Here is a 72,089-nt window from a genome sequence, read left to right as displayed (position 1 = left end):
GGATCCAACGTTCAAAATCCAAATCTGAGCCTCGTTATCTAATTTTTTTAATCAAATTTAAAAAAATATCAAAAATAATTTTTTTGAAAGGCTCAGACAGTCGGTCCGGCATCCAATTGGATCCATGACTCTGTATTTTCTCGATTCGAGGTTAAAAACTTGAATATCTCTTCAAATTCTGAGTCCAAACCTATTTTTTTGAAAGAATGTTTTTTTCCAAAGAATGGCCTTGAATCCTCGAAAGACCCCTCTTTTGTAAATATTTCTCAAAAATATAAAAATAGTTTTTAAATTCCTCATTTTGCCTGGATTTAAGAGTTTTATGCCGAAAATAACAAAAAATACAGAAAATACGAAGAAAAATAACAAAAAAAAATTAAAATATAAAGAAAATTACCCTTTTTAAGAAAAATGTCCTTTTTAGAACCCTCCTTCTAGCGCCCACGGACTCTCGGCTTCATGTCGCTCGATCACGAAATCTCTCTCTGGATCGGCTAGGGTTAGAGTTTTTCTACATCAGACAATAGGCAGCGTCGAGGGGATATTGGATTGAGGGAGGCGATCAGCCGATCTCGGAAACTCTCCTCATCGACCCTCGATCCCCAACCGCTTCTCTCATCTTCAATCGTTCCCTATTCCTCTCGATCCCTCTAGACCCTTCCTCCTTTCCTATATAAACAAACACTCCAGCAGTTTGCGGGCATCCGTTTTCCACCCCCGCATGGCCTCTTCTCCTTCACCATCCATTTTTCAACTCAGCATCCTGATCCCCTCTCCTAATCCATCTTCACCACAGCACATTTCATGCTTCCTTTGAGATCCGTCTTCACCATCGCACCTTCCTTCTTCCTCCTCTACTTCTTTTCTTCCCCTTTCCTCTTCTTTTTTTTTTCTTTCGATCTCTCTGGTTTTCTCCCATTTGACGAAAAGAAGCCGATCACCTTCAAGCAAGCTACGATAAGTATTCTTTTTTATTTTGTTTCTGATTTCCCCCTTTTTGTTTACTTGCTTCAAGCTCCATTAACGCACCCCTTATAAATCCGGTTTGCATATAACAATATCGGTTTACATCATGCAACATCCATGGAATCATTGTATTCCGACATTTCTTTTTTTTCTTCTTCTTTTCTTTTTTTTCCTTTTCTATTTTGTTTTGTCTTTCCTTTCGTTCTTTTCTTTTTGTTTGTGATTTATCTCGGTTTTCTCCAGTTTAGATAAATCTAAGTGTGCATTTATGTTGTTTGAATTCAATGCCCCCTTGTAGCTTATCCAAGTCCCTGGTAAATCTCCGTTCATGCTCTCCGTTGTGAGATCTGATTTTATTTCTGCTTTATTTAATCTCATTAGTTCGACTTTAACAACATATTGTTTTGATTTGCTTTTTGCATCCCATGCTAGATGATCGATTGATAAATCAAGAAGGGCTTCCATTGTTGCCTCTTGTTCATTTTTTTTTATTTTGTTCCCATATTGATCGACTGTTAGTCTTGTTCCATGATTTTCTGTTCGCACCAGATTTCCTGTCCCTTAATCAGTTATGCTTTGTGGATACATTTACTCGTTTATGTCTTGGTATGACCCCGTACCACGGTTTAAAGTCAGAATCGATCTAATCCTTTTTGGAGATTTCGACAATTCTCTTTGACGAGTCTTTCCTTTGATGATCCTTGTTAACAAATTACTGTTGTGGTTTCTTGAGAAGGGATTGGAATATGGTTTTCCACAATTTGACATTCATAAATTCAGGAGGTAGAATAACATCAGTTGTTTCCTGCAACTCAGAAGACAAGCATTTGCCTCCCTTGTTTGGATATTGTAATTTCTCTGTTTAAAGTTGGTAATAGTTAGGGCACAGAGATCGACCTTGATCCCTCAATTCCTTCAGTTATTGATATATTTCATTATGCTTACACAAGTAGTGAATATTTTAATGAATCCCAATCCATCAGAGTGAACCGGTAAAAATAGAGGTATGATAAAGTGCTTCCATTCTGCGATTTCTCCTGATGGACAATAGTTTATGGGAAGGTACCATTATTTCAAAAGTGGTGGCAATGGGTTTTCGCTTATGTGACTTTTGATTCAGTCTTCTACAGGAGGTCAGTTTTATCTGGTTGAAGGTAGTATTTCAAGTCAGGTCAGCCTGCGATTTTACTTCTATATGTGAAAGCACCATCATTGACAGTGAAGAGGAAAAGGCAGATGAAGGTCGGGCTGTGGAAGACCCGAGTCAAATCAGGTCCATGATCGAAACATTGGAGATTTACCGGGTAAAGAGTTCCAGTGCCTGATCATTGCAGTAACTGCAGTTTAAAGCTCAGAAGTATAGTGTATCCAAGTTCATTTGTTGTTTCTATGGGAAAATCTGAAGCATAGGGAAATTGTGACAATCCCATCTTCTGTTGGAAAATGCCTCCTCATCTAGCTAAAGACCTTCAATTTCAGGATGAGTCCTCTACATTCAAGGGGGCAAAGGTACCATGTATATTTTTCATCATTCTGAAAATGTTCATTCATTCCATTCACCAATACACAACACAATATTCCATCACCTGGGCACATCGCTTCACCATTGTATAAACCCACACCCTTGTGTTTCTCAAATTCTTACCGTTTTGTAAGTTTGGCATTTAGGCATAACGTAGACTTACTTTTCCTGAATGTTGTTGCAATATGAGTTTATACTTCATTCTGGGATAAGCACTTGCTGTGTCCCCACCCTACACTGACTTTCCCTTTGTTTTGCCTTTTTTTCCCTTTTGAATATGATTGATTGTTGCACTCTGAATGTATGATTTATCCGATTTTATTTTTAGTTTTATGGCATTATTTCTGATTTAAATTTAATTTCACCAAGTTTTATCCTATATATCATCGTGCCAGTCATTGTGAGTTAGCATTTTCCTCTTCTGCATCATATTTTCTTCATCTTCGTTATACTCCATTCGCATGATGTTTGCAAAGTTTCATTACCTGTTGCTATTTCATCTGTATCAACAATATCATTGATGTTTATTGTATTTAATATTTTCTGTCACTTCTTGTGTTTCTGCAATGTATCGTAGCATATAGCTTAATCTTTGTTTCGAATTCAGTCTCACTGTGTATAGATCTCATTTTCCTCTCTTATTTGTCTTATTTAATTTCTGCTGTATTGCCTGAATGTAGTTGTTCATCATGCCCTCTGTTTTGATCCAGTCACAATGCATTTTCATCATTCTCATAGCGTGGCATTTCCCCTGTCCTCATCATGATTTGCATTTTTATAGTTGTCCCTAACTTCAGCATTTTCAAAGCCTGCTACTTCTGTTGAAATGAGTTGAAAGCCTGATTCATCAGGCAATCAGACCTCAGTTTGATTTCACAGTAAGGCAGTGGTTCATTGGGAATTCCTTTATATTAGCCATCCCTCTACCACGATCTGCCTGTAGGTGCCCTCAGTCGATTACCTTGTTATCGGTGTGATTATGTTTTTGTGTCTTCCCTGCATAGGGATTCATGCCTAGTATGACCGGGACAAGTCCCATGTGTATTAGTGCACCAAGGAAGCTTCAAAGAGAATGCATTCGTGGGTCTGATGCTTTCTAGCTTCTTCAATTCGTCTTTGATGACTGATCTGCAAATAAGCAAATGATGTTTGGAATTATACAAAGCTACAATATCCAAATCATTGTCGAAGCTCTGGAAAAGACCCAACAGAGAGGAATCATTAACAAGGGAGGGGGTGGCCTTGGAAATTTGTCAAAAGATAAAGATTTTGTGTGTTTACCGGATAACTGCCCTCACGATTGGCTTTTCTTGCATTGTGCTGCTGTGGTAAAGTCAAGTTTGTTTTTGTGAAGCATTCGCCATAGTTCGTTTGTATTGAACCCTTCTAAAAGAATTCAACTGAAGATTTTCTAGTGGTTAGATTAGCAGGCATCTTTCTGAAAAATGAAAGAAAGACAATAATGCTTGCTTTTGTTATGATCCTCCAAGAGTGGGTCTGAGTTAATACTGATTGTTGCTTGCAGATTCATCATGGTGGTGCTGGAACAACAGCTGATGGTCTTAGAGTTGCGTTGCAGTTCTGGTCTGTGAATATGTATACCATGCTGAGTGTCTTGAAAGCACATAAAAAACTGACAGGTACGACCCCTGTTGTCCTCTCTGCACATCCAGTGAGTAGTTGTCTCTGAAAATACCTCCAGGAAAGGCATTGAAGGTTGAATTAGATTAAGGGGTAGATACAAGATCTCAAGAATTGGAGTCGCAGATGGTGATCTTGAACATGTCTCTTTCTCTGGGCCTATCAAAGGCTCAAGGCGTGAAGACCCATAGATGCCAATGAAATCTTGTATCACCAGGGATCTCTGAAACTTCATTGTATGCTGAAACGAGATCAGCATGGGTGATTTTGGTTATTCATTTGATGTTTTGGCCGATGGTACATATTGCTGGAAGATAGTAAGTGTTCATAGAATTGTCATTTCTTATTCAATCCGATATGTCATATCACAGTTCATTTTTTTTTTATTTTATATATGAAGCCTGTATCTTTATTTCTATCATTCATTTTCAGTCATATCTTTGTAGCATAACATAGCATCTCATGCCTTCGAACCTCATGTAGATTATCTCTCCCTCTTCTTTTCTCAAGAAAACATATATATATATATATATATATATATATATATATATATATATATGCCTTTATGTATATTTCTTCATATACATTCTCATGTACATTTAGATAGATCCATTCTCTCATGTATACACTTAGCCCTATATACGTCTCATGTGCATTCTTCATTTTATTATCTAATATATAAAGTGTTATTTCTTTTCCATGTACATTTTTCTACTTTATACTAACTAAGTGTTTTTACAAGAAATGCATGAAAATGTATATTTCTTTGCTATAATTAGAAACTCCTGTAATTTTAAATTCAATGATGTAATAGTTTGATAGCAAATGATAAATTTTATGTTCCTGCACTAGATTAGAATGTATGAGCATGTGCATCCTCTAGAATTGCTTGTTTCATGATATTTTCCCTTTTATTCTAAAATTTCACAAATGGGAACACGAATGGCACGTGCACCATTCTAATAAAAGTGATTAAATCCTAAATTGATGATTTGCATCAATGGCCATAGTTAGGGTGTAAACAAAACTTATGGTTTTCATCTTTTATGGAATAACATTGGATCCACACTGGATCTCTTTTGAAATCATCATATTTTTAAATATTTTCTTCCTTTATCAAAGTTTAATTTAAAATTAATTCAAGATATATATCAATGGCCATAGTCAGGATATATTGAGAGTTAATTTTATTTTAAACTTGATAAAGGCACCAAAATATGTTTTATTCTTCATTTGAATTTAAATATGATTATTATATAATACATTCAATGACCATAGTCAGGGATGTATTATATCTTCAATCTTATTTCAATTCATTTAAAGAATGAAATATGCTTTTTCAAAATACAATTTCAAAATTCTTTAATTCATTTCATCATCTAGGATAGAACTACATCATATTTTCAAAATCCTTTCTCAAAATCCAAGTGATTTTGAGTATCTTCTTCATTTCACAAATCAATCTTTCAATCTTATTCAAATTCATCCTTCTATCTTATTTCAAAGATTCAAAATTCAATTTCAAAGTCCAATTTGACTTTGAAATTTCAAACTCATTCCTGTATTCTAAATTTAATTTCCAATCCAAATCCAATTTCAAAGTCACATTCAACTTTGAAAATTCATTTTCATCTCCAGGATTCAAATTCAAATTCAAATTCAATTGAGTATTTTGGATCCAATTTTCAAAGTTCAATTCCTGATTCATCTTTTGATTTCAAAATTCAAGCTTTAAATCAAGTTTATCCTTTATTTTTCATTGAGTCTTGATTCTCAATTCAAAATCAAAGTTTTGAGATTGATTCTGAATCTCAAAATTCGATTTTTCCTAAGTTTTAAATTCAAATCTGGATTTTCAAAACCCAGATCCATCAACAAGTGCCATTTGGATTTTCAAAATCCAATTCCAACTTGGATTCTAGAACCCAATTCCACCTTGAATTCAGATTTTCAAACCCAATTCCATTTAGGATTCTAGATTTCGAATTCAATTCCATCTTGGATTCCAGACTTCGGATCCAATTCCATTTAGGATTCCAGATTTTGGGTTCAACTCTATTTAGGATTCCAGACTTCGGATCCAATCCCATTTAGGATTCCAGACTTTGGATCCAATCCTATTTAGGATTCCAGACTTCGGATCCAATTTCATTTAGGATTCATATTTCGGATTCAAATCTATCCAGGAGTCTAGATTTCGAATCTAGTTCCATTTCCAAATTCTCATTTTCAAGGCCAATTTCAAATCTATTTCTCAAATCTGAATTCAAATTCAATTCCTGTTTTAGGTTTTGAATTCAAAATTTCTTTTTTAAAATTGATTCTTGAAAATTGATCCAAATTCAAAGTCTATTATGACTTTGAAAATTCATTCTTATTTCAAAATTTCAATTCTAAATCCCTTTTCTCTTCATGTGAAGGCTTATCTTTCCAAATTCAGATCATTCTCACACTTGGAATTTCAAGTCTCTTCTTCCAAATCTATTTCAAATTCTGAGTTAGATTCAAAATCTGACTTTTTTAAATCAATTTCAACCCTTTGAATCATTTCTTCACTCCATTATCAAATTTATTTCAGAATCACTTGGAAAATTCCAAAAAATTTTAAACTATTTTCTCAAAAGCATACATTTCTGCATTCGCATTGCACAAGCATGATTCTTTGTGCATTTAGACTTAGAATAAATTCTTAGATAATATTTAGGCAAAGGAAAAGGCATAAATTTGATCCTTGGTTTGATTACCCCTGGTAAAGGCGCCAAGAACGGTCAAACCTCGTACCGACGAGCAAATCCCATCTCTACATTTTTCCGCAAATTTTCAATACGGAGGCGAGTGATTTTCAAATATTTTCAAAATTAAGGTCAAGTGAGACCTTTGCAAAAGAGTTCTCTCTTTCTCTTCTTTTCTTTTCTCTTCTCTCTTCTTTTCTATCTTTTATTCCTCTTCAAAAAGGGAATAGAGGCTAGAAAGGCAAAGAGAAGGAAAAGAGAGACTGATACAAGAGGAAAAATTTTGCAATGATCACACAAATTCACATCTTCTGTGAGCTTGCCTCTTCACCCCCTTCACTCAACATCCATCCAATACTTGTTGTCACCACTTCCACAACATGTGCACCTTCCACGCCACTGTCACTCCCATCTCACAACATGTGCACCCTCCACTCGAGCATCATTGTCATCTTCATTGCATTCACATCAGCACCCTGTGTAACATTTACTTAGCACAGCTACACAAGTTCCATACCTGTACCAGCGTTATCACAGCAACACCTTCACCACTTGTTGCAACACCTAACACTCACAACTACTGAAATGTTCCACTTGCAGCACCCACCCTCTTCAGCACAACACTTACCTGTGTATTCATTTGCAGCAACCCCTGCTGCACCACACTGCACTTTTATTACACTGTATCACCCTCTTCACTCACCACTTCCTACACTTCACCAACAACACACTCTTCACTACACTGCAACACTGCTACACCACCTGTATGCATTTACCTTTCTGCACTATGCTCCCGGCCACACTTCATCATTTGTTTATGCACCTGCTACAACATATCCAAACCCCTTTGTAAATGTACCTCTCCATCACCTCTCACCACCCTATCACACACTTGCTAAAACACTTCCATTCACCCACTCACTCCTTGCACATGTTTACTTCCTGCCTCTTCTTTCTTTCTCACTTTTTTTGAATTATCTGTTTTATCTTTACATTTCTTGTTTTACATTTACTGATTTTTCAATCAATAGCTGAATTACACTTTTATAGCAGAAATACCCATTATACCTGCTATAGTCCTTGCATTTTACATTATGTCTGTCATTTAGCAACAACCTCATCTTCTATATTGCTTTAAATCACATTTACATCATCCATAGACATCTCTCGTATTGCATTTCCCATTAATATAGGGCTTGCTATATGCATTTCTAATTTAACATAAGAATAGCATTTTGTATATGCATTCTCCATTAGAATAGGCATAAGCATGTGCATTTGCATTTTTAACATAATATTTTCCATCACATTTACATTTTGCTAACTCAGTATTTTGCAGAAAATACATGGAAAATGTTGATTTCTTTCTTAGATTAAGAATCTTTATTTCAATTTCAATTTGAGACTGTAATAATTAGAAATTAATGAAAATTTTATCCTTTTAGTTTAGAATAGAATGTATGAGCATATAAATCTCATAATTGCCTGTGATATCTCATTTTATTTTCACTTTTATTTCAAAAATCCATAATGGTAAAACACGAATGGCACATGCACATTTTCTAATAAAAGGTAAATAATTCTAAGTAAATGATTCACATTTATGACCACAGTCAAAATGTGAAAAATACTTAGGATTTTTATCTTTTATGGAATAACATTTGACCTCCACTTAGGTCTCTTTTGAAAATCATTATATTTTTCTGAAATATTCTTTTCTTTATCAGAATTTAATATGTGAATTAACTTGAGATATGTTTTTGGCCATAGTCATGAATATATTAAAAGTTAATTCCATTTTAAATCCTATAAAGGCACAAAAAATTTATTTTATTCTTTATTAGAATTCAAATATAGATTATATTATAATATGTTTGTGACCATAGTCATGAACGTATTATAATTTAATCTTGTTTCAATTCTATTAAAGAATGAAATATGCTTTTAAATTTCAATCTTTAAATTCTTTCAAAACATTCATCATTTAAGATAGAATTGCATTCTTTCAAATTATTTCAAAAATCCAAGTGATTCTGAAATAAATTTCAAAATTTCAGTTTTCCTTTCTAAATTTAAAATTATTTTCAACTCTTATTTATAAATTCAAACTCATCTTTTATTCTCAAATCCCATCTTATTTCAAATTCCAACCTTCAATTCTTACTTCTGAATTTCATCTTTCTAAATTTCATATTTTAAATTTCATTCAAAATTCATTATTTCTATTTTCAAATTCTATTTAAATTTTGAGTTTTTAGTTCAATTCTGAATCGAAGTTTTGAAGTTCACTTTGAGATTCCAAACGAAATTTTGATATTTACTTTGAATTTCTAAATCAACTCTCAAATTCCCTTCTGATTTCAAATTTCAAGTTTGAATTCAAATTCTATTTCTAATTCCAATTTTTTATTTCATTTCAAAGTTCAAATCTCAATTTCAGTATCAACTCTGAATTCAACTCTTCTTTTCAAGTTCCATTTTCAAAATTTTACTTCAAGTTCCAAATTTCATCCTTTTCAAATCTCCCTTCTTCGATTCAAATTTCAATCTATATCAATCTTTGATTATTTCAACTTTAGAATTTCAAATCTCCTTATTCAAATCTCAAATTCACTTCAAATTCCAAGTTTAGATTCAAATTTCAGTTTTCCAAATCAAGTTCAACTTTTGAACCACTTCTTCAAAGATGTTTCCAAAGTTATTTCAAAATCACTTGGAAGAGTCCAAAATTTCTGAAGCATTTCTCAAAAGCATACATCTTTGCATTCTCATTGCACAAGCATGATTCAATGTGCATTTTAGGATTTTAGAACAATTACTTAGACAAATTTAGGCAAAGCAAAAGGCATTAATTCGATCATTGATTCAATTACCTCTGGTAAAGGCGCCAGGAACGGTTGAACCTCGTACCAAGGAGTGAATCCTGTCTCTCCATCTTTTCCCGCAAATTTTCAAAAAAAAATGGAGGCGAGTTAATTTTCAAAACATTCTTTTTCAAATAAAGGTCAAGTGAGACCTTGAAAAGAGTTTCTCTCTTATTCTCCTTTTCCCCTAAAAAGGAGGAAGAACGAAAGAGAAAATTTTTGCAACGATCACAACGACCATGAGGCACTCATCTCCATCCTCTCCGTTGTTGACTATGTCATTGTTGAGAAAACGGGCTTTCTTTCATGTGAAAATCAATGGAAGCAATATATATATATATCAACAAAAATTAAAGAAACACACAAGATTTACGTGGTTCCCTCAAACTGAGGTACGTCTACAGTGATCAATAGGTCAGTTTCTTTCATTATCTGCAAACAAAGTTTACAAAATGGCCAAAAGGCATAAGCCTTACAAACACACAAAGGTGTAGAGAAATAACAAGAGGAAAAACCTCACCAAAAAGAAACAAAAGTTCAGAAAAACCAGCCACATGAAGCAGCCCCAAAAAGAAGTAAAAAACCTCACTTGCTAGTCGAACCGCCCCTCCCTAAATAGAGAACGAAATTCACATTTAATATGAAAGACGAAGCGCCCACACACAAATCGCTATGAAGCTGAAGCACCAACCACAAATCGCTATTCAACTGAAGTACCATAAATCGACCTTGAAACAATCAAAGGTCATGCTTGGGAATCCCTCCAGAATAATGAATATGCGTGGTTCCAATGAGCATGCCAATAAATGTCAGTTAACAAAAGGTTATTATTCATTAAATAGATGGGTCCCACAAAGGAGGGAAACCCAACAATCATCTCTGCAATCGCTGAAAACCAAATTGAACAGCAGCTCAAACTCGTTCAGGCCATAAAACAAGTTGGAATCATCAAGCTCTCTCTCTCTCTCTCTCTCTCTCTATATATATATATATATATATATATATATATATATATATATATATATATATATATATATATATATATATATATATATATATATATATATAATATCGAGTCTATGGGTCTCTGCTAGCCCTACATCGTAGCCTTGATGGAAGGCAAAAAAAAATGCAAAGGAAGATGCTAAAACATGTTTTTTTTCACGTTTTAAACCCTTTAGTGACAGGTTTGACCGTTGGTAAAGGTCCAAGTGAATGGGACTTTAAGCAGCAGTCAAAATACTGTCACCGAAGGCCCAGTTTTCTGTTGTATCCTTTAGCGACAGTATTTTAACCACCGCATAAGGTCCCATTTTCTGCAAGAACCTTTAACGATGGTCAAAACCATTGCTAAAGTGTCTAAAACTCAAAAAAGTGCATTTTAGCATTTTTTCACATTTTTTTGGGCCATCCATCTAAGCCACGATGGATGGCCACTGTGTTTGAGCTGGTAGCCTAAGGGTTGCCCAGCTACCACTTTTTCTCTCTCTCTCTCTCTCTATATATATATATATATATATTGTCACTAGAATATGAGAACTACTGTGAACTGTGATTTTTATGAATACTTTATTTTATCTTAAATCGCATAGATATAATCTGAATGCATGGTTTTATAAGGACCAGCTCTTGAATCATGCCATTATGATACAACAACAACAACAACTACGCCTTCATCCCAAAACAATTGGGGTCGGCGATATGAACCAACAAAGAAAATCATTTTGGGTCTTCCACATGAATCCTTTTCCTCCATTCATTTCTATCCAATGCCATGTCCTCGGTGAGGTTCAAAGCATTCATATCCTTTCCTATCACCTCCATCCATGTCTTCCTAGGTCTACCCCGACCTCTTTTAACTAATATATTTTCCCATTTCTCCATCCTTCTAACTGGAGCATCATTAGGCCTTCGTCGAATATGTCCAAACCACCGTACACGATTATCTCTCATCTTATTTTCAATGGGTGCAACGCCTACCTTCTTACGTATCTCCTCGTTCCGAATCTTATCTTTTATTGTATTTCCACACATCCATCTCAGCATACGCATCTCAGCTACACTCATTTTTTGAATATGATGTCTCTTGGCAGCCCAACATTCCGTACCATATAGTAAAGCGGGCCTAATAGTCGTCCTATAAAACTTTCCCTTCAACCGCAATGGCATTCTACGATCGCACAACACTCCAGTTGCACTCTTCCATTTCATCCACCCAACCTTTATCCTATGATTTACATCTCCATCAATTTCTCCATACTTTTGAATGATAGATCCCAAATATTTGAAAGAATCATCCACCGGTATTTCTTGCTCAACAAGCTTCACTACACTCCCATCACTACTTCGTTGCTTACTAAATCGGCATTCCATGTATTCTGTCTTACTCTTACTCAACTTAAAACCTCTTGCTTCCAATGTCTGTCTCCATAATTCTAACTTAGCATTAACCCCAGCTCTAGACTCATCAATCAAAACAATATCATCAGCAAACAACATACACCACGACACATTTTCTTGAATTGATCTCGTAAACTCATCCATCACTATAGCAAATAGGAAAGGGCTTAAAGCAGATCCTTGATGTAACCCAACCGTTATAGGAAAATTGGTTGTCACCCCTCCACAAGTGCGGACATTGGTTACTACTCCTTCATACATATCTTTAATTATACTAATGTACTTGAGAGAAACACCTTTTTTCATCATTGTCCACCAGAGAACGTCCCTAGGTACTCTATCGTAAGCCTTCTCCAAATCAATAAAAACCATATGCAAATCTTTGTTCCTCTCTCTATTTCTCTCAATAAGTTGTCTAAGAAGATGTATAGCTTCCATAGTTGATCTTCCAGGCATAAAACCAAATTGATTCTCCGATATCATGACAACCTTCCTCAACCTAGACTCAATCACCCTCTCCCAAAGTTTCATAGTATGACTCATGAGTTTTATACCATGATAGTTTGTGGAATCTTGTATATCACCCTTATTCTTATATAGATACACCAAAGTACTCTTCCTCCACTCATTAGGCATCTTATTTGTCCGCCAAATCTTGTTAAAAAGATTTGTCAACCATTCTAAACCTTTCTCTCCCAAGCATTTTCAAGCCTCGATAGGTATACCATATGGGCCAACTGCCCTTCTTGATTTCATTTTCTTCAAAGCCTCTGCAATTTCTTTCTTTTGAATCTTGCGCATGAAGTCACAATTCATCTCATGAAAAGGAATGAAAAAGTCTCCAAGATCCTGAGCATGACTTTCATTAAATAGCTTATCAAAATAATCTTTTCATCTCTCCTTAATCTCCTCATCTGAGAACTTGGTCACTTAATGGGCCCGCCTCCCTGCGAGGTAAAACTCTGGGTTGAAGACACAACCACCTAGCATTATGTGCCCCCAAATAGGGATGGCAGTGGACCGGAGGAAAGCGGGGCCCCGCCTCGCCTCGCCCCATTTGGACCGGGGATGAAGGGTATGAAACAGGGGTGGAGGCGGGGATGAAGGTTAAAATCCATCCCCGTTCGAGGATGGAGGCGGGGATGGACGTACATTTTTCCCCACCCCGCCTCGTCCCCGCCATGATCCCTGCCTCATCCCCGACCCATCCCCGTCACTTTTCCCCGCAATATCCCCGCCCCGCCTCATCCCCGTTTGAACCGGGGATGGAGGACATGAAACGGGGGATGAAGGCAGGGGTGGAGGTTAAAATCCATCCCCGCCGGGGATGGAGGTTCTAATCTTGAGGCGGGGTGGGGGTGTGTAAACACCCCAAATTTTCACCCATATCCTCGACATCTCCACAAATCATAGTGAACCATCCTTTAGGATCACCGGAGGGCAAAATGGTTATTCTTTGAGATTGAATCTGGCAAAACTCTAGATTTCATCCCCGATTCTCAATATTTTCCTATTGTTTTGCTCAAAATCATCTCCAGTCACAAAATCTCAAAGTCCTATTCACATCAAGAGATGAAAATCTTCAGTTCTTCATGCAGTATAAAATCCCCCGAGACATGTCATTGCATATCATTGCATGAGCATTTCATATCACTGCACGACACATCATGTCATTTCGAGGTCCAGAACTCGTGATTTTAAAATTCTCAATCCAGATTCAAATTTTAACTTTTTCAAAATTGATTTCAAACCCCCTGGGTCTTCAAAATTGTCAATTAATCCCATTTTACCCCCAAGACTCTGAATTTTAAAAGATTTTCTCAGAAAAATGATCTGGATAGTTTTTATATGGATTTTCAAAATTTTATCAACTGGATCGGATCTGCCAAAAGAAGGGGATGAAGCCTTGAATTTTAAATATCTATTTTTCTCTGCAAAAAGACTTTGAATTTCTTTACAAAATTTCTCTATTTTGCCCTGAAAGGCCACCTTTCTTTCAAATTTTTGCAAATTTCGCTTCGTATTTTCTAGTTAGTATAATTTTCATAATTTTTTTTTTTAAAAAAATTTATATTTTACTTTAATTTTGTTTTTATTTTAAATAAAGAAATGATGTGGGACCCACTTTAAGGTGGCATCACACTTCAATTTCCTTTTATTTAAATTTTTATTCGCATGGGATTCACCCAGAGGTGGCGCCATATGTCATTTTCTCTCTCCTTCCACCCTCCACCATGTGTCATTCTCTTTCCTTCCACCTTCTGCCACGTGTTGTTTGCTTTCCCTTTTAGTTCTGTGCCATTTGGCAGTGTGGGGTCACTCAGAGGTGACGCCACATGGCCTATCCTGTCACTTTCTCTCACCTCCCATTTCTTCTCCATGTGTCAGTGTGGGGTCATCCTGAGGTGACGCCACGTGTCTTCCTCCCTACACCTCCATTAGTTGCCACTTGCCCTCCCTACATCTTTCTCTTTTTACCTTCTGACACATGTCAGTATGGGGCCTCTTTGAGGTGGCGCCACATGTCTTCAGTCTCCTTTTTTATTTTCATGACACGTGTCAGCGTGGGGTCTCCCTGAAATGATGCCACATGTCATTCTCTTTTTCTTTTATTCACTTGCCACATGGCTCTGTGGGGCCACCCTGAGGTGGCGCCACTTGGCCATACCTCCTTCCTCCAGAATCCACCAAGTTTAAACTTCAAATGATTTCTGAGGTGGCGCCATCTGAGGTACTTCCTCCTACAGTTGACATATGTTAGTGTGGAGCCACCATGAGGTGGCACTACATGTCTAGCTATCCCTTCTTCAGAAAAAGTAGAATCATCCTCCTCTGAGGTGGCGCCATCTCTGAAAAAGGCTCTCCTCACAAATAGCTCTGCAACTTAATTTTAGGAAAAACAAGTTCAAAAAATTTCAAATGCTCCTAAGGTGACGCCATGTGCTTCCTCTGCTCCTTCCCTCTGACATATGGCAGTGTAGAGCCACCCTGAGTTGATGCCACATGTCCATCTCAGCTTCCTCCAGAAAAAGCAAAAGTTCAAAATTTCAAATTCTCTAATGAGGTGGTGCAAATCCAGAATTTTCCATTTTATCATTTAATTTATTTCACTTTGCAAAATAACAAAGTGGGCCCACACATAGGTGGCACCACACTAGAGCTCCCTGCAGAGAAAATCAAGCAAACATTATTTTGAAAATTTTCAAATCCAGTTGAGGTGTCTCATTTACAAAATTTGCATTTATTTTATTTCAAAAAAATCCAAAGTAGCATCCTCTGAAATGGTGCCACATGGAGGGTCCAGATTCATTTTGTTTGAATTTCAAAACTCTTCAAATAGTTTATAAATACCCTAGCCCACGCCCAGCTGGAGGAGGCTTTTTCTTTGAATCTGAATTTCAACCTGAGTTTTAAATTCCCATTTTCTTCTCTGAGTCCTTGCCACTTTTGGTCCCATCTGAAACTTTGCATCCGAATCTCCATAAATACCAGAAGAACACAATGTGAGCCCCTGTTTGAATTGGTTCTACTAAAATAATGTTTTTATTTTAATTTACATATTGAATCACATGAGTTTTTGTTTTAAAGAAAGGGTTCGTCCGGATGATGGATCGAACCATTCCCATAAAATGACATATATTAAATATGACCATGCTTCCTTGATGATTTTCTAGCATTCATGCATTAATTAGATTTAATTCATATTTTATTTAGTTAATTTAGCAGATTTTAGAAGTTAATTAGGTCATATTTAGTGTTTATTTTAATTCTATTTTATTTAAGTAGTTCTCTGTTTTTAACAGTCAGTCCACACGTTATTTTATGTTTTTATTTTTCTCCAAAAATACCCAAAAAATCACATTGTGGGCGTATAGTTGTTTTGATAATATGCAAAAAAATCAAAATCATTTGAGTTCATTTGCTTCATTCAAAATTAAAAATGCCAAGTCGGGTTTTAAGACCTGAGAAACGCTCACGACCTTGGAACTTGAATTGTAAAATTGAGATCTCCCTCATGGTAGATCCAATTCCTGATCCAAAAAATGCCCTGGACTCATATTGCAGTCTAGTTTTTAATAAGATTTTATCAAATTTTTCCAAATTTGTCTGCTACTTGTCAAAAATCTGAGAGTTTGGGACACGTGTCAAAGCCCAATATGAGCTCCTAAGACTCTAGATCGACTTGGGTCGATTGGTCCTCTCTGAATATAGATCCAAATATGGATCTGTAAAAAGTGAACTTTATGTTATAAATGTCCCCTATTTGATTATGAAATTTTGTAATTTTTAGGACAGTCTGCATGCCCTTTTTGTATTTTTTTGGTCTGTTGTTTTGGTACTGACACCTGCCCTTCTGATTTATGCATGCATCATCATATTTTTACTTCTCTGTCGGTTGCTCAAATGCCAAGTCCATACAAATAAAAGTTGTTCATATTTAAGTCAGTAGTCTCTCTTTTAATTTTCAAAATTTTTGGTGGTAAATTATCATTTTTTACCTATTTTCACAGTCGACCCTATTGATTTAGGGCATGTCAGAATCAAATCTCTGCTACCGAACTCACCGTAGGTTAAATCCCATGGTTGTAAAAACCAAATATGTTCATTATCATGTCATTTAGCAGCCTGCAAAATATCAGACATTTCTATTGTGAATTTCTTCATTATTGAATTAAATACTATGTTTGGTTCGTACCCATAGGCAAAATTCGCATATTTTAGAATTTTATTTAAGATTTTGCATTTAGGCCATGTCATTCCATGCATTTTATCATTCTATGCTGTTTCTAAAGGCAGAGGGATGCTCTCTACCAAATTTGGCATGATTTGAGAATCGTTTGATGATCGGTTTAGTCGTATCATCAAATTAGGGTTCCCATGGGACCCTGATCTGGGCGAAAAACAAGCGAAATTCATTATTTTGGCCAAATTTTAAATGTCGATTCTGTTTTTTACAGTCCCATCATATTTAGTAGCATGCCATCATGCATTTCATTATCGTTTGATTCCATTTGCATTTTAAAATCCCCAAATTTTGTCAAAACTCCTTTAAAAACCCTAATTTTAAAGTTATAACCTCAATATTAGGGGTATTTTGGTCATTTTGACCACAAATCCGAATTTTAAACTATTTATTACCTCATTTTTATGAATTTGCATCATTCAAATATCAAGGAAGTATGAAAATTAGGTTTATATCCATCTCAATCCAATAATTTCAGGATATTATTGGAAAATCTTGGAAAAACCCACATATTTGAGCTAACCCCATTTCAAGCTTGGCAGTGACATTCAAAGGAAGGAGATGGAATCTGCAATTTTCTTTCTTTCATTTTATTTAGTGATGTAATAATATAACTTTTGGAATAAGAGATTTACTTTTCCGCTTAGATTAGGATGCATATCATATAGTTTGAATTTATGCAATATCCTGATTATGTGATTCATGCATTTTATTTAGAAAATCACTATGGATGTACACGAATGACACGTGCACCAACTCTTAGGGAGTTGATGAACTCGATGGAGTTCATATTTACGGCCCTAGTCGGAATATGGACGAGACCCAGATTCAACATCTTCCTACTAGTCACACCGAGCCTACACTCTTAGGCTATCTTCCAAAATTCACTGCATATGTTTAATTTTTTTATAAAATATTTTACAATTAACTAAGTAAATTACAAGCATATTTACGGTCATAGTCAGAATATGTGGTAATCTTACCTTAGTTTAATTTTAAAATTGCATATTTTCCTGAAAAGATGTTTTCATAAAAAGACATTCATTCATTGAGGATAGTTCACATCATGAAATCATGTGCATTTATGTAAAAACTCCATTTCAAGGCCATCAATTTCTCAAGATGCTCTGAAAATGTTTTCAAAGATTGATTTTCTCGAGCTAAGTTTTTCTTGATTTTCCTGAAAAATATTTCTTGTCTTAGAATTCATTTCCAATTTTTCAAATGAAAACTTTCCATCATTTCCAGAGTCAAAATCGATTTCCAATTCCTCAAGGCCCGAATTCCCAAAATTTCAATTTCCTAGGATTTGATTTCCTTTCTCAAAATTATTTTCCTACAAATCTTCAATCATTTTCCAAAGACGATTTTCAAAGTTGGAATATTTTTCATTCAAATGCTTATCTTTTCCCAAGAATTCTTTCTATTTTTTGAGGATTTCCATTCATTCATGATTTTTTCAAAATCTCTAGAAACTTTCTTAAGATTTGCAAATCCTTTTATCAGGGCTTCCTTGAGAAATCGATTCTCATCTTTTGCTTTAGAAACATTTTCCAACTCCAAAGCATTTTTCAAGCATACATTATGTTTTCTAACCTGCATTTTACAAAATTTCATAACACATGACTGAATTCTCTGTGCATTTAGGATAGAACACGATTTTGTTAATTTGGCTAAGTCAAGCACATATTTGGTCCTTGGTTCGATTACCCCTAGTAAAAGCGCCAGGAACGGTTAAACCTCGTACCGACAGGTCGAGTCCCATTCTTCGAAATTTTTCCGCTATTTTCAAAACGGAGGCGAGTATTTCAAAACAATTTTCAAACTCTGGTCAAGTTTGACTCACAGGAAGGTTTCTCCTCTCTCCCGTAGGGAAGAGAAAAATTTCGCGACGATAACAGGGTGGAGACCTTGTCCCTCGCCCCGTCCCGCCCCGCCCCACTGCCATCCCTAGCCCCAACCGTGATAAAGCAACGACAACCCCCATGTGCCAATAGGATTTGATCTTTGGCCTTCACCTTGACACATGACCCCGCTGATCACATGGGCTTCAAATTTTTGTCTGTTTGTTTGTTGCCTCCATTTTCCTCAAAAAGTAAGTAGGAGAAAAATTCAAACTTCTTGATTTTTTAAAAGAACTCAAGAAAATATTGGCAAGTATAAAGCATAAAAATCTTGTCCTAGACTCGAAGCTTTACGCTGACAATGCGACAACCATAGGTATGGCAGGCAGAGCCAGCACAACCAAGTCTTCGTGCTGGGTACAGTTTCTTCAAGTTATAAATAAAAAATCATAAAATGCGCAAATAAGATTAAAATAATAAAGAAAATGACTTATATTGGGTAAATACATGCACTATTATGCAATATTTCAAAATAGTGATTCTCTAAAAATATGGTGATATTTTCAGAATTATCTTGGTGTTTGAGAGTATCACAACAAAGTAGCAAGATCCATGATACTTTTAACATATATAGGTTGAAGCTTTTATATATATATATATATATATGACCTCATAGATGTGCTCATCATGTTTTGTTTGCTAGGAAAGACACCTTGGACCATAAATTTTTCAGGTAAAAGTGTGCTTTTTTTACTCATGAAATTTTGGCACATTGTGGGCCATTGATTTTTTGAGCCCTTAAAAATCTTGCTTACATGTTGCAAACACATGATCCAAAACCTATTTTTTACTAACTAAACTATGTAGACCACATTTTGTAAGGTTAAACATACAAAAAAATGAAAAAAATGGTGTTTCTTGTTAGATTGTATGTGCAAATGACCAGCAAATATTTATCCACACACACATAAATAAATAAATATATAACCTGGCTTTTTGCATTTTTTCGTTAGGTCTTTAGTTCCCTTGAAAAATCATAGTTTTTATCTCACATCTAACACCGTAGATGTGACCTATAGGTTTTTTTTAGTGGGAACTGACTTTTGGATCTTCCAAATCTGACTTGTATACAGGTTTTTTCGGTGGTCCAAAATCAATGGCTACGAAGGTAGCAGTTTTTCCTGGCTCATAAAAGCATGTTTTTCATTGAAAAAACATGATCCAAGAGTCGATTCTCATTAAATTGAGTATTCTAAACACATCTAATGGTTCATATCTATTGTAAAACACTCAAAACCTATGGGGCAGAACCAAGGCCTAATATTTTCAGTTCTCATATATATATGTATATATATATATAGTTTTAAAAAGTGAACATTCGTACCTATTTTTATCTTACCTTTGATTTTCTTTGTGATATTCTATAGAGTATAGATTCTGCAAAGATAAACAACCACACTGGTTTACTATGGTTGATATGAGATTTTTATTCACCTTCTTTGATGAACTGGTAAGGCTGTGCCTAACCCAAGCTTGCCTGGAAGGTTTTTGTTGAGCAAGATATGAACAAGACAAGGTAGAAACCGATGAGGATGGTTCTTTGGCATAAGGTGGAATCCAAGTGTACTCTCTAGTGGGTAGGGGGACCTCAAAGATTTCACCAACCAACCAGAAGTTTGCCAGAAGGTCCAAGTGTACTCTCGAGTGGGTAGGGGGACCTCAAAGGTTTCACCAACCAGAAGCCTGCCAATGTGCAGATTGTGATTGGATTTTTCTTAGACAACCCAGAAAAAAAAAATAAAAAAACAAAGAAAAATACGTATACAACATTATGCAAGTTATCATTACACTTGTTGTAATAAGAACTTGCATGATGCAAAGAGGAAAAAAATGCATCGATTCTATTGTCATTCGACTGTTGGGATATATAGTGGTATGGATGGTGGAAGAAGATGTGAGAAAATATGCAGTGAAGGCCATGGATGATCCACGTACACTTAACCGCACAATCTACATGAAGCCTCCAACAAACATTAAATCTCTAATGGAGGTAGTAAACTTGTAGGAAGACCCTGCAAAAGGAACATGTCTTAGCAGCAGTGGCTTCAACAGTTGGAAGGTAAGTAGAATCAAGGAAAAGGGTGAAAATTACTTGTTTAGAGTTGTTCTTTTTTAGCTGTGTAGCTTTTAATAGGTTTGTGCTGTTATCTGGAATTTGTTGGTGCATTTTGTGGTTAAGTAAATTGCTTTTTAACTTTTCACCGCTGGCTTTTTTTTTTAAAAAAATTTAAGCGCAGGCTTGGGTGTTGGTGACCCCGATTACCTGCGTCGATCCGGGTGGTGGGGGTGACAACTTCGTCAAAACAAGAAAAAAGAACAAACCTTCTTAACAAACAAAAGCACTTCACCTTGTGGACGGTATTAGTGTATGTAAATAGGGGTGTCAGCAGGTCAGATCTGGATCGGACCCAATGGATCCGAACCCGGATCTGACTTTGAGGTTCTGGTACTGGGTCTGGGTGGGACCCAATGGATCCAAACCCAAATCTGACTTTGAGGTCCTGAGATCGGGTGCACCATAATAAAAACCACACATGGGTCTAATAAGGATTACATGAACCAGACAGTCTATACATGGTAAAATAATCTCTCTTATATTTTTTTACATTGAAAAAGCAGGGTTCTTGATAAGAACTCGGGTTGGACCTTATCCATATACTAATCAGACCATTTGGGCCGACTTGGTTTCCAACTACACCAACCTTCTTTATCAGCAAACCCTCTTTTGGAAAAGCGAATTGATATGAAACGTCTAACAAAACATCTTTTCTGGAATCCGCAAAGTGCAGCATATGAAATTTGACCTGCCAACTACCAACTACCAACTACCAACCACCAACTAATAAGATTAATGAGGTTATTATCTATGTCACAGGGACACGCCATTGTGGTGTCATGCCCTTCGGCACACAAGACATGGACACTGACATTGAACCATATTTTAATATTATTTTAATATTTTTATTGTTTTAAGGTTTTATTTTGATAAAAATATATTTTTTAACATTCAAACATCATAAAATTAGTTTTTTATTTATAAAAAAAAAAATGCGTCCTCATGTTCTCTTTTTCAAAACATTTTCTGACTTTAAGTCAAATCTGTGTCACGTGTCCTCGTGTCCATGTTTTTTTTTTACATAATTTGTAAGTTTTTTTTTAACTTTCTAAGCCAAAATTGAGAGTGAATCATGTCAGGGGTACCTTAATCTGTCATTGCCATTCATCATTCAATGAATGACATTTGGAACAGCATGACTATTGTTTATGTTTTAGTAGGTATGGCAGTGGATTGGGAGGATACGGCCCCGGCAGGGATGGAGGTTAAAATCAAAAGCCGTATGAGGATGAACTTATGCTTTCTCCTGCCCTACTCTGTCCCCGAGACCTATTCGTAAACCTTCCTTTCCTTTTATAGGAATGACATAGGCTGAGGGGAATCGGCTCTCCACCCCACCTTGCCCCATTTGGACCCGGAATGAAGGATATGAGGCGGGTATGGAGGTTAAAATCAAAATCCGTGCAGAAATGAATGTGGGGATTGAAGGCAGAATTTAATTTTGAGATAGGGGCATTGATGAAAACCTTGTCCCCCGCCCCGGTCCACTGCGATCCTTATGTTTTAAATGGGTCTCACAAATTTTTTCACAGTCGATGTTATTGAGAATGGATGGCTTAAACCAAAGCTAAAATATGGGTGTTTTTAACGGTGATTATCACGTGGATGAACGGCATCAGAGGAACCGCTGGCAATAATCCATAAGGGTACCATTGACCTAATCTGCTCTCGTCAAATTTTAACATATAGTTGAAAAATGGTCATTGTCAACTGCTGATAGGTTAACTATGTAAAAAAAAGGTATCACCCAACATTCTATTTAAGTTTGATACAAGTTTAAAAGATACGAGTGTCACGACACACCCTCTGAATGTCCTACCACTGACATAAAAGTAAAGGACTATGGAGTATTAACATAAGACAAAAAAAGGGCACTAGGAACCTAATCACTTGTTTTTAACATATTTTAACATGTTTTTTTATTTGAAAAACCCGAAATTCCACTAAAGAGGGGTGAATAGTGAAATATAAAAAAGATCGATAATATAAAAATTAAAGGCAATCAGGCACAACACATAAAACACAAGATTTATACTGGTTCGGTCGAGTTATCAGTCCCCAAGCAAAACACTTGAGCCTTTCACTATAAAATCCGAGTTATCGGATAAATAGTACAACACCCTCTTCCTCAGAGGTCTACTTCTCTCAACAAAGAAGGAAAACACCCTCGTTCACAGAGGTCTACTTCTCTCAACAGAGAAGGAAAACACCCTCTTTCACAGAGGTCTACTTCTCTCAACAGAAAAAGGAATACAGTGAATAACAGAAAGTTACAATACTTCCTATAGAACCTTCAAAATGATATGAATGCACAAATGAAGGATTCTCAGAATGTTTTGTTCTTTTCACTCAGATGATTCTCTTTGTCAAAGAGCTATTCTTGACTTTTTCTCTTTCTTTTTCTTGGCTCTCTTTTTCGAATAATGAGTAGAAATTTTTCACTTTGTAAGCTCACATGTCTTGTTTTAGATATTATTTTGTTAGTGTATATATAGTCTCAAGAAAATAGTCATTGCCTTTTTGAAATGATTGTTCTTTTGAGATGTGAGATGTCAAGTCATTTCAAAAACAACTTTGTGTAAAAAGATATGTGTACTATACTGTATTTTCGAAAAGTCTTCTTTCTATAAGTGTAGTATTTGGGGTACACTATTCGTTGTAGTATTTTAAATGTGATATAATTTGTAAAAGGTCTATTCTCATAATAAATGATTTATAGTACATTGAACGTTGGAGTGTAAGTCATCATGAAGTTTGTCTTTACTCAATTTAATGATTTATAGTATATTAGTATTTTTCTTACAAATCGTCACTTCTTAACATAAATGTATGTAAGTTCAATAAATGCTTTGTTGATTACCTTATTTATAAATGGTCATTTCTCAAATGCTTTTTGAGGTATTTATTTAATGTCTACAGAAAGAATGATGACTTTAAGTAAGTCGACATTCTTGTGTGGAGTTTATTATTAAACAAATAGTCATTTCTTAAATGCTTTTGAGGTAGTATTTAATGTCTACAAAAAGAATGATGACTTTAAGTAAGTCGACATTCTAAAGTATTTTCCAAACACAATATAATAATATTAGTTTTCTTACATTGTCAATTCAAGCTAGATGATTTTGTATTATGACTTAAATTCATTTTGTCCTTTTCTTTCATACTTGAAATCATTAGTTTTTTTTTTTATTTCTTTTCAAGTTGTTTTATTCATAAATGCATGTTAGAAGGTACAATTAATGCTTTTGAAATCATGAGCTATTATATCTTGTCAAAATACATTTTTCATAAATGTTTGTAAGAAGGTACAATGATTAGTTTCCAAAAAGGTGCTTTTTGAAATATCGTATGCTTTTATGAAACATAGCTTTTGTAAATAGATGACTTGTATGATAAAGCATGTAATATGAGATATGCACTATGCAAGCTTCTGAAGGTTCTGTTACATATGACTCTAAAGAAGAAAAAAGTCTTCATCTTGAAGTAGCCGATTTCCTTAGATGATCTTTAAGAATGTATGACCCATCAAGCTTTTTCTTCAGAGAGTATGATTGCACCAAAGGTTGTACTTGAGCAGGTTGTTTCCATTCTTTTTAAGTGAAATAACCTTGCGTCAAATACTCGTTAAATACATGACAAATCATATCTAGTCATAATATAACATTTTTCATGAAGGCATATCATTATATCATATGAAAGCATATATGACAGTATATCATATTACGTGTCATCAAAACATAGTTTCTCAACATTCTCCCCCTTTTTGATGATAACAAAATATGCTCCCCCTGTCAAAAAGCCATATGCATGATAATAATGATATCATAAAAATGAATAAAACATAATCATAAAACATAAAGGTTTTAAGTTTAAATAGGAATCAGAGTATTTATCAGAGAGTATTTTTCTCCAATCATAGGAGACAGGGTTTTTCTCCCCCTTTGTCATAGACAAAAAGGAGGGGATCGGAGTATAAAAAAGTTATTACAAACCAAATAAAATAAAAAAGGTTCATTCAGAGTCGGATGTGGGATGAAACTTTCGAAGTAAGGCATCTTGGCCGATCTTCAAAGATTCAAAGGCTTGGTTCAGAGAAGCTTGGTTCCTCAGAAGGAGATCTTGGGTATTCTGGACATCGACAAGTGCTTCAAAGATGTCTAGTTCAGAATTTGCTGCTGGATCTGCTTCACCATGGCCCTCGTCGTCAGAGAGGTGTTGAGTTGTCCCTTCTTCAGGGAGGTAGGAGTCATCAAATGCATGAATGGAGTAGAAGACGACATCATTTTGAAGAGGCACTTGGAAGTACTGAAGAATGTGGGTGATGAAGTACCCGAATGAGAGAGAGCTGAAGGAACGAAAATTAATCATGTTATTAAAAATAATACTGGACCAGTTTATGGGAAAACTACAGAAAATTGCATAAAGGAGAAGATAGATTTCATTTGCAATGAATCTCTTGGATGGTGGTTTAGGGATGACATTGGATGAGAGGATTTGTGACAATAGCAGAGCATGAGGCTTCAAATTGCTTGTATGCCACGAGAAGTAAGTTGAACGAGTGGAGTGGAGGATCTTCTTAAACACAGTAGGATCTATGGGAACTATGTTTGGAAGTTCAATGCCATAAGAGGAAATGTTAAGAATACGGCCTAATTGAGGAATGTCGAAGGAAATGAGTTTTCCATGAACCATGGAAGTGATAGATGATCGGTCAGGGTCGACTGAAAGGTTGATGTAGAAAATTTTGATAAGTTGAGGATAAATGGTCATAGATTGGGAAGATGCTAAAATATGAACAAAATCTGAAAGGGAGGTTTGTAGGTCGAATGAGGGGAATGCTTCAAGGTGAACTAGTTTACCGGTTTGAATTGACAGAGAGTTAATGGAGTGAAAGTGGTGAATGAGATCTGGATATCTCAATTCAGCTGCTTCAATCATGTTGTCATCATAGGATCGTGAAGAAGATGATGCCATTTCGAGTAGTCTTGAGAGAATAGGAAGTTCTGAGGGAAATAAGAACTTAGAGAGAGTAATAGCTTGAAGGATGATAGAAGTATTCGAACGAATTGGTGAGGAAAGAATCATTTCATTAAATAGAGAGAAGAAATTATTATGATAGGAAATGAGTGACATTTGAATTGAATGAAATTCAGATTTTAGTTGAAGTGAGTACTCGTGAGTTGTAACTTAAGGCTCTTGTGAATGATAAATCAAATCATTTTTTGGAAGATAGTATTGATGAAAGTATATTATATTAGAAAAGGTGACAAAAAAAACATAGTTTCAAGCATTATTTTTCTTAAGGAAATTTGAATATAGGAAGGTCCATCGGTTTGTCATAGTTTGAGTATGGAGTGCTCATAGAAAAGTATGGATGAATAGACTAGGATAAAAGATAGAGCCAAAGAAGTGTGTGCCACGATGTGAATTATGATCCATAGATTTTAAAGATTTCTATGTGAAGATGTGATGGGATGTGAAAAAGAATCGTGAAAGGAAAGGTGTGTAAGAGTGTTATAAGGTGATATCACGTGAGATAAATAATGGCCTAATAAAACAAACAACAAGTAAAAAGTGTTTTTACTTAAAGAGAATATATTCTAAAATCGAGAGAGATGAATTTAGAAGGAGACAAAAGATATTCATGAGAGAAGAGTGATGATTGCTTATATAAGTAGTTTTTATGGATATGCGTGGAAGGAGTAAGAGTAGACATAAAGAAAAAGAGATGTCATATATGGATTTGAGTAGGATATGAATGGACAAAAAGACAAAAATCAATTGATGATTGATATGAGATGAATGACATAAAGTAATGTCATGATTGCCTAGAATTACTATTTATTTGAAAGACATAGTTTTAGAGAATAAAAAATGAGATTTTCAAATCTTGTAAAGGGGCCAAATCCGTGGTTTTTGGGATGACAAGAAGGTGGACTCAAATTTCGTAGATGAGAGAGAGAGAGAAAGAGAAAGATGGTACGAAAAAAATTTAATACTTAGAAATAAGAGGAAAGACATTTTTGTCGAGAAGGAGTTTTTATATAAATTCTTTTGGAGAAGTGAAAAAGGTGATTGGTCAAAAAGATGAATGTACTTTAAGAAAAATGATATATAAAATAAGAGGTGACATAAAGTGTTTCTTTTTATCATAGCTTGTAACGTACATGAATCCATGCAAAGACTCTTTGAAAAAGGTGGTGAAAAATGTAGAAAGAAAAAAAATAAATACTTTATATTATGAAGATAGTCTAAAAAGTAATTCGTAAATGAAAAATGATTTGACACAAAGTGTTTTTATTATTCTTGCTCTAGTTAAAATAAATTTTAAATTTATATTTTAATATTTTGTAGAGGTGACTTCGAGTAGACTAATCTTGTTCTATCCGAATTAGTCATATGGATCAAATTTATAAATCACTTAATTTACAGATTCCTAACTCTCTTCTAATTCTTATAAAGTCTTCATTTTTTAAAGGTTTAGTGAAAATGTCTGCTAATTGTTTATTAGTGGGAATAAATTCTAGTTTGATTATGTTGTTTAGGACTTGTTCTCTTAAAACGTGGTGTCTAATTTGAATGTGCTTAGTGCGAGAATGTAAAATAGGATTTTTAGATAAGTTTATAGCACTAGTATTGTCACAAAAAATGGTTGTATTTTCAAATTTTAAACCAAAATCTTTTAAGGTTTGTTTCATCCAGATGACCTGTGTACATGCTAGGCTTGCAGCTATGTATTCAGCTTCAGTAGTTGATAATGATACACAGTTTTGTTTTTTACTGAACCATGAAACTAGTGAGTGCCCTAGCATATGACATGTTCCACTTGTGCTTTTTTTGTTAGATTTACTTCCAGCGAAGTCAGCATCACTGTATGAGATTAAATCAAATGTAGATGATTTTGAATAAAATAACCCAAAATCAACTGTGACTTTTAGATATCTCATTATTCTTTTTACAACTTTAAGATGTGATTCTTTTGGATTTGACTGAAATCTAGCACACAAGCAAACACTGAACATTATATCTGGACGGCTAGCAGTTAAATAAAGTAGTGATCCTATCATACCTCTGTATAACTTTGTATTCACAGTCTTACCATCTTCATCTCTGTCCAATACAGTAATTGTGCTCATAGGAGTATTTTTTGAAGCAGTTGAGTTCATGTTGAACCTTTTCATAAGTTCATGAGCATACTTAGACTGATTGATGAAGACTCCATCCTTGGTTTGCTTAATATGCAGACCAAGAAAGTAGGTGAGTTCTCCCATCATACTCATTTCGAATTCTTTCTGCATGGACTTAGAAAAATCTTCACAAAGACTGTTGTCAGTAGATCCAAAGATGATATCGTCCACATAAATTTGAATGATTAGGGTATGATCATTCACTATTTTTACAAATAGAGTAGAATTTGCTTTGCCTACAGAAAATCCAGTTTTTAATAAAAAGGTTTTAAGTCTGTCATACCAAGCACGAGGTGCTTGTTTTAATCCATATAAAGCACGTTTTAGTTTGAAAACATGATCCAAAAATTATTCATTTTCAAAACCTGGAGGTTGTTTTACATAAACTTCTTCATTTATAAAACCATTTAGAAAAGCACTTTTAACATCCATTTGATATAGTTTGAAATTCATATAGCTTGCATATGCTAAAAACATTCTAATAGATTCAAGTCTAGCAACAGGAGCAAATGTTTCATCAAAATCAATACCTTCCTCCTTGTTGTATCCTTGAGCTACTAGCCTTGCCTTTTTTCTTATAACATTACCTGTTTCATCTAGCTTGTTTCTGAAGATTCATCTTGTCCCAATGATCTAATGATCTTTTGGTCTTGGTACAAGATCCCAAACATCATTTCTTTGAAATTGATTCAGTTCTTCAGTCATGGCTAGCATCCAGAACTCATCGATGATGACTTCATCAATCTTCTTTGGTTCAAGTTGAGAAATGAATGCCATGTTTGCAATCCGTTCCAGCTGAGCTCTAGTTTGAACCCCCTTGGTCAGGTCTCCCAAAATCTGCTTTTGAGGATGATCTCTGATTTCAGCAAATATTCTTTGAAGATCATCTTCATTGGGTTTAGCTATGTTATCTAGGAAAAAATCTGTACTTTCAACATCATCATCGTTAGTCTGCTTATGAACAGATTGATCAATAGATTCATAAAAACTGACATGCATAGATTCTTTAATAGTATTTGAACTCTTATTAAAAACTCTGTATGCTTTGCTATGACTTGAATATCCTAAGAATATGCCTTCAAATTTATCAAGGCTATCTTTTGTGTTAAGGATAAAGCATTTACACCCAAAGACTTTAAAGTAGTCTATCCTTGGAGTTTTGTCATAGAATCATTCATAAGGAGTTTTATTTAATAAGGGCCTGATAAGAACTCTATTTGAAATATAGCATGCAGTATTAATAGCTTCTGCCCAAAAATATTTAGCAAGATTATTATGTTGTAGCATAGTTCTAGCAGATTCCTGAAGGGTTCTATTCTTTCTTTCTACCACACCATTTTGAGGTGCAGCTCTAGGAAAGGCAAAGTTATGTGAAATACCATGCAAGTTACAAAAATTTATAAAAAAATCATTATCAAATTCTCCTCCATGGTCACTGCGAATTTTGATAATAGAAGAAGATTTTTCATTTTGTAACTTTTTACATAAAATTTCAAATTCATAAAACGTATTACTTTTGTTTTTCAAAAATATTACCCAAGTAAATCTTGAGTAATAATCTACAATAACAAAAGAATATTTATTGTGATTAAGACTAGCTACTCTAGAAGGACCAAAAAGATCCAGGTGGAGAAGCTCTAATGGTCTTTTACTTGAAACAATATTTTTTTATTTGAAAGATGATTTTGACAATTTTCCTAGTTGACATGCATCACAGAAATAGTCCTTTTCAAATGATATTTTAGGTAACCCACGTACCAAATTGTTTTTAGCTAATTTAGACATATATTTAGAGTTAACATGACCCATTCTCATGTGCCATAAATTTTGAGAGTCATTATTAGCTGTAAGACAGTGTTCAGTAATATTGTCTAGGTATAATTCATATATATTATTTTTTCTTATACCTTTTAAAATGATATTTTCGTTGGTGTCTACTATGAGGCAAGCATCATGTTTGAAACTAACGTTATAACCTGTGTCACACATTTGACTTATACTTAATAGGTTATGTTTTAAACCTTTAACAAGGAGAACATCTTTGATAAGAGGTTTATCGATGTTACCAATATTGCCAATACCAATTATCAACCCTTTGTTGTTATCTCCAAAGGTGACGGTTCCTCCTTCTTTATGATGAAGAACAGCAAAAAGATCAGGATGCCCTGTCATATGTTTTGAACATCCACTGTCTAGTATCCATCTGTTCTTCTTCTTTAGAGCCTGCAAAACATCAAGTAAAAATTCTTTGTGGTACCCGATCAGGTTCCTTTTTGCTAGACTTTGGTACCCATATCCATTTTGATTTAGGTTTGTCTAAAAATTTAGAGGAGTACATAGTATTAGGATTTAAGTTGTAATACTCCTGCTTAGGTTCAGCAGAACCCTTGACAAAAATAGTCATACAAGAAGGTTTATTTATATGAGAGTAACCAATACCATTCTTGTAAAAAGAGAATTTTTGAGAGGATAAGAGTTTATCCAGGTTCTCTTTCCCTTTGGTAAACTTGAAAACCATTTTCATAAGGTTTTCAGTTTTGCTTTTCAATTCTGAAATTTCTACTTGAAGATTTTTGTCTTGGAATTAGTAGAACTGATTTCAAAAGCAAGGATAAAATTTTTCTTTTTCAACTTAAAATTTTCAATACTGAGTTCTTTATTTTTTTGGAGAAGCTCTAGATTTTCAGATTTCAAACTTTTGTTTTTGAGAATCGTTCTTCTTGATTCTTCAAAAAGATCTTGAAAAGCATTTTGAAGTTCTTCAAAAGAAAAATCAAAGGATTCACTTACAGAGCTTTCTGCCATGAAGCACATGTTGGCGGTTTTGGCTTCATCATTATTTGACTCTTCACTTGAGGATGGTTCTGAATCATCCCATTGAGCATGCAGAGCCTTCTTCTTGAAAAACCTTTTCTTTGGTTCCTTAATTTTGGATTTCCTTTTTAGAAGAGGACAGTCACGTCTCATGTGACCTGGCTTATTACATTGATAGCACATGGAATCTTCCTTAGATTCTTTTTTTTCCTTGTACTTATTTGACAGCCTGTTCTTTTTTATAAAGCGCTAAAATTTTTGAGTAAGCAGTGCAATTTCAGATTCTTTTTCTAAGTCCTCATTCTCAGAAAGGGCTGGGAAGGCTAGAGTTTTCTTTGTAGGTTGTTCCTCTTCCCTTCTTTCCTTCATATGGACTTCATAGGCCATAAGATTGCCTATCAGGTCATCTAGTGTAAGCTTGGATAAATCTTGAGCTTCTTCAATTGCTGTTGTCTTTTTCTCCCAATCAGTTGTGAGAGGTCTCAAGATTTTCTTCACCTTATCAGTCTGGGAATAAGTTTCTCCCAGAGATTTAAGGTCGTTGGTGATGTTTGTGAATCTTGTAAACATCTCTGTGATGGGTTCATCTTTGTTCATTTTGAACAACTCATATTTTCGAACCAGAGATGAGATCTTGACTTCTTTCACCTTGTTGGTTCCTTCATGAATAACTTCCAGAGAATGTCAAATATCATAAGTAGATTCACAAATGAATATTCTGTTGAATTCATTTGGATCAATGGCACAATACAAAGCATTCATAGCCTTTGCATTTAGATTGGCCATCTTCTTTTCTTCATCAGACCCTAAGCTATAGTCTGAGGATGGAGATGTGTATAGATACTCAACAATTTTTCATACAGCAAAATCTATGGACTTAAGAAATATAGTCATTCTGCACTTCCAGTATCCATAGTTAAAGCCGTTGAAGAAAGGAGGGCGAGATGCATGTTGTCCTTCAATATCACGAGCATAAGAGGTCGATGCCATTTGTGTTGGAAGACTTGTTATGTTGAAACCAACAAACCTGCTCTAATACCAAATAAAATTCCACTAGAGGGGGAGTGAATAGTGAAATATAAAAAAGATCGATAATATAAAAATTAAAAGCAATCAAGCACAACATATAAAACACAAGATTTATACTAGTTCGGTCGAGTTACTGACCTACATCCAGTCCCCAAGCAAAACACTTGAGCCTTTCACTATAAAATCCGAGTTACCGGATAAATAGTACAACACCATCTTCCTCAGAGGTCTACTTCTCTCAACAGAGAAGGGAAACACCCTCTTTCTCAGAGGTCTACTTCTCTCAACAGAGAAGGAAAACACCCTCGTTCACAGAGGTCTACTTCTCTCAACAGAGAAGAAAAACACCCTCTTTCACAGATGTCTACTTTTCTCAACAGAGAAGGAATACAGTGAATAACAGAAAGTTACAATACTTCCTATAGAACCTTCAGAATGATATGAATGCACGAATAAAGGATTCTCAGAATGTTCTGTTCTTTTCACTCAGATGATTCTCTTTGTCAAAGAGCTATTCTTGACTTTTTCTCTTTTTTTTCTCTTTCTTTTTCTTGGCTCTCTTTTTCGAATAATGAGTAGAAAATTTTCTCTTTGTAAGCTCACATGTCTTGTTTGAGATATTATTTTGTTAGTGTATATATAGTCTCAAGAAAATAGTCATTGCCTTTTTGAAATGATTGTCCTTTTAAGATGTGAGATGTCAAGTCATTTCAAAAACAACTTTGTGTAAAAAGATATGTGTACTATACTGTATTTTCGAAAAGTCTTCTTTCTATAAGTGTAGTATTTAGGGTACACTATTCGTTGTAGTATTTTAAATATGATATAATTTGTAAAAGGTCTATTCTCATAATAAACGATTTATAGTACATTGAACGTTGGAGTGTAAGTCATCATGAAGTTTTGTCTTTACTCAATTTAATGATTTGTAGTATATTAGTATTTTTCTTACAAATCGTCACTTCTTAACTTAAATGTATGTAAGTCCAATAAATGCTTTGTTGATTACTTTATTTATAAATGGTCATTTCTCAAATACTTTTTGAGGTGTTTATTTAATGTCTACAGAAAGAATGATGACTTTAAGTAAGTTGACATTCTTGTGTGGAGTTTATTTTTAAACAAATAGTCATTTCTTAAATGCTTTTGAAGTGGTATTTAATGTCTACAGAAAGAATGATGACTTTAAGTAAGTCGACATTCTAAAGTCTTTTCCAAACACAATATAATAATATTAGTTTTCTTACATTGTCAATTCAAGCTAGACGATTTTGTATTCATTTTGTCTTTTTCTTTCATACTTGAAATCATTAGTTTTTTTTTTCAAGTTGTTTTATTCATAAATGCATGTTAGAAGGTACAATTAATGCTTTTAAAATCATAAGCTATTATATCTTGTCAAAATACCTTTTTCATAAATGTTTGTAAGAAGGTACAATGATTAGTTTCCGAAAAAGTGCTTTTTGAAATATCGTATGCTTTTATGAAACATAGCTTTTGTAAATAGATGGCTTGTATGATAAAGCATGTAATATGAGATATGCACTATGCAAGCTTCTGAAGGTTCTGTTACATATGACTCTAAAGAATAAAAATGTCTTCATCTTGAAGTAGCCGATTTCCTTAGATGATCTTTAAGAATATATGGCCCATCAAGTTTTTTCTTCAGAGAATATGATTGCACCAAAGGTTGTACTTGAGCAGGTTGTCTCCATTCCTTTTAAGTGAAATAACCTTGCATCAAATACTCGTTAAATACATGACAAATCATATCTAGTCATAATATAACATTTTTCATGAAGGCATATCATTATATCATATTAAAGCATATATGACAGTAGATCATATTATGTATCATCAAAACATAGTTTCTCAACAAAACCTACCTATTTTTTTATTTTTCATCATTGATAGTCAAATTATATTAAAAAAACATGATAAGTCAAGATACTAAAAATAACTTATAAACTTTATAAAATTCAAATATTATCATTCATACTTCTATAAATAATTATAATTAAATGTAAAACTTAATTATTTTACTGCTTCATTTTATAATAAACATTGACCACACTTTTTTTTTATTTGTATTTATGAGAAATAATCATACTTATGAGAGAACCTATATTTTATACATGAGTGATATAACATGTCGATTTAATTGTGCAAGTGACGATAACTAAATCAATATTCTAAATTAATATATGAGATCATCTATAATCCATTAAAATATTTAATCATATTTAAAATGACTTAATTTCAAGTAATTTATTCATATAATTAAAAATAAAACATAATTATTACCAACAATCACTGAAAAATTATCAACATTATTACAATTACAACTCAAATAAGATCAAACATAAATAAGAAATCCAATATGTTAAAATACAAGCTGTTAGATTGACATGTAATTTTAAACATACCAGGAGAAATTTGCTTTTGGTATAAAAAGATAGAATTTAGATAATTGAAAAAGTTTTCTAACACATCAAAAGTAGCAAAATTTTGATATGTGATTGCAAAGTTATAGCTTCTGTAAGCTAAGTATGTCAAGTGCTATGATCCAACCCAGATAAATAACCTACAAAAATTTATAACATGATCAAAAGACATATCTAGTGAAAGAAACTCGTCATAATGGTCACAGCAGGAAGTAATGATGCCAGCGGATTGGCTCACACTGCCTTATTTCCTACAAGAGCATGACTCTCTAAAGTCTGAAGCCCTCCTCCCTTGACCCATGAGTCGTGCCTTGCACCTCCCGGCATGCATGGTCCACCCAGGTGGTATCCCATGCGATAATGGGGGGGGGGGGTCCTGTGTCACATGGGACAGCTGTTGTTTTGTTAGGCATACGCCTAACCCCAGCTTGACTTTCAAAAAAAAAAAAAAGTCTCTCAACTGCTCAACTCGGGCTGGACCCATGTTGGTATTAGAGAGAAAGAGAGAGAGAGAGGCGTACTTACAGTTACACGCTTTATTTACTAGACTTGTTCAATTCAAATTTGACAACAATATATGAAAGCAAATGAGCGAATCAGTATCAGGCCTAAATTGGTTTTGAAAACAATTCAGAGAATCATGCAAGAACATAATCATTAATCAAGCTGAATCGGTCTTTAAAATTAAAAATCATAAAAAATTGAAAAATAAAAAAGTTTGGAACAAAAGAGCAAATTCAACCAAATGAAGAAGAAACTAACCTGATTAAAGGTGAATCGGGGTTGAATAGGTCAATTTTGGAGGTGGGCTCCAGCTGAAGTGAATCGATTTTTGGGCCGTCCGATTTGAATCGGCCAATTCGCACTCATCCTGATAACAGTGTCTGAAAGTATTGCATTTATAGACTCGTTTTGGGGCGACCAATGTTGTCACCACCAAATGTTTTGCAGAATTGTATCGGACCCTGAATAACTCTTCAGAACGGTTCAGGGAACCGACCAATTCTGATTCTCATGAACCTTTAACTTTGTCAACCAGCTTTCAAGTCTCCATTCGGATATTGCAGATCAATAAAAAAAAAAGCCTATGCAATTTAGTTTAGGTCAAAACCAACAAGGCAACTCGGGAAATCTCAAACCAGCTTGGAAGCCTTGCTGAAGATAAACTTGGTTTTGCCTTCGGACGGTGCACCTTAGTCTTTAAGTCTTCAAGTTGAGAGACTTGACCAATTATGCGTCCACATGAGAGCCTCACGGCAGTTGTCAACTTGTCATTATCATTCATTAAATTTTGTCAAAATTTTCAACCCATTGGGAACTGTACATACGTTACCACCTTCCTTTGCATCCATGAAGTGGCTACTGGATGGGTCATCAAACAACAGTATAAATATCTCCTTCAGCTACCTCTTCTGCAACTAAATAAAAAAAGTAGAAAACCCAGTTTCGGTGTTTGCTGGAACAATCAATCCCACCTCACCAAATGGGGCATGCTGTTGCTCATGCAGCTCCATCACTACTACTGCACCACGTGTTTTTAACTGCGTTCATCTGCTTGCTGGCCTCAATGCTGCCACCAACTCCCTCAGCTTTCTGTTACTCTAACCAAAGCTCTGCCCTTCTCCAATTCAAGCAGGGATTGGCCGTCAAGCCAGATTACAACTACCTGAGTTCGTGGCAGAATGGGACCGATTGCTGCAAATGGGAAGGCGTTACCTGCGACGACAACCCCACAGGAGGCTTTGTTATTGGCCTACAGGTTAGCAATGTCACCGTCAAAAACCACTCTGGCCCTTTCAGCACCATCGGTCCTTCCCTGTTCGAGCTCCGGCACCTCCGCCTCCTCAATCTCAGTGTCAATGGGTTTAACGGCTCCCTCCCATCGAGGCTTGTGGAGCTCACCCAGCTAACCCATCTTGACCTTTCCTACTGCTTCTTCTCTGGGCAGGTTCCCGTCGAGGTATCACGCATGACGTGGTTGGTATATCTCAGGCTCTCTTATAACTACGACCTGCGACTCTGGCGACCTGATTTTGCAAAGTTTATTAAGGGCTTGGGTAGTTTGCAGCACCTCCTCCTGAGTGGAGTCAATATCTCCATGAGTGGCAGGGATGTCAGCTTGGCTGTGTCATCGTCGCTACCGAACCTACAGTCTCTTGGCTTGTACAATTGTTCTCTCTATGGTCCCATGCACGAATCGCTTCTCCGTTTGCGGTCTTTCTCCAATTTGTATTTGAGTTGGAACAACTTGGGGTACGTACCTGAGTTCTTCACCAATTTCACCTCCTTGCAGCGACTCCGCTTCTATGGATCACAGCTGCAAGGGAACCTTCCTTTGGGGCATTTTCCATCTTCCAAATTTGAAAAACCTTGTCCTCAATGAAAATCCAGAGCTGATCGTCTACTTACCACCTGGGAGGGTCCTTCCGGAAAGTAGCAAGCTTATGGATCTGGAACTCTCTTTGGTAAAACTACTTGATAGGAGCCTTCTCGAGTTTGCCTCCAAACTTACCCAGTTGTCCGTTCTAAAACTATCATCAAGTGGTTTAAACGGGACGATTCCATCGTCATGGGCATCTCAAGAAATTTTTGTGATCGAGCTCGCTAACAACAATATAACAGGCCCCGTCCCTGAAGCTTTGACTAAGCTTTCCAGCCTCGCCCATTTAGACCTTTTGCAACAACCTTTTGAGTGGTAGTATCCCCCCTGGCCTCCTCAACCATCCTTCTCTACAGTTCCTATGCCTTGGCCATAACTTCTTGAGTGGGGAGATCCGGACCTCTTCCATTTGCAACTACAACAAACTCCGTTGTCTTGACCTGTCATATAATAACCTTACGGGTGCCATACCACGCTGCCTTACCATCTTAGATCAGTTGAAGGTGCTGAACCTAGGCAAGAACCGGTTAGAAGGCATAATTCCAGAAGGATTCACAAATCTCAGTAGCTTAATCACGCTGCAATTGAATGACAATCTATTGGTAGGCAAAATACCAAGGTCTATCTCTAACTGTAGCAGCTTGCAGCTTTTAGATCTAGGCGGCAATCAACTGGAGGATGTGTTTCACTCTTGGCTGAGGCATTTGCTCCAACTGCGGGTACTACTGTTGCATTCCAATCATTTATATGGTTCAATTGCTTCCTCTAATTCTGAAGGTGGGTTTCCTTTGCTACAAATCCTTGATATTTCAAGCAACCAATTTTCAGGGGTCCTCCCTCCCACATTGTTTGAAACTTTCAAGGCCATGTTGAGGAGTGAACCCGGGGAGAGTCTCAGTGTTATTTCTACTTCAGAACCGGTAATGTATGCTTATGTTTTAAACTTGATGTTGATGATCAAAGGAGAATATACGCTGGAGCTTAAGATAATTCCTGGGCTAACCACCATGGATCTTTCTAACAATATGTTCACGGGTAAAATCCCAGATGAGATAGGGAACTTAGAAGGCGTGCGTGCATTGAATATGTCCCATAACAAATTGAACGGTTCAATTCCAAAGTCATTGGGAAATATGCTTCAAATGGAATCTTTGGATCTTTCTCACAACCACCTAACTGGAGGAATACCGAATGAGCTATTAAAGCTCACGTTTCTTTCTGTGTTGAGTTTGACATTCAACAACCTCCAAGGAAGCATACCTCAAGGAAGCCAGTTCAATACTTTTAATACTTCTTTTGAAGGAAACCCTGAGCTTTGTGGGGCACCGCTAAAAACGCCATGCACTACCGGTAATACTCCTTCGATAGTTGGTGATATGGAAGATAATGAGGAGCTTGGATTGGGATACATGGCAGCAGGTATAGGTTTCACAGTTGGATTCGTAGTGATCACATCGATTCTCTTGTTCAGTGAAGGAGTGGGGAAATGGTATTGGGATGGTGTGGACAAAGTGTTGGCATCATTGCTCCCACGGTCTTGGTGTTCTAAGTTGGGTATATATCCTTGCAATTGAGAGCTAATAACATGACTCTCTAAGAGATTATTTCGATCAGCAGTTGGTTTAAGTAAATAATGATGATGTGTAATGCTTGATACCACCAAAATCAATTATGAGTGGATCTCCAAGAATGAAATATAGATACAAATCGAATCAGTAATATCTTATCAATCAAGATTGAGAATTCATTCTTGTTTAAGAATATAGTTAAGGATATAGCCTAATATTCTTTTTTTCAGAGAAATAAATGTTTCATTGATATATGTGAACATTGGTCTGTATAGTAGGGTGTGATGAGGTATCACACTCACTATAACAGAGTTGTTAGGAGATAAGGATAGAACCTGCGCACGGTTTTATCCCAATAGCTTCCAGAAACTCTTCGGTTATCTCTTGCTTTCCTCTTGTATATAACCCCCTCATCAGCAGTGGAACGATGAGCATAATAAATCAAGTAGCAGCGTTTTATTGCTGTGGATGTAGGCAAACAGCCGAACCACGTATGTCTCTCGTGCATCTATGGGTGTGTGATCTCTTTCTCTCTTGCGTATGATTTGTATCAAAGCCAGGTTGCCGTCACCAACACATCCGACTCCACTGAAGCACGTCGCAACTCTTTTTTCGGCCATACAACTATGGGCGACAACAACACATCGAAAACAATATCTCAGACCACAACACATCTGTCTACAACAAGAATGGTGGTGCAGAAGCAAAACCCTACACTAAAAATTACCACCACCCTTTTGAATGGATCGAATTACCTCAGCTGGTCGAAAGCTGTCAGCCTATTTCTGAGTGGTAAATCCAAATTGGGATACGTCACCAAAAAATCAAAAAAATTGGACCAACTTGATGCCACCTACGATGAATGAGAGTCAACAAATCACCTAGTAATGTCCTGACTGCATAACTCCATGAAATTGAGCATCATGGAAAGTGTGATCTTTCTTGAAACGACACAAGAAATTTGGGGAAACCTAGAGGAAGTATATGGCACGTAGAATAACTTAGCATATATCTATCAACTCCAGCAAAACCTATTTCACTTGAGCCGTGAAGAACATCCCTTCTATGTATATCTCGAAGCATTTAAAGCTACATGAGACAAACTTCTCCAATATCGACCCCCAATAGCGGATGATGAAATTATTAAGCAAAGAATCGAGGATAAAATTTTCAGACTTCTTGCAGGTATTGGACATGACTATGACTCATCAAGGAGTCAAATCCTTATGTCAAACCTGCTGCCCTCCTTCAATAATGTTTGTGCCACCATTCAAAGAGAAGAAACTAGAAGAAGAGTGATGAAGGCAGATAAGCAACTCGATCAACCGCAGGAAAAACTTGCCTTCAAAGTCGAATCCAACCTTGAAGAGAAGAAAGCGTCCTTCATAACCCATGGAGAAAGTCACTCAAAAAAATTTAAGAACAAATGCAGACCACGATGTACCTATTGAAAAAAATTGAGGCATATTTGAGAAAAATGCTGGGAACTGACTGGCCGATCGAGCAAGAAGAAATACCAAGATTCTTGGCCAAAAGTGAAAAATGCCAACATAGTATCCTTCAAGGACCTCGCAAAATTGTTTCAGAAAATGAGTCGCTCCAACCCTGCTTCAGAACTTCTCTTCAACAACTCGTGCACTGCTGAAACAGGTACCACGCATGCCTACTCCTCCCAAACTTTCAATACTTAGTGGATTGTGGATACCGGTGCTACCAACCATATGACTGGTAGACACCACCAAATTCAAGACATTAAAACCACAATAAAAAAACCTGTCCACATTGTCGACGGGTCCCTTGTTCCAATCCAAAGAATCAGTAACACGTACTTCTTTGAAGGGAAAATGCCCTCTCAAGTCCTTTATATTCCAAAATTTCCAGCAAGTCTATTATCAATTAGCAAGTTAACGACCACTTACAATTGTTTGGCTACTTTTTCTCCTAAGGACATGATCTTCCAGGACATAGATACGTGGAAGGAGATTAGTAAAGGGAGTATGTGAAACAGACTATACGTGTTAGAGAACTTGCTGCAACCACCCACGATTTTCCTTGCAGACAAGCAAGAATCTCTCCACAAGTTATGGCACTCAAGGCTCGGGCACCCATCTAATTCCATTCTTTCATAATTGTTTCCAAACTTACAATTAGAGACATATGCTTGTGAATTTGCAAAATTTTCTAAATTACCTTTTAAAAAATTAGAGGAGAAATGCAATGTTCTTTTCTAACTCATCGGATACCAATATTATATAACCTTTATTGACAACAAATCCAAAAACACTTGGGTGTATTTTCTCAAGCAGAAAGGCGAGGTCGAGAAAGTCTTTCAAGAATTTTATAACATGATCCTAACCCAGTACAATGAAAAAATAAAGAACATGCACACTGATAATGGATGAGAATATATAAATGAAGCCTTCCAAAAATTCATAAGTAAAAATGGGATTATGCTCCAGCTCACTTGCACCGGCACCCCTCCCCCCAATAGAATGGAGTTGCAAAAAGGTAAAACAAACACTTACTCAACATTGCAAGAGCCATTATGTTTAACATGAACATCCCAAAGGAATATTGGGCTGAAGCAGTAGCAACGATGTGCTACATCATTAACCGGATTCCTAATAGCGGAAATCCAAAACAAACTCCCATGTAGTTTCTCCTAAAATGACTAGTCTCTCTAAATCATCTCAAGGTCTTTGGCTGCAAATGCTTTGTTCATCTACAGGTCAAAAGCAAATTAGATACTAGAGTTGTGAAGTGCATTTTCCTCGGCTACTCCACTATGAAGAAGGGCTACAAATACTCCCATCCAACCAGCAATACCTTTTATGTCACCTGAGACGTAAAGTTCTATGAAACCAAGCCTTATTTTTTGGAACCGGTCGAATCCCTGGGTCACTTTGGCTCAAGCCAGAGAGAGACTTTCAATACCACTGAACCCATCCTACCCACTCTGCCCATAACAGAAAATCCATTCAAGCATGTCAAAACATACCAGCCCAAACCGAGCCCACCAATCACAACCTCGTTGAGTCATCATCCACTACCAATGTTCAAACCAATAATAGCCAAGGCGAATCAAAAAATCCCATTAGAAGATCAAACCGCACCATCAGACCTCCTGCAAAGCTAAGCGACTTTTACACATACCTAGACTCCTCCTCAACCTCGCACTCCATTGAAAACCAAATCAACCTAGACAAACTATCTATTCTTTACCTATCGAGCATATCTAAAATATATGCTCATACCGAACCCTCATCTTATCAAGAAGCCAAACTCGACCCTCGAAGGAAAGAAGCTATGCAGGTGGAACTAAAGGCCCTCGAAAAGAACCATACTTGGGATATTGTTAAACTGACTCAAGGAAAGAAACTTGTAGGCAGCAAATGGATATACAAGATAAAGTACAATAGCGAGGGCTCAATTGAATGATTTAAAGCCTTCCTAGTAGCCAAGGGATACACTCAAGTGGAGGGCATCGACTACTCTGAAACCTTCACCCCTGTAGCAAAGATGAGCTCCATCTGCATCCTCCTATAAGTTGTTGTGAATAAACATTGGGAGGTGTATCAGCTTGACGTAAAAAATGTTTTTCTACATGGAGATCTTGAAGAAGAAGTGTACATGGACCTTCCTCCAAGAGTCAATGAGAATGAAGGAATGACGTGCAAACTTAGAAAATCCATATACGGTCTTAAACAATCCTCATGAGCCTAGTTCTCCAAACTCAGTGTAGTTTTGATAAACATTGGATTCAAACAGAGCCTAACCGACTACACCATGTTCTCCTCCATCAAACCATTCGGGTCTATCATTATCCTAGTATATGTGAATGACATCATCAAAACTGGAGACGACGAAGGAAGAATCACCGAAGTGAAGCAGTATCTACATAAAAGATTCGAAATAAAAGACCCTGAGAAACTTAGATACTTCCTCGGGATAGAAGTTGCTCATTCAGACAAAGACATTTTTTATGTCAAAGGAAGTACGTTCTGGACCTACTCAAAGACACTGGTACACTTGGTGCCAAACCATGTGACACGCCACTAGAAATCAACAAAAAATTGAAGAATGACGAAGGAGAACTCATTCAAGATATACACGACTTTCAGAGGCTTGTCAATCGCCTGATATATCTCACCATCACCAGATCCGACATCACATATGCACTTAGTCAAATAAGTCAATTTATGCACTGTTCCAGAACCTCTCACCTCGAGGCCACCCAAAGAATTCTAAAATATCTGAAGGTACACCTCAGAACTGGCATTCTTCTGAGGAGAAATTAATGGACACCTAAGAATCAAAGGGTACATTGATGCTGACTGGGCTGGTGATCCTAGTGACAGAAAATCTACATCTGATTATTGTGTTTTCGTAGGAGTTAATCTGATAAGCTGAAAAAGCAAGAAACAAAATGTGGTAGCTAGATCCAGCGTCGAGGCAGAATACTGATCTATACTACAAGAAACCTGTGGATTAGCAACGACCTAAAGCCGTCGCTAATCCAACGCTAATCCATCACAAAACAGTTTAGCGACAGATTAGCAATGGATAACTTTCATCGAAAATTTTTTGATGCTAAGTAGTGCCAGAACTTATTCGCCGCTAATTTTGTCGCTAATTTACGACGGATTAGCGACGGGCATGATCCATCACGAGTCCTTCACTATTTTAAATTAGCGATGGATAATATCCGTCGCTAAGTTTTAAAAAAAAAATAAAAAAATTGCTCATTGTCGGCCCGTTCTTCGACAGGGAGCAATTTTTTTGTACAGAACTGGCGCGTTCCAGCGTCGGGACGCTCTTTCGCAGTGAGCCAGTCACAGCGGGAGAAGCAGTCGTAGTGGAGACGGTATTCGATGAGGGAGAGGCGTGATGGGCGGTGGAGACTGGCGAGGGGCACCGTCGGGAGGAGCGGTCAAGGCAGGCGACGTAGACAGGGTTGATGGGGGAGAACTTGTAGGAGGCGTCGGGCTGGACGACGACGCAGCGGATGTTGGTGTCATTGGTGCCCGAGCAGGAGGAGACGGGGACGGAGGGATCGCTGCAGAGCGGCACACAATCTGAGATGGAGCATGGCCCGCCGGAGTCGGTAAGGATGCTGGCATTAACGGCGATGATGTAGGCCATGGTGAGGAACGTGGTTGTTCCCGCCCTGATCTCGGTGGTGAAGCTGGACCTGCGCTCCTCGAGCTTGAAGTAGCGGCCCACCCTGCTCCTGCCCACGTCGTGGTTCAGCCGGCTTAACGCCCTCTTTAAATTCTAATTTTCCTTCGGGATTCGAGTTTTGATTCAGATTTTGTTTCCTTTAAATTCTAATTTTTCCTTCGAGATTCGAGTTCTGACTCGAATTGTCTTTCCTTTAAATTCTAATTTTTCCTTCGGGATTCGAGTTTCGACTCGAATTTTCTTTCATTTAAAATTCTAATTTTTTCTTCGGGATTCGAGTTTCGATTCAAATTTTCTTTTCTTTAAATTCTAATTTTTCCTTCGAGATTCGAGTTTCGACTCGAATTGTCTTTCCTTTAAATTCTAATTTTTTCTTCAAGATTCGAGTTCCCACTTGAATTGTTTTTCCTTTAAAATTCTAATTTTTCCTTCGGGATTCAAGTTCTGATTCGAATTTTCTTTCCTTTAAATTCTAATTTTTCATTCGGGATTCGAGTTTCGACTCAAATTGTCTTTCCTTTAAATTCTATTTTTTCCTTCGAGATTTGAGATTCGAGTTCCGACTCGAATTTTCTTTCCTTTAAAATTCTAATTTTTCCTTCAGGATTCGAGTTCCGATTCGAATTTTCTTTCCTTTAAATTCTAATTTTTCCTTCACGATTCGAGTTCCAACTCGAATTGTCTTTCATTTAAATTCTGATTTTTTCTTCGAGATTTGAGTTCCGACTCAAATTTTCTAAACTCAGCTTCGAGTTGGTACATTTTCAAAATCCAGCGCTCAAACTAGTACGTTTTCAAAATCCAATGCTCGAACTGATAAATTTTCAAAATCTGGTGCTCGTACTGGTATATTTTCAAAATCCAGTGCTTGAACTGGTACATTTTCAAAATCTAGTGTTTGAACTGGTACTTTTCTAAAATCCAGTGCTCGAACTGGTACATTTTTAAAATTCAGTGCTCGAACTGGTACATTTTCAAAATCCAGTACTCGAACTGGTACATTTTCAAAATTCGGTGCTCGTATTGGTACATTTTCAAAATCCAGTGTTCGAACTGGTATGTTTTCAAAACCCAGTGCTCGAACTTCGACGAAACCCTTATTTCAGGGAGAGCTTCGACAGAGGCTCGCTTTCCTTGTGGCCCCCCAATTTTCATACTAGACCACTTCATCATGAAGGACCCTCTTTTAGGGAGAGTGTGATGGACTCGTTTCTTCATGACCAATTCACCGACCTCACCATTACCGGCCCCCTTTCCATAAGAGAAGCCTCGTGCTAGGAAGTTTTGACGAAAGCTTAATTTTTTTTCGAAAGTTTGTTTTGCAAACACCTCCTCTTCAGGGAAGAGAGGATTATTTTCTATTTCCCATTCTAAGTCTTCTCCTTTGGGGAAAGGAGAGGAGAATTTTTGTCATGGACGCGTTGAGTCGTACTTCAAATGCTCGCTTTCACACATGATTTCAAGAACATTTTGTCAATTTGTCATCAAATACTTGTTGATTTCAAAATCTTTACCTTAGAATACCTTCAGCATTACTTTCGAAAGAGCAAAGCTTTCACGAAGAAGGATTCATAATTCAAAATCTTTATATTGGCTAACCAAAAGGATGAAGAATAAATCCTCGATATGGCCAGCAAAGAAAATTCAATGTTGTTGCAAAGCCATGAGTGATTGATATTCATCGATGCTATGACACATTTTTAAAGATCATTTCTGTGAAAATAAGACAGTGAAAATATTCTGGATGATAAAGAAAAAACCATTCAATTCCCATATCTTCTCAATTATTTAAGCTGCAATTAAATATCTACAAAAGGGATCTCTCAATCATCGTCAAGTTGATGACTGGTGGATGAGTTAGACCCGCGGGGCCAAAGAAAATTTGAATCATCTCCAAGATGAAGGAGTTTGTGACGGATCCTTCTAGGGAAAGATCAGATCATCTCAAAGTTGAAGGCGAATGTGACAAACCTCCCGACAAACCCTAAAAGATATTTGATTTCTGCTATCATCAAGAGATTTCCAATCAAAGAGATAATATTATCAGTATAATTTCTGAGACAAAGAAGGATCAAAACATCTCCAAGTTGAAAGAGTTTGTGACGTACCCTCCCCCCCATAAAAGGAAAAGTCAGGACATCTTCAAAATGAAGGATGATGTAATAAACTCCCCCAAAACCCAAGAGAGCTCCAATTCTGTCAAAAAAGAGTGTAGAAAGATCATCATGAGAAAATTATCCTAGGATATCAAACTGCCAAATCTGCCAAGAATCTTCTTTAATTTTATAAAATTCTATTATCAATATTCTTTTCACCAATTGCTTTCATAATATCAAGAATACTCTCTTTTTTGTTCATATCAAGAAAATTGATAGCTTCCTTGAAAGAAAGCTAATTGCAAGCAATTTGAATTTGAATCTCGATTCTACGAAGTTAAGCCCAATTGGAGGTAATACTTCAGATAGAAAAGAGGGAATATTTTTACACCAATGTGCATCATTTTTAATTATTTTGAATCAACAACAATTCTCAAGATTTTGACAATATTTTCTAGCTATCCTGGCGTGAAGTGAAAGCTTGAAGTTCATCTTTGACATATCCTGGTACCATTTGTCATCCCTCTTTAGGACTTGATAACGGGAGTTTTCAAGAGTCCTTCCCTTCTTTTTGTATAATCTAAGCACTTAGAGTCTCAGAGTCACACACTTCTCTGTGTCCCCACTGTCCCACCATAGATAGTCCAATTTTGGCTTGAGGTTAAGCCACCAATCATTTTCTCGCAAAAGGTCATCAATTTCAAAAGTTATTTAGTCTCAGCAATGAGGCACCCAAAATCAACCCTTTTTCAAGCTTTAGGGACCCAAATTTTCATCTTTTTGCAAAACCCCTATCAGATTCATTGTGCGGAAGTCCGAAGGTTCCATCATGGTCTCTTCTTTCGAGGATTTCATCATCCCCCGATCAGGTTAAGGGGATAAACCTGAGTCTCATTCTAATGAGGTATTTCATTCCTTGATCAAGTTAAGGGTTTTAACCTGAGCATCATTCTGATGAGGTATTTTGTTTCCCGATCAGGTTAAGGGGTTAAACCTGAGCCTCATTCTGATGAGGCATTTCATTTCTAGATCAGGTTAAGAGTCAGGCCTGAGCTTCGTTTCTACACGAGGTATTTTTTGTCCCATCCAGGTTAAGGGCAAAACCTGAGCTTCATCTCTATAAATTGAATCTTTCCTCTTTATTCTCCATTTCATACCGATCATTTTCATCAGAGCTAATTTCTCATACCTAGTCAGATCCTTCTAACTAGGGCATTTTTTTTATATATAACCCAAATTTGGTGTGTTTTTCTTTGCCATTAAGCTCGACCCTAAACCGGCTTAGTAGCAAAGAGGGGCATCTGTAAACACCTTAAATTTTCCTCATCCATTTCCAGACACACCCCAAATACAAATGCCAACCCTGGTAGGTCAATGTAGGAGTCCAACCCCGAGTCTGTCTTAGAAAATTACCATTTTACCCACTTTTATTAGAAAAATTACCATTTTACCCCTAGGTCATCCTAGATCCCTGTCAGTCAGAGTCGATCAAGCTCATTCTTCAGCTCAGAACAGTTAGAATGTTAGTCATTTCTAGCTCACCTAAGCTCACAATGAGCCGATCATTTTCATTTCTGAACATTCCTGCCAAAATGGGATCATTTCTTCATAAATGAGCTCATTTCTCACTCAAATCCAAGCCAATTGTCTTTGAGTCAGTCATTCTCAGTCAATCCTAGTCCATTGAGTCTAGCTTGAGCTCACCAGGAGTTCAAGTGCTCCAGATTCAGTTCAAAACCACTTTTGAGTATCTAGGAGCCCATTTTAGCTCATTTAGCTGAAATTGAGCTGAGTCTAGTCAGTTGAGCTAGTGTTTGAGCTCCAGTTTTAGTTTATTTCAGTATTACTGACCTTTGTTCCAGCTCAAACTCAGCTCGTGTTCGTAATTCACTTCACTCCAATGACCATTTCTCCAAAAATGGCAGTATTTCTTGACAATTCAGTCTGAGAGTTCAGTTGAGTCAGTGTCTTGTCAGTCCAGTTGAGTTCTAAAACCCTAGAACCCAGTTCATTTCAGTTCAAACCAGTTAAAACCCTAATTTTCAGTGTCACTCTTGCCCCGACAGAGACAAAAACCATTTCTTGAACCATTTCGCCAATTTTTATCATTTTTATCACTTTCTGAACTGGTACAACTATCAATCGGGGTCTAATATCCAAAATTCTTCATCCAGGGTTAGCATTTCGCATGGCATTTCATATCATTTCTCATCATTTTTTATCATTTCATAACATTTCATCACATGTCATTTCATTTTTGAGGTTCAGAACTCCAGTTTTGAAAATTCCAATCCAAATTCAAGTTTTAAAGTCTTCAAAAATCAATTTCAAACCCTCAGTTTCCAAAGTTGACATTTTTACCCCTAGGATTCTAAATTTAGAAATATTTTTTTGAGAAAACAATTCAGATTCTTTTTAAACTTTGTTTTTCAAATTCTAAACTGGATTTGCTCCGCAACGGGGTACAGAACTTCAAATTCTGAGCTTATTTTAAAAACTGCCAAAAATAACTCATTTTATCCAAAATTTTTATGAAAGACCATTCTAACCCTCTGGCTTTCAAAATGAGTTTTAAAATCAAATGTGGAACCATACCAAGGTGGCGCCACCATTGATTTTGCATTTTCTTTTAATAAAATAAATAAATTATTTCTTTATTCCCTTTTTATTTTTTATCTCATTTTTTTTAGAGAGGTGGGACCCACAAAAAAGGTCGACCTCCATCTCCTCTTCTTCTCCAATTTCCTTTTTTTATCTCTTCTTTCCTTTTCTCTCTTTTCCCTCCTCTTTTTCCTTCCTTTCTTCTTTTTCTTTCTTTCTTCTTCCTTTCCTTTTCTTTCTTCCTTCTCTTTCTTTCTTCCTTCTCCTTCTTTCTTCCCCCCCCTTGGTCGACCCCCTCTCTTTCCCTCTTTTCTTCTTCTCTTCCTTCCTTCTTCCCTCTCTTCTTTCTTTCATTTTTTCTTTCTTCCTCTTCTTTCATCTTTCCTCTTCCCTTTCTTTCCTTCTTCCTTTCCCTCCTTGGTCCAGCCCACATTATATCACCTTCTCCCTTTCCAAATACCTAGAACAATACACCATATGGCTGCTAGATTTTCCCTCTCACATTGACCTCTCCCTCTCAGCCCTAATACCCTATCTCTCTCTCTCAACCTCTCTCTATCATACGATTCTCTCCTTGCAGACTCCATTTGCTCCTTCCCAGCCACATCACCAAACTCCACTTGCAGCAGCTTCCCTTCAACCTCCTTGTGCCACCTTTCAAACCAGCTGCAGCCACCACCTTCGGCATCAGCATCATCCAACCTTCAGCAGCATAGCAGCCACCCTCCTTGAAGCATCACCTTTAGCCGACCCTCCATCTCCAACCTTCAGCCACCAGCCACTACCTCCAGCTCCATCAAGACTGCAAGATCAGCTCTGCTCCAGCCCCAGCAAACAAGCAAGCCTTCAGCAGCACCTCCTCCAACCCTGGTGACAACCACCATCATAGCGGTAGCCATCTTCTGTTGCTGACACACAACATACCAAAAGGGACGCCCACCACTTGCTGTCGCAACCTCCATTTCAACCATCGCTTCCACTAGGTATAAGCCTTCCAAGGCTCTTCCTCCTTCGGCTAATCCTAGCAAACACCAAAGAGACGCCCCTTCAGCCTTGGCTTCAGCTGATCCAAGGTAAAATCCCTTTTACTCATCAGATTTTTTATTTTTTGTGAAATCCTTTCAGTCTGCCCCCAATTCTAGAGTCACCGAATTCTGACCGAACTTGTCGGAGCTGTAAATCTTAGAAAATAGGTCGAATCCCAAATATGTAAAAGGCAAAAATCCTTGCCTAACTATCCTTCACCAGCAATCTTCTTTTTCACCTTCAAAATTTAGTGCAAAGTAAAAAAAAAGAGTACATGAAGGGGTAGATTAGATTTTGATGATTGTGGCATGCTCATGGACTCTGTCAGGTGCATAGTTGAAGCTTCTATTCCTGCTACTGAGGATGAAACAAGGGAAAATTTCCATATAGATGACGTTCTAAATTTTGATATTCTTGACACTGATGTGTCACTATCATGTCTAATTGATTTAGATTTTAAGATTGATTCTCCAGTGCCAGCTCTCTCTGATCAATCAATATTGGACCCAACCACAAATCTTGTCTCAAGCTTCTGTAACGAAAGAAATGTGAGTTTGGAAATTGATGAAGCCTTCTTAGATCTTCCACCGTCGAATGGAGTTGGGGTCCTCTCTGAGAAAGACATGAATTTCAAGTGTGATGATGGGAAATCTTTCAAACCAACAACCACCTGTATTAAAACCAATAGTCTTGGTAAAAGGAAGCGAGGATTTTCATCAGAGGAAGAGAATGTACTGATAATATGATCAATAATCATTCATTTGCTCTTCATAGTGTCCTTTTGAAGAATGTTGGCATCATACACTACAATGCACCCCTTATGCTTTACAAAAGATTCTTTTTTTTTGCTTTAGCTCCCACATGCCTACAACAGTACTTGCCAAGCACTGTTGTGGCCTTCGTTTTGGGCACCTACAGTACGACACAACATTCCACTGTGCCTCATTATGAATCTACATCACACTTGATTCACTACCCTGTTGCATATTCACCTTCAACACCTTACACCTATATGCTGCATGTTGTCACCTCTTCATAGCAATACCCCCTGTCACCTATTACCTACACCCAAGCATTTCATTGCTGCACTTGCAGCAATAGCCCCCGGCATCATCCAAGGGCATCCCAACTGTTGCCTGCTACCCTTTCTCACCTCACATCGCCACCTAGTTCACCTTGTCACACGGCATTTTGCATGTTCACTATATCTACACCATCACTAGCCTCTTTTGCTGCACCTGCTACAACAAATTCACATCCCCTGTGAGCTTGCCTCTTCACCCTTTTCACTCAACATCCATCCAATACATGTTGTCACCACTTCCACAGCATGTGCACCTTTCACGCCACTGTCACTCCCATCTCACAGCATGTGCACCCTCCACTCAGGCATCACTGTCATCTTCACTGCATTCACATCAACATCCTGTGTAATGTTTACTTAGCACAGGTACACAAGTTCCATACCTGTACCAGCGTTATCACAACAACACCTTCACCACTTGTTGCAGCACCTAACACCCACAGCTGCTGAAATGTTCCACTTGCAACACCCACCCTCTTCAGCACAACACTTACCTATGTATTCATTTGCAACAACCCCTGCTGCACCACACTACACTTTCATTACACTGTATCACCCTCTTCACTCACCAGTTCCTACACTTCACCAACAACACACTCTTCACTATACTACAACACTGCTACACCACCTGTATGCATTTACCTTCCTGCACTATGCTCCTAGCCACACTTCATCATTTGTTTCTGCACTTGCTACAACATATCCAAACCCCTTTGTAAATGTACCTCTCCATCACCTCTCACCACCCCATCATACACTTGCTAAAACACTTTCATTCACCCACTCACTCCCTGCACATGTTTACTTACTGCCTCTTCTTTCTTTCTCACTTTTTTCTGAATTTCTTGTTTTATCTTTACATTTACTGATTTTTCAATCAATAGCTGAATTACACTTTTATAACAGAAATACCCATTATACCTGCTATAGTCCTTGCATTTTACATTATGTTTGTCATTTAGCAACAGCCTCATCTTCTACATTGCTTTAAATTACATTTACATCATCCATAGACATCTCTCATATTGCATTTTCCATTAATATAGGGCTTGCTATATGCATTTCTAATTTAACATAAGAATAGCATTTTGTATATGCATTCTCCATTAGAATAGGCATAAGCATGTGCATTTGCATTTTTAACATAATATTTTCCATCACATTTACATTTTGCTAACTCAGTATTTTGCAGGAAATACATGGAAAATGTTGATTTCTTTCTTAGATTAAGAATCTTTATTTCAATTCCAATTTGAGACTGTAATAATTAGAAATTAATGAGAATTTTATCATTTTACTTTATAATAGAATGTATGAGCATATAAATCTCATAATTGCCTGTGATATCTCATTTTATTTTCACTTTTATTTCAAAAATCCATAATGGTGAAACATGAATGACACGTGCACTTTTTCTAATAAAAGGTAAATAATTCTATGTAAATGATTCACATTTATGGCCATAGTCAAAATGTGAACAATACTTAGGATTTTTATCTTTTATGGAATAACATTTGACCTCCACTTAGGTCTCTTTTGAAAATCATCATATTTTTCTGAAATATTCTTTCCTTTATCAGAATTTAATATGTGAATTAACTTGAGATATGTTTGTGGCCATAGTCATGGATATATTAAAAGTTAATTCCATTTTAAATCCTATAAAGGCACAAAAAAATTATTTTATTCTTTATTAGAATTCAAATATAGATTATATTATAATATGTTTGTGACCAGAGTCATGAACGTATTATAATTTAATCTTGTTTTAATTCTATTAATTAAAGAATGAAATATGCTTTTAAATTCCAATCTTTAAATTCTTTCAAACATTCATCATTTAGGATAGAATTGCATTATTTCAAAAATCCAAGTGATTCTGAAATAAACTTTCAAAATTTCAGTTTTTCTTTCCAAATTTAAAATTATTTTCAACTCTTATTTATAAATTCAAACTCATCTTTTATTCTCAAATCTCATATTATTTCAAATTCCAACCTTCAATTCTTACTTCTGAATTTCATCTTTCTGAATTTCATATTTTAAATTTCATTCAAAATTCATTATTTCTATTTTTGAATTCTATTTAAATTCTGAGTTTTCAGTTCAATTCTGAATCAAAGTTTTGAAGTTTACTTTGAGATTCCAAACCAAATTTTGATATTTACTTTAAATTTCTAAATCAACTCTCAAATTCCCTTCTGATTTCAAATTTCAAGTTTGAATTCAATTTCTATTTCTAATTCCAATTTCCAATTTCATTTTAAAGTTCAAATCTCAATTTTAGTATCAACTCCGAATTCGACTCTTCTTTTCAAGTTCCATTTTCAAAATTTTACTTCAAGTTCCAAATTTCATCCTTTTCAAATCTCCCTTCTTCGATTCAAATTTCAATTTATTTCAATCTTTGATTATTTCAACTTCAGAATTTCAAATCTCCTTATTCAAATCTCAAATTCACTTCAAATTCCAAGTTTAGATTCAAATTTCAGTTTTCCAAATCAAGTTCAACTTTTGAACCACTTCTTCAAAGATGTTTCCAAACTTATTTCAAAATCACTTGGAAGAGTCCAAAATTTCGGAAGCAGTTCTCAAAAGCATACATTTTTGCATTCTCATTGCACAAGCATGATTCAATATGCATTTTAGGATTTTAGAATAATTACTTAGACAAATTTAGGCAAAGCAAAAGGCATTAATTCAATCCTTGGTTCAATTACCCCTGGTAAAGGCGCCAGGAACGGTTGAACCTCGTACCAACGAGTGAATCCTGTCTCTCCATCTTTTCCCGCAATTTTTAAAAAAAATAAAGGCGAGTTAATTTTCAAAACATTCTTTTTCAAATAAAGGTCAAGTGAGACCTTGAAAGAATTTCTCTCTTATTCTCTTTTTCTCCTAAAAATGAGGAAGAAAGAAAGAATTTTTTTTTGCAACGATCACAATGACCATGAGGCACTTATCTCCATCCTCTCCATTGTCGACTATGTCATTGTTGAAAAAACAGGCTTTCTCTCAAGTGAAAATCAATGGAAGCAATATATATATATATATATATATATATATATATATATATATATATATATAAACAAAAATTAAAGAAACACACAAGATTTACATGGTTCTCTCAAACTGAGGTACGTCCACAGCGATCGATAGGTCAGTTTCTTCCACTATCTGCAAACAGAGTTTACAAAATGGCCTAAAGGCATAAGTCTTACAAACACACAAAGGTGTAGAGAAATAACAAGAGGAAAGACCTCACAAAAAAAAAAAAAGTTTTGAAGAACCAGCTACATGAAGCAGCCCCAAAAAGAAGTAAAAAACCTCACTTGCTAGCCGAACTACCCCTCCCTAAATAGAGAACGAAATTCACATTTAATATAAAAGACGAAGCGCCAACACACAAATCGATATGAAGCTGAAGCACCAACCACAAATCGCTATTAAGCTGAAACGCCAACCACAAATCGCTATTCAGCTGAAGTGCCATAAATTGACCTTGAAACAATCAAAGGTCGTGCTTGGGAATCCCTCCACAATAATGAATATGCATGGTTCCAATGAACATGCCAATAAATGTCAGTTAACAAAAGGTTCTTATTCATTAAATAGATGGGTCCCACAAAGGAGGGAAACCCAACAATCATCTCTGGAATCGTTGAAAACCAAATTGAAAAGCAGCTCAAACTCGTTCAGGTCATAAAACAAGTTGGAACCATCAAGCTCTCTCTCTCTCTCTCTATATATATATATATAATCGAGTCTATGGGTCTCTGCTAGCCCTACATCACAGCCTTGATGGAAGGCAAAAAAAATGCAAAGGAAGATGCTAAAACATGTTTTTTTTCACGTTTTAAACCCTTTAGTGACAGGTTTGACCGTTGGTAAAGGTCCAAGTGAATGGGACTTTAAGCAGCAGTCAAAATACTGTCACCGAAGGCCCAGTTTTCTGCTGTGTCTTTTAGCGACAGTATTTTAACCACCGCATAAGGTCCCATTTTCTGCAAGGACCTTTAATGATGGTCAAAACCATTGCTAATGGGTCTAAAACGCAAAAAAGTGCATATTAGCATTTTTTTCACATTTTTTTGGGCCATCCATCAAAGCCAGGATGGATGGCCACTGTGTTTGAGCTGGTAGCCTAAGGGTTGCCCAGCTACCACTTTTTCTCTCTCTCTCTCTCTCTCTCTCTATATATATATATATATATATATATATATATATATATATAGTCACTAGAATATGAGAACTACTGTGAACTGTGATTTTTATGAATACTTTATTTTATCTTAAATCGTACAGATATAATCTGAATGCTTGGTTTTATAAGGACCAGCTCTTGAATCATGCCATTATGATGCATAAACAAAAATTTTTGGCACATTTTTTTTCATTAAAAAAAAAAATCAATGGTTCATAATATTTGTAAATATTCAAGCACCTAAAAACTGTATTTTGTTATATCAAAAAACACGATGCAACAGTTGATTCCTGGAAATTTCAAGTTCAATATACAAACCTTGCAGGCCACATCTACAGGGTTTGATCTTTGAAAAAAAAAGTGTAAAAAGTACTGAAACAAATGATGTTTTCTGTTGGATGATATATGTTGTCATGGCCTGACACATCTCATTCATCTCCTACTTTTGATGGTAGAGATTTGTTCCTTTAGAATACGGGTTGGATCCAGATTGCATGAAGCATGCAATTTCACCAGGCTCAGTGGTGTTTGAACAGACAAGAAAGGTGAGGAAAGCCATTGAGGAAAGTGGAATTCCTCACACTTACATGGTTGCTCATTGCTTTGCCGGTTTTTTCCCATCTGGCCCAAATGTATCGGTTTTGGCCACCAAAAGAGAACGTGTTCATGTATGGAGATGGAAATTCTAAAGGTAACTTCCAATTTTTCTTTTTTGATGACGAGGGAACCCTCACTGAGAACTTGGTCACTTAATGGACGTACACTTTTTCCCGCGCCGTCCCATCCTTGCCACGATCCCCGCCTCATCCCCGCCCCGACCCGTCCCCGTCACTTTTCCCCGCAATATCCCCGCCCCGCCTCATCCCCGTTTGAACCGGGGATGGAGGACATGAACCGGGGATGAAGGCGGGGGTAGAGGTTAAAATCCATCCCCGCCGAGGATGGAGGCGGGGATGGAGGTTCTAATCTTGAGGCGGGGTGGGGGTGGAGACCTTGTCCCTCGCCCCTTCCAGCCCCGCCCCACTGCCATCCCTAGCCCCAACCGTGATAAAGCAACTGCAGCCCCCATGTGCAAATAGGATTTGATCTTTAGCCTTCACCTTGACTCATGACCCCGCTGATCACATGGGCTTCAAATTTTCGTCGGTTTGTTTGTTGCCTCCATTTTCCTCAAAAAGTAAGTAGGAGAAAAATTCAAACTTCTTGATTTTATAAAAGAACTCAAGAAAATATTGGCAAGTATAAAGCATAAAAGTCTTGTCCTAGACTCGAAGCTTTACGCTGACAATGTGACAACCATAGGTATGGCAGGCAGAGCCAGCACAACCAAGTCTTCGCGCTGGGTACGGTTTCTTCGAGTTATAAATAAAAAATCATAAAATGCACAAATAAGTTTAAAATAATAAAGAAAGTGACTTTTATTGGGTAAATACATGCTATTATGCAATATTTCAAAATAGTGATTCTCTAAAAATATGGTGATATTTTCAGAATTTGGTGTTTGAGAGTATCACAACAAAGTAGCAATATCCATGATACTTTTAACATAAATAGGTTGAAGCTTATATATATATGACCTCATAGATGTGCTCATCATGTTTTGTTCGCTAGGAAAGACACCTTGGACCATAAATTTTTTACGTAAAAGTGTGCTTTTTTGACTCATGAAATTTTGGCACATTGTGGGCCATTGATTTTTTGAGCCCTTAAAAATCTTGCTTACATGTTGCAAACACATGATCCAAAACCTATTTTTTACTAACTAAACTATGTAGACCACATTTGTCAAGTTAAACATACAAAAAAATGCAAAAAAAAAAATGAAAAAAATTGTGTTTCCTGTTAGATTGTATGTGCAAATGACCAGCAAATATTTATCCACACACACATAAATAAATAAATATATAACCTGGCTTTTTGCATTTTTCTCGTTAGGTCTTTAGTTCCCTTGAAAAATCATAGTTGTTATCTCACATCTAACACCGTAGATGTGATCTATAGGTTTTTTTTAGTGGGAACTGACTTTTGGATCTTCCAAATCTGACCTGTATACAGGTTTTTTCGGTGGTCCAAAATCAATGGCTACGAAGGTAGCAGTTTTTCCTGGCTCATAAAAGCATGTTTTTCATTGAAAAAACATGATCCAAGAGTCGATTCTCATTAAATTGAGTATGCTAAACACATCTAATGGTTCATATCTATCGTAAAACACTTAAAACCTATGGGGCAGAACCAAGGCCTAATATTTTCAGTTCTCATATATATATATATATATATATATATATATATATATATATATATATATATATATATATATATATATATATATATATATATATATATATATAGTTTTAAAAAGTGAACATTCGTACCTATTTTTATCTTACCTTTGATTTTCTTTGTGATATTCTATAGAGTATAGATTTTGCAAAGATAAACAACCACACTGGTTTACTATGGTTGATATGAGATTTTTGTTCACCTTCTTTGATGAACTGGTAAGGCTGTGCCTAACCCAAGCTTGCCTGGAAGGTTTTTGTTGAGCAAGATATGAACAAGACAAGGTAGAAACCGATGAGGATGGTCCTTTGGCATAAGGTGGAATCCAAGTGTACTCTCTAGTGGGTAAGGGGGACCTCAAAGATTTCACCAACCAACCAGAAGTTTGCCAGAAGGTCCAAGTGTACTCTCGAGTGGGTAGGGGGACCTCAAAGGTTTCACCAACCTGAAGCCTGCCAATGTGCAGATTGTGATTGGATTTTTCTTAGACAACCCAGAAGAAAAAAACAAAAAAACCAAGAAAAATGCGTATACAACATTATGCTAGTTATCATTACCCTTGTTGTAATAAGAACTTGCATGATGCAAAGGGGAAAAAAATGCATCGATTCTATTGTCATTCGACTGTTGGGATATATAGTGGTATGGATGGTGGAAGAAGATGTGGGAAAATATGCAGTGAAGGCCATGGATGATCCACGTACACTTAACCGCACAATCTACATGAAGCCTCCAACAAACATCAAATCTCTAATGGAGGTAGTAAACTTGTGGGAAGACCCTGAAAAAGGAACATGTCTTACACCAGCAGTGGCTTCAACAGTTGGAAGGTAAGTAGAATCAAAGAAAAGGGTGAAAATTACTTGTTTAGAGTTGTTCTTTTTTAGCTGTGTAGCTTTTAATAGGTTTGTGCTGTTATCTGGAATTTGTTGGTGCATTTTGTGGTTAAGTAAATTGCTTTTTAACTTTTCAGCGCAGGCTTATTTTTGTTCAAAAAAAAAAAAAAATTAAGCGCAGGCTTGGGTGTTGGTGACCCCGATTACCTGCGTCGATCCGGGTGGTGGGGGTGACTACTTCGTCAAAACAAGAAAAAAGAACAAGAACAAACCTTCTTAACAAACAAAAGCACTTCACCTTATGGACGCGATTAGTGCGAAGCAGGTTATATGTTCCCCCCCAAACACGCATGTGCGTGTTCTCCGCTCTGAATGAGCGCCACGTATGTAAGCACGTGGGACTCATTTCCCTGTGTGTGTCTGCATCACTTAGCATCGAAGTCCGGTGCGTTTGCAAAGACTTAAGTATCCTTTCCCACCATTAGCGCCATGAAACAACGTTTCTAGTAATGTACCAAAATCTCCTCCAGCCAGAAAATGGAGGACAACCTTCTGTTTTCGCCCTAAGCAGTAAACACCTCTGCTTGAACAGTCTCAACCTCGAAATATGTCACCCTTTCCATTCTAAATCACCCTTACACCTCCGGAGGAGCACCCTATGCCGTCGTCTGCTGCTGCGGGAGCACCCTTTACGTCGTCTGTTGTCGGAGCACTTTTTACCGTTGTCTGCTGCCAGACCACCTTTTACCGTCATCTGTTGCCAGACCACTCTTTGTTGTGCAGCTGATGATCTATCATATATTAAATCAACAAGAGCAGATGCAAAAGTATACTCTGCAGGTGGTAGCTCCATGTTTTTCTGCAAAAGTTCTGACAACAACTCTGTATCAGGGGTCAGATCCCACAGATCCTTTGCAAGCAAACGAGCTCATTCGTAATGGCAGCCCACTGCACCATTTAAATTGATACAATTTCTCAGATGTTTGTTACGTTCAATATTGTTTCTGTTGGTGGTTGTACATACTCATCGAAGAGAAATAATTGAAGATCTTTACAGAGAATGGGTTAACCCTGCCAAAGGAAAGGTGATTCAGTTATTTGTAGTGATCTTCGAGTTATTATTTACCATGCCAATCAAAGTAATGATTTATAGTATTAGCATGTTTTGACGCAATTCATACGACAAATATCATAATAATTGATACTAGCAAACACATAATATCTATTTACAACGATTCATACTTCAAATAATGTGCAACAATTTTATTAGAAATCGCTAACTGAGCAACGATTTGAATACACAAATCGATGTACATATTGCATAGTATACTACAACAATCGATACAGCAATTTAGCATAATCGCATATTCATATTACAAATCGCTACGATAAACGTAAGTACTGTTATGCCTCACAAACCCTGGACAACAACAATCGTGGTAACTTCATAAATCATAAATATAAATCACGGAGCCTGATCTATCATATATTGAAGAACTAAAGACGAAGAAGAAGAAGAAGGATGACGAAGACATGGAAAAGCAAAGGAAGAAGGAGGAGGAGAATGAAAACTCGATATACATATCACATAATACATTATATATCGATATAGAAATTCAACATAATAGCTAACAAATCGATATTAACAAATAAAACAATATCTCTCAAATCGATAGTATATTACTACAACCGTGATTTGTGTTATACTGTTCCAATATTTTCTATACAAAGGCAAATCGTTGTGGCCGACATAGACGTCATTGCGTAAATCTCATAAATCGTCAACCGGAATACAAGTCTCACAAGGCATATCAATTTTTGACAATGAGCGGGATGTGAAATGATGTTTCTTTTATAAATGAATGACACATATTTTGGTAACAAAGCCAAATCGACACGATTTATGATTTATGAGTTATGATTTATACATCTAAAGCAATAACGATTTGTATATTTAATGCAGTAGCGATGTATTATATATAAAGCTACCAAGATTTGTACTCAAGTTTGCTAAATTGTACAACGAGGTTTACTATTGAAGCAATTTATACATTTAATTCAGGAACGATTTATACATTTGATGCAATAGCAATTTATAATTGTTGATGATAGCGATTCACGTGACAACTATTTAATTACAGGTATGACACGTTAAAGTGATTTTCATAAAAATCGCTAAATTAGCAACGATTTGAATATGCAAATGGCCACCTCATGTCGCTACAATTGTTATTCCTCACGCACAGGTTTCAATTACATACTATAAATATTTAACCTTAAACCCTAAACCTATAACCCTGAACCCTAAATCATAAACACTAAACCATAAACCCTAAACCCTAAACCCTAAACGTAAACCCTAAACCGTAAACCTAAACCCTAACACTAAATCATAAACCCTAAACCCTAAACCCTAAACCCTAAACGTAAACCCTAAACCTTAAACCTAAACCCTAACCCTAAATCCTAAACCCTAAACATCTCACTAAACCCTAACAACATACACTAAACCCTTAATATATTACTAAACCCTAACCCTAAACACTAACCCTAAACCATAACCCCTAAACTTGAAACCCTAAACCCTAACCGTAAACCCTAAACTCTAAACCCTTAATATCTTACTAAATCCTAACGTGAAACCCTAAACCCTTAATAAATTACTAAACCCTTAACCTTAAACCCTAAACCCTAAAACCTAGACCATAACTCTGAACCCCAAAACCCTAAACACTAAATTCAAAACCCTAAACATCGTGTCAATTTATTCTTTAGTAAGTCTAAACATTGTGTCGACTTGTTTACAACTATTTTCTTTTCGCCTTTTATGAATCAGTCATTAGGTAAATCGTGATACGACATATCGTTCATATAGAAAATGCTCGTAAAAGAAAATCATGATTGGATATCATTCACATAGACAAAGCTGGTAAACGTAAATCGCGATAGGACAAATTGTTTCCGATTTAGGTCTGCTGCAGTACAGATCTTGATAGAACACTTCTTCTATAAAACAGTGATAACGATTTGCAACTTTAACTTAATGTCTGTTGTTGTACACATCGTGATAGAACACTTCTATATAACAGTGATAGCGATTTACAACTTTGTAAAACCCTATTCTATGTAAAACCCTACCCTACCCGACCCTACTTGACCTATTGTCCATGTCTAAAACCCTAATCTATTTAACTTCTCTTCCTCTTTTCTCCGGCAGCGCAACTTCTTCTTCTTTTTTCTCCTCCGTATTCTTCTTCTTCTTCTCCTTCTTCTCCCTTGTATTTTTCTTTTTTCTTTGTTCTTTTGTGTTCCTTCTACTTATGCTTGATATATGGGTTTTGATGTTGATAGCGTAGTTGTTTCACGCCGTGAGTAAAGATCTGTATAATCTTTGATAATGATTAAGGTTGTTATCTTCTGTGTATACATCAATATATTCATGACATATACGACTATAGTGTATTTGTTGTGAATTATATCGAAGCTTATGCAGAATATAACGACCATAATCATCTTCAATAGTTGCTGTCATACCGGAGTAAGCACAAATAATATGCATGATAGACAGGACGTGATGTTGATGTTCATCTATTTGATCTATTCCTACTGTTGGACCCTCCATTTTTCGCAAACCATAATTCGTAGTTGGAAAAATATCTACCTACCTTCGATATACTTCATGACAAATATGCACATAGTATCGGTTCCTTCTAGCGGTGAGTGCCTGAGCATTGGTTTGTGAAGCATATTCTCAAGAGTGTGCTCATTTCCTGCTGCAAAACGATTCTATATGCCGATCACATATATATATATCTCTATAGCTCTTGCTAGCTGAAATATGAACTCTGTGCCATGAGTGCTAACATTGAAGGATCTCTGAAAACAAAGAATGTGCAACACTCTGAAAGCAAAGAATATTTAGCTGAGGATATTTGCATAAGAAGCAAACAATGTGTAGCACTCATATATTTTGTAAATGAATGTGGTTGTAATGTATCGTTGAAGTTAAATCGATTTATAGTTTATTATGCCTAAACATCATGTCGATTTGTTTATTGTATTTTCCTTTTCACCTTTTATGAATCATATGTTCTCGGCGTCCTCTGCTGCTGCGGGAGCACGCTTTGTCGTTGTCTGTTGTCGGAGCACTTTTTATCGTCATCTGCTGCCAGACCACCTTTTACCGTCATCTGTTGTCGGACCACTCTTTGTCGTGCAGCTGATGATCTATCAGATATTAAATCAACAAGAGAAGATACAAAAATATACTCTGCAAGTGGTAGCTCCATGTTCTTCTGCAGAAGTTCTGACAACAACTCTGTATCAGGGGTCAGATCCCATAGATCCTTTGCAAGCAAATGAGCTCGTTCGTAATGGTAGCCCACTGCACCATTCAAATTGATACAATTTCTCAGATGTTTGTTACGTTCAATATTGTTTCTATTGGTGGTTGTACATACTCATCGAAGAGAAATAATTGAAGATCTTTACAAAGAATGGGTTGACTCTGCCAAAGGAAAGGTGATTCAGTTATTTATAGTGATCTTTGAGTTATTATTTATCATGCCAATCAAAGTAATGATTTATATTATTAGCATATTTTGACGTGATTCATACAACAAATATCATAATAATTAACACTAGCAAACACATAATATCTATTTACAACGATTCATACTTCAAATAATGTGCAACGATTTTATTAGAAATCGCTAACTGAGCAACAATTTGAATACACAAATTGATGTACATATCGCATAATACAAGGAAAAGCAAAGGAGGAGGAGAATGAAAACTCGATATACATATCGCATAATACATTACAAATTGATATGAAAATTCAACATAATAGCTAACAAATCGATATTAACAAACAAAAAATATCTTTCAAATCGATAGTATATTACTACAACTGTGATTTGCATTATACTATTTCAATATTTTCTATACAAAGGCAAATCGTTGTGGCCGACATAGACGTCATTGCGTAAAACTCATAAATCATCAACCGGAATACAGGTCTCACAAGGCATATCAATTTTTGACAATGAGCAGGATGTGAAATGATGTTTCTTTTATAAATGAATGACACATATTTTGGTAACAAAGCCAAATTGACATGATTTATGAGTTATGATTTATACATTTAAAGCAACAATGATTTATACATTTAACGCAGTAGCGATGTATTATATATAAAGCTACCAAGATTTATACTCAAGTTTGCTAAATCGTAAATTTATTATATATAAGTTTGATAACGATTTTCAACTTTAACTTAATGTCTGTTGCTGTATAGATCGTGACAGAACACTTCTTCTATATAACAATGATAGTGATTTACAACTTTTTAATAGTTATCAAGTTGTAAATCGATTTGTACTTTACTAAGTCTAAATGTCATGTTGATTTGTGTACACATGCGTAAAACCCTATTCTATGTAAAACCTTAATATAGATCTGTCTAAAACCCTATTCTATGTAAAACCCTACCCGACCCGAACCTACCCGACCTGTTTGTTATCTATGTCTAAAACCCTAATCTATTTAACCTCTCTTCCTCTTTTCTGCGGCAGCGTAGCTTCTTCATCTTTTTTCTCCTCCACATTCTTCTTCTTCTTCTTCTCCCTTGTATTTTTCTTTCTTCTTTGTTCTTCTGTGTTCCTTCTACCTCTGCTTGATAGATGGGTTTTGATGCTGATAACGTAGTTGTTTCACACCGTGAGAAAAGATCTGTATAATCTTGGATGATGATTATGGTTGTTATCTTTTGTGTATACATCGATATATTCATGACACATACGACTATGGCATATTTATCGTGAAGTATATCAAAGCTTATGCATAATATAACAATCATAATCATCTTCAATCGTTGCCGCCATACCGAAGCAAGCACAAATATTCTGCATGATAGACAGAGGGTGATGTTGATGTTCATCTATTTGATCTTTTCCTACTGTCGGACCCTCCATTGTTCGCAAACCGTAATTCGTAGTTGGAAAAATATTTGCCTACCTTCGATATATTTCATGACAAATATGCACATAGAATCGGTTGCTTCAAGGGGACAACGCCTGAGCTGATGTTTGTGAAGCATATTCTTAAGAGTGCGCTCATATCTTGTTGCAAAGCGATTCTTTGTGCCGATCGCATATATACCTCTCTAGAGCTCTTTCTAGCCGGAATATGAACTTTGTGCCATGAGTGCTAACATTGAAGGATCTCTGAAAGCAAATAATGTGCAACACTCTGAAAGCAAAGAATGTTCAACTGAGGATATTTGCATGAGAAGCAAAGAATGTGCAATACTCATATATTTTATAAATGAATGTGTTGTAATGTATCGTTGAAGTTAACTTGATTTATAGTTTACTATGCCTAAATATCGTGTCGATTTGTTTATTGTATTTTCCTTTCTACCTTTCGATTTGTTTATTGTATTTTCCTTTCCGCCTTTTATGAATCAGTCATTGTATAAATGGCGGTAGGACATGTTCACTCATACAAAGCTCATAAAATTAATTCGCGAAAGGACAATCGGTATCAAGCAAAATTTTGTATATCATCTTTAAAATCGATACTAGAAAATACCTACTATTACACATCGATATACATATCGCATAATAAACTAATCATCGATACAATAATTTAGCAAAAATATCGATTTCTATCATGATTCTGTATATCAATTTAAGATATTGTTTTGATTATTAATATTGTTTTAATATATTGTTTTGATTCTAAATATCAATTTTTAAGATATGAATATGATTTTTCAAATCGATTTATGATATTGTTCTGAATCTGAATATTGATTTCTATGTTGATTCTTAATATGGATTTAAGATGTTGTTTCATTCTTAATATCACTTTAAGATACTGTTTTGATTATAAATATTGATTGTGAAGATATCAATAGGAATTTACATATCGATTTAAGATGTTGTTTTCATTCCTAATGTCGATTTAAGATATTGTTCTGATTCTAAATATCAATTTTAAAGATATCAACACTAATTTTCAAATCGATTTAAGATAATGTTTTGAATCTTAATATCGATTTCTATGTTGATTCTTAATATCAATTTAAAATATTGTTTTGATTCCTAATATTGTTTTACGACATTGTTGTGATTCTAAATATCATTTTTTAAGATATCAATAGGAATTTTCATATCGATTTAAAATGTTGTTTTGATTCTTAATATCGATTTAAGATATTGACTTGATTTTAAATATCAATTTCTATCCTGATTTGGTATATCGATTTATAAGCTATCAACAATAATTTCCATATCGATTTATATGATATTTGATCATCCAATTGCATTATACTATGACAATATTTTCGCAACAAAGGCAGATCTTTGTGGCCAATAAAATCTTTCAACAATCATTTTAAAATATTTTATTATTAGACGTGAACCGCCAAAAATGTGAAATGACAAAAAATCTATCGCGGGTCCCATAAGCATTAAACTACTTGGCTATAAGAGGAGTTCTTCGCAATATTTCCCCCTAATCATTCCATAAAAATTCTAACGCTTCATCTTCTTTCATCGGAGCACCCTTTTGCCATCTCGATCAGTGTTTGTGCTGTGTAGGTTACCAATGGCTTACATTCCTAAGAGAAGAAACGTTTTGTCATCAGCGGGGAAAACTCTTAACGAAATTGTCCAAGAGTATGCTTTGTATGAGCAAGTAGAAGCGTACTACAGACTAAGGAATATTGAGAATGATAAAGAAAGGGAGCAATTGCTGGTAAAGTATAGATCGCAGCCTAATCCGTCAAATATTGAAAATGATAATCCAACGATAAAAAAGAAGAAGAAGGATGACGAAGACAAGCAAAATGAAAGGAAGAAGGAGGATAGTGAAAAAAAGCAAAGGAAACCAAGTCAAAGGAAGGAGGAGGTGGAGGATAGGGGAAAGCAAAAGAATAATAAGGAGAAGGAGGAAGAGAAGCGAAGGCAAAAGAAGGAGGAGGAGGAGAGGAAAAAGCAAAGGAAGAATAAGGAAAAGGAGAAGAAGCGAAGGCAAAAGAAGGAGGAGGAGAAAAAAAAGCAAAAGAAGGAGAAGGAGGACGAGGAAGAGAAGAAAAGACAAAGGAAGAAGCAGGAGGAGGAGGTGGAGAGGGAAAGGCAATTGAAGGAGGAAGAGAAGGAAAGGCAATTGAAGAAGGAGGCAGAGGAGAAGGAAAGGCAAAAGATGATGGAGTATTTAGCAAAGCAAAATAGGATAAGGCAAATGAAGAAGGAGGTGAAGGAGAGGGAAAGGCAAAGGAAGGAGAAGGAGAAGGTGAACGAGAAAGAGAAGGAAAGACACAAAAAGAGAAGGAGGAGGAAGAGATGGAAAGGCAAAGGAAGGAGAAGGAAGACGAGGAAGAGAAAGAAAGACAAATAAAGGAGAAGGAGGATGAGGAAGAGAGGGAAAGGCAAATGAAGGAGAAGGAAGACGAGGAACAGAAGGAAAGACAAAGAAAGGAGAAGGCAGACGAGGAAGAGAAGGAAAGAGAAACGAAGGAGGAGGAAGAGAAAGAGAAGGAAAGAGAAAGGAAGAAGCAGGACGAGGAAGAGAAGAAAAAATAAAGGAAAAAGCATACGATGGTCACGAAGGACGGAAGAAAGGAAGAAATACAAAAGCAGAGAAGGAAGGGGATGAAGAGGAGAAAAGTGTGACTAAGGTACGTTAATCACTACTGCATGTCGCGGTGTACTGTTGTAGGTATTATTATCAATAGAGATTATTGTGTATATCGATTACTATGTATAGCAATTATTATGTATAGCGATTACTCTGTATAGTGATTACTGCGATAATGATTAATGTGATAGTGTGAACACTCGAAATTTTTCAAAATGTTGTAAATATTTCTTTTTTGCCCCTAACCCCATTTTCTGAGTAATTGAGTAAGTTTTAAATTTAAATTCTAGTTTACTTCTCAGGTTTTACTGAAATTAAATCATTTTTATACATCTGACTCAATTTCGGATCCGGATCCATTGCCAAAAACCCAATCTGAGCCTCATTATCCAATTTTTAAACCAAATTCTCAAAATTATCAAAATAACTTTTGAAAAGCTCAGACAGTTCGTCTGGTACCCGTTTGGATCCATCGCGTTATATTCCTCAATTTGATGTTCAAAACTCGAACATTTTCTCAAAACCTGGATCCAAACCCATTTTCTGAAGAAATTTCCCCAAAATAAACCCGAACTCTTAGAAAACCTTTTTTTTTTTATATATTTGTAAATTTAGTTTAAAAAATTCCTTAGTTTTAGAACTTTATTTCAAAATACCAAAAAAATATAGAAAATGAAGAAAAGAAAAAAAAAATAGAAAAAAAAATAGTTTTGAAAACCTCCTTTTTGAAAAATATCCTTTTTCTAAAAACCCTTTTTGAAAATCGTTTTTATGAAGAACCACTTTTTAGAAAACCTTGTAAAGGAGCCCCTTTTGAAAATTTTTGAAAAAAACCGAAGGGCCCCATTGCAAATTCGTAAGAGGGCGGATGGCCAAGAAAGCGGCGGGCTTTGTGATCATGCAAAATTTTTCATCTCGTTCCTCTTTTCCTTTTTCTTCGCCTTTCCAGCCTCTATTCCCTTTTTGAGGGGGAATAAAAAAATAGAAAAGAAGAGAGAATGAGAAAAAGAGAGAAGAGAGAGGAACTCTTTTGCAAGGTCTCATCTGACCAAAATTTTGAAAAAATATTTTAAAATCACTCATCTCCGTTTTGAAAATCTGTAGGAAAAATGAAGAGACGGGATTCGCTCGTCAGTACGAGGTTCCACCGTTCCTGGCGCCTTTACCAAGGGTAATCGAACCAAGGATCGAATTTTATGCCTTTTTGCTTTGCTAAAATATCATCTAAGGCTTTATTCTAAGTCTAAAAAATGCACAAAGAATCATGCTTGTGTGAATGCAAAGATGTATGTTCTTTTGAAAAAAAATGATTTGGAAATTTCTAAGTGTTTCTGAGATGAACTTGATAATGGAGTAAAGAAATGATTCAAAGGATTGAATTTGATTTCTAGATTTTGAATCCAACTCAGAATTTGAAATAGATCTGGAAGAAGAGACTTGAATCTCCAACTCAGGATTTTGGAGAAATAAATCTGTGAAAAAAAGGATTTTAGAATTTTGAAATTTTGGAATAAGAATGATTCTTTAAAGTCATCGTGGACTTTGAATTGGGATAGATTTTCAAGAATCGATCTTGAATTTGATACTTAGACAGAAATTGAATTTAGATTTAGACTTTGAGAAATGAACTCTAAAAAATTGGTTTTGAAAATTGGAAATGAAATTAGATTTGAAAACCTAGAATGAAATTTGGGTCTGAAGTTTAATATCCAAGATGGAAATGGATCTAAGATCCGAGATGAAGTTGAATTCTGAATCCTAATAGAGTTGGATTCTGGATCCTAAATGGAATTGGATCTGAAGTCTGAAATCCAAGGTTGGATTGGATCCAGAATTTAGAACCTAAACTGGAGTGGATCACGATTTTGGGATTTGGATTTTGAGGATAAAAATGGGATGGACTTGGATCTTTGAAAACCTAGATTGAATTTTAAAACTTGAAAAAATTGAATTTTGGGATTTAGATTCAATCTCAAACTTTGATTGTGAATTTGAGAATCAAGATTTTGAAGATAAAGAACAAAGATGAATCAGAGATTTCAAAGTTAAATTGAACTTTGAAATTGGTTTTGAGATATTGTTTTGAATTTGGATCTTGAAAATGAATTTGGAATTTTCAAAGTGGATTTGTTTTGAATTGGAAATTGAAGTTTGAATACAAAAGGAATTTTGAAATTTCAAAGTCAAATTGGACTTTGAAATCGAATTTTGAATCTGGAAAAATGAGATAGAATTGATGATTAAAGATGTATTCAAGATCACTTGGATTTTGAAAAGGAATTTTTGAAAATATGATGAAGTTCTATCCTAAATGATGGATGAAAAAGGAATTTGAAATTGAATTTTGAAAATCTTATTTCATTCTTTAAGTGAATTATAAATAAGATTGAAAATATAATGCATCCCTGACTATGGTCATTGAATGTATTATATGATAATCGTATTTAAATTCAAATGGAGAATGAAATAAATTTTGGTGCTTTTATAGAGTTAAAAATGAAATTAACTCTCAATATATCCTGACTATGGCCATTGATATATATTTTGAGTTAATTTTGAGTTAAACTCTGATAAAAGAAGAAAATATTTTGAAAAATATGATGATTTTTGAAAAGGATCCAGTTGTGGATCCAGTGTTATTTCATAAAAGATGAAAATCCTAAGTTTTGTTCACATCCTGACTATGGCCATTGATGCAAATCATCAACTTAGGATTTAATCACCTCCTATTAGATTGGTGCACGTGCCATTCGTGTTCCCACTTGTGAATTTTTTTTAGAATAAAAGAGAGAACGTCATGAAACAAGCAATCTTAGAAGATGCACATGCTCATACATTCTATGCTAGCGCAGGAAGTGAAAATTTCTCATTATACTCTAGCTATTACAAACTTGAATTTGAAATTACAAGAGCTTCTAATTTGAGGGAGAGGAATTTTAATATTTTACTTTCTCCTGTAAAACAAGACCATCACAGAGCAAGATTGCAAAACATAAAAGACGAGAGGGGATATCAAGCCAAATCTAAGATGTCATGTTCATATGGAAAGTACATATGGAGATGCCTTTATTCAAAAGAGAAAAGAGGGTGATACTTACCTCAATTGATGAAACATTTATATACATATGCTCGTGAAAGTCACCAACACATGGATAATGCATGATGTGCAAGAAATGTGAGGATTTTTGCACAGTGGAGTGTTACAGCAGGCGTATAGTGAGTGTTATATATTATGTGGTATGATATGCAGGATGTAGATGAAGAGGGATGCAGTGGTAAAGAAGGCAGAAGGTACAGTGAAGAATGTGATATATTGTGCATGAAAGACAGGAAGGTGAAGTGTTACAACAGTCTCAAACTGCTGTGGATGCCCGTGAAGAGTGTAGTGGCTGTAGTGGAATTGGGGCATGCTGTATTTCAACAGGGCATACCTCTGCTACCGTAAACAACATTGTAATAGTGAGGTAATAGGGTGATGCAGAAAATTATAGTAAGTGGTGACAGTCAGCATGCTGTAGGTGTTAAGTAAGGAAAATACCAATCATGTGGGGAAGATGACAGGCAATGGGTGCTGTGAGTGTGGTGTCATCAAACCATAACAGGGCTGCATTGCTGCCTAGGGTAAAAAAAAAAAAATGTAGCTCATCACCCTGAACCATTTACTTAAAGGTGATAGATTGTCATCTTAACTGCCTATTTACAGGGAATCAAAGCTACTACAGGAAGGGTTTGACCAATGAGGACCCAAGGTGCCCCTTTTGATAGTGTGAAACCTCAGTTAGATTCATTTGTGTGTAAAGGGATCATGCTTGCTAAATAATTTCAACAAAACGATTGAAGCATTAAACTAAAAAAAAAAATATTACATCTTTATATAACGAAGGTAAATGAAGTGAAATTAAGTGCAAGCCGACTTCTACATTTCATGTTTTCTGTCAATTTTTCTAAAATGATGAACTGATATAAGAATATAAAGGATGCTACTGCAGGAAACGTAACCAGGAACAAGGTTCTTCTCTTTTTTTTTTATTGTCTTCTCCTTCCAGAATGCATGTGAACAACTGCTAAAGAGGCCTCTGCACAAACTAATGGGGCGGAAAAACAGCCGCTAACCCACCCTAATCATGGATCCCTCCTAATAGAAAGAAATGAAAACAACTGATGAAGAGACAACATCCCTCAATTTCCAGACCCCGAAGCCATGGAGGATACCCCAACTCCAGGGAAGCGCAACTCTACCTCCTAACCTAAGTGCAGGATTGCCTCATTCACAGAATGACACACACAGTGTCACACTCTATTTGAAGGTTTTCTTTTTCTCCTCTGATAGGATTTAGTCGATGATGCTCTGGCAACTTGTTCCCTTCTCACCATTCAACTTGCCACAATATACAGCTCCAGAACCCACTTTCCTTCCAAAATTTCTAGTTACAATTTCATTTTTGGCTAGTATGAAGTAATGTGGTCCATCTAACGAAAGATGACACAGCAACATACCATACCTGATGGAAAATGGCCACTGAAAATGCAAAACAACTTATTGGAACTCAGTTTTTTTTTTTCAACGCGAGCAACCAACAAATTACTTCTGGTAGTGATGAAAATGTTCTCTATGCCTGTAATTTCTGTAGTTGCACAAAGGTTTCTGCCAAAGGTGATATTAATAATGAGTAGTCAATGAGAGAGGTTTGAACTGACCTCTTGTTCAGTAACCTACTGCATGATCTATTGGTGATGTGCTGTTACAATACAAGGAACAGTGAAAATATGGTGCTAAATCAAATCACTACTGCTGAATCGAATCAACACCGTTAGATGTTTACACTAATGTTATTCCCAGACCCAAAAGAAATCTGATGGAAGAGGTTTAAATGTTACCTTTCTGATATAAGAGATATGATGCTAGCTGAATAGGTGCCCGATAGTGAATCAAATGAGACATAAACTCAAATACATATTAGAATTCAAAGTGAAACAGATGATGTACAGTACATACAAGAGATAAAAAAAAAAAAAAAGAACGAATGGTATTAAAAGAAAATGAGATGCAAACGATATGTTATATTTTATTTTTTACTTCATGGATGTCATGGATGGACAGAGGAACAAATATAATGCGTGATTGTAAATACCCCAAATTTTCACTCTTATCCAGTGCTTATATTTCATGTGTTATTGCATATCATTGCATGCATTCAGCATGCCATTTCATTGCATTGCATCTCATTTTCGAGATCAAGCACCCCTGTTTTTAAACTATTTAATCCATATTCGAGTTTTAAAACTTTTCTTTCAAAATCAATTTTAAAACCTGGGTTTTTAATCAACATTCTGTCATTTGCCAACCCCCAGGACCTTATATTTTGAAATGTTTTTCTCAAAAAATAATCTGGATTCTTTTTAAACTCAATTTTCAACTGATTTCAATTCTCAGATGAGACCCATTTAGGTGGTTGTGAACACCCCAAAATTTTCAAAAATTTGTAAAAATGACCTTTTTGCCCCTGGTTTCATTTTCTAAGAAAACCAAAGCTAAATTTTGATCATTCTTCAGATTTTCTGAATTAAAATCCATATTGATATATTCAAAATCAACTCCAGATCTGAATTCAGTACTTTAAATCCATATTTCCTCAAAATCTGGATCAAAACCCATTTTTTTGAAGAAATTTTCTCAAAATAGCTCAGAAAAATTCCCTTTTTGTAAATATTTTACAAAAACACCAAAAAATTAGTTTCAATCTTTGTTTTCTCACCAAATTTAGGATTTTATTCCAAAAAAAAAAAAAAAAATTGAAGAATAACAAAAACCAAAAAAAAAATTGAA

This window comes from Nuphar pumila, chromosome 12 (assembly GCF_984573655.1).
Source record: "Nuphar pumila chromosome 12, dmNupPumi1.hap1.1, whole genome shotgun sequence".
Taxonomy (NCBI): Eukaryota; Viridiplantae; Streptophyta; class Magnoliopsida; order Nymphaeales; family Nymphaeaceae; genus Nuphar; species Nuphar pumila.
The sequence above is the reverse complement of the archived record's forward strand: the minus strand, read 5'-3'. Positions refer to the sequence as shown.